The following is a 72,089-nucleotide window of genomic DNA, read 5'->3' on the forward strand; positions in this document are numbered from 1 at the left end:
ATTTGTGTTTCATTTTCGATTGTGTACAGGGTACCGGGGTTATTAGATAAGTGGAAGTTTTTTATGTCCAATTTATTTTTTCTGGTCTGTGCGTCCGTTCGTTCGTTCGTCCATCTGATCAAGTTTTTGGTCAAGGTAGTTTTTTTTATGAATTCGCAGTCATATCAACTTAAAACTAAGTACACATGTTCCCTATGATTTGATCCTTTTTAATTTTAATGTCAATTTTTCAAAATTTTAAAAAATTGCAGTATTCAAAGGGTCAGGCCGATAAAAAATTATTCCTAGAAGTTTTGACATACTGGCGACGTTTACATGTAACTGATGTCTGGATGATTATCGTAAAATAATGTCAGATCTTGCAATTAATTTAAAATTTATTTATACTGCTTATTTGACAAAATCTTATAATTATGACAAAGGGTCATTGTCGTTTGTCATTTGTTTCATTTCAAATTGTCTTCAGAAGTAATGGTAAACATTTCGCCTGATCTCACTGAAGAAAGACAACTCTTTTCTTCAAAACGAACGAGAAAAAAATATGAAAATTACTCATTACTTTTTTGAAAAGTCGGTGACATACACTTTTTTGGCTTTATTTTGAAGAGTACACAAGGCACTTTCCTTCTTGAAATTATTATGTAGAAATCACTGGTAGATATTTTTTAATACTGGAAACGTTTTTCGTTTTTACGTTTTATTTTTGGCGGGAATGAAATAAATCATATTTTTAAAGATCAAAACAATATGAGTCTTAAACTTTTGAACCTGTATTTGATAGATACAAATCTACTGTTTAACATGAAATAAGAATTATGCTTGTAGGTTTGATATAAAGGATTTTTTGGAGAGTTTATATAACAAGCAAATATTATGTTAATATTCGGGAAAACACGAAACTGGTGTTGCTATAGCGACACAACTAAGTCGGTGACCCCCAATTTTTTTCATCATATTTTGTTCCTCAAATCATGAAATAACTTCACACAAAATTTTAAGGAAAAATCACTGGTAGAAATAAATAGGCTGTTTGGTCTTTAAATAAACTTAACAATAAATCAAACTGGATAGCTTTAATTAATTTGGTAAAGAAATCAATACCAAAAGACTGGGCAGCGATCTTAAAGTTGGAAAATTCTGTAAAAAGTACTGTTTATAAAACTAGAGGCTCTAAAGAGCCTGTGTCGCTCACCTTGGTCTATGTGAATATTAAACAAAGGAAGCAGATGGATTCATGACAAAATTGTGTTTGGTGATGGTGATGTGTTTGTACATCTAACTTTACTAAACAGTCTTGTTGCTTACAATTATCTCTATCTATAATGAACTTGGCCCAGTAGTTTCAGTGGAAAATGTTAATAAAAATGTACAAATTTTATGAACATTGTTAAAAATTGACTATAAAGGACAATAACTCCTTAAGGGGTCAATTGACCATTTCGGTCATTTTGACTTATTTGTAAATCTTACTTTGCTGAACATTATTGCTGTTTACAGTTTATCTCTATCTATAAAAATATTCAAGATAATAACCAAAATAAGCAAAATTTCCTTAAAATTAACGATTCAGGGGCAGCAACCCAACAACAGTTTGTCTGATTCATCAGAAAATTTCAGGGCAGATAGATGTTGACCTGAAAAACAATTTTATCCCACGTCAGATTTGCTCTAAATGCTTTGGTTTTTGAGTTATAAGCCAAAAACTGCATTTTACCCCCATGTTCTATTTTTAGCTGTGGCGGCCATCTTGATTTGATGGCCAGGTCACCGGACACATTTTTAAACTAGATACCCTTAAAGATGATTGTGGCCAAGTTAAGTTAAATTTGGCCCAGTAGTTTCAGAGGAGAATATTTTTGTAAATGATAACCGAGATTTACGAAAAATGGTTAAAAATTGACAATAAAGGGCAATAACTCCTAATGGGGTCAACTGACCATTTCGGTCACTTGACTGATTTGTAAATCTTACTTTGCTGAACATTATTGCTGTTTACAGTTTATCTCTATCTATAATAATATTCAAGATAATAACCAAGAACAGCAAAATTTCCTAAAAATTACCAATTCAGGGGCAGCAACCCAACAACCGAATGTCCGATTCATCTGAAAATTTCAAGGCAGATAGATAAACAGTTTTACCCCGTCAGATTTGTTTTTGATGAAATGGGAATTAAAACACAATCTTTATTCTAGATACCATAGGAATCAATCAGATGAAGTTTGGTTTGAATTGGTTCAGTAGTTTCAGAGGAGAAGATCTTTAAAATAGTTTACGACGACGACGACGACGGACGGACGACGACGACGGACGACGACGACGGACGCCAAGTGATGGCAAAAGCTCACCTTTCCTTTTAGGAAAGGTGAGCGAAAAAGAAACCAATTTATATGGAAAGGTTAACCTATAAAATTAGAATCACTATCAAACAAACTTTTATATAAGTCACTGATAAATTGAAAAAATTGAACCAGCTATTGGATTCAAAAATGGCTGCGTATACTTGATATATACGATGTGTTATATCAAAACAATTTATATGAATTTTTATTCAGATATTTAAAAGAAAATAAACATAGAATTTAAAGATGGAAATACTACAACATATTCTACCTACAAAGAAACTTTTATTCAGGTTGAAAATTGTAAACAATAGTTTTTATACGCCCGTCAAAATTTTTGACGGGACGTATTATGGTATACAAATGTCCGGCGTCCATATGTCCGTATGTCTGTCTGTCCGGCGTCCACATGTCGCACCATAACTTGAGAACCACTTATCCAAATATCATGAAACTTAACATAGTTGTTTTTTATGATGGTCAAACGATCTTTGTACTTTTTGGTGAAAATAAGATTTAAACTTTTTGAGATACGGGACTTTATAACTAAAACAGGGGTCTGTTTTTTCGCATGTCGCGCCGTATCTCAAAAACGATTTATGATTATTGCTTAAAACTTTACACACTTCTTAGTTATATTAATCTTAAGATCTGTATACTTTTTGGTGATGATTCAAAATTTTATTTAAGAGGTATTGAGTTTTTTGTAAACAAAACGAGGGGGGGAGGGTCACATGTCGCGCCGTATCTCAAAAACGATTTATGATTATTGCTTAAAATTTTACATACTTCTTAGTGATATTTATCTCAAGATCTGTATACTTTTTGGTGATGATTCAAAATTTTATTTTAGAGTTATTGAGTTATTTGTAAAAAAAAAAGGGGGTTTTCACATGTCGCGCCGTATCTCAGAAACTATTTATGATTATTGCATAAAACGTCACACACAAGAAGACGGGCGTATCATGCGCACATGGCGCAGCTGTTTATTGTAACTTTAGTACACAAGAAGAAGATTATGATCACTTCTTTATTATGTGCCCGTATTTAAAACATTTTTGGAATAAAATAAATGAAGTTTTAAAGAACAGTAAAATATCTTTGAAGATAAAATTGAGACATTTGGTATTGAATATAAGACAAAGAATATTTTGACTTTTAATATTTTTTAACAATTGTTGGTTTTTCAATTTACAAAGCCTATTACATATCTGATCAAAAGACAAAACAAGTCAGTGATTTCTCAATTTTTCTTAATGAGTTCAATAGAAGATAATGTTTGACCATTAAAATTAATGTTTTAGCAACCATTAGAAAACATATGAATAATCACTATGAGTGATATTATTTAATATATTTTGAATGTAATATGAATTTTACAACTAATTTCTACCCTGAGTGATTAGTTGAATGTAACAGGGAACATCAGAAGGAGCTTGGACTCCTGAAGAATATTGTAACAATCCAATTTTTGAAATAAATATTTCATTATGTTGTTAAAAAACTATACGGTCACTAGCTCAATGATTAACTAATAATATCTTTCTTTAAAGTTGATAATTTGATTTATCGGTCGTCCAACTGTCTATATCAATTTGCTCAGCTCTTAATAAAACTCCATATCACGGCTTTGTGACGTCAAATACGTTGACCTGGCCTTAATAACTTTGACCCGGACATATCAGCGACGTCATAATGTTTGAACCGACGTTGATAAGTTTGACCCGAACTCATCAAGTCAACTTCCGGTTGCTGGTGAAAATAAGACAATACTTCCAAAAGACGCAAATACAGCCCGATAAATCGATTATCAGGTTATCGGCATATTAATATTGTAAAATATCAGCTGCTCGACATAATATGAAGGCTTTTTGATCTCGTTCGCTGCGCTTACTCGACAAAAAGCTTCATATTATGTCTCGCAGCTGATATTTTACGATATCAACATGCAGACAACCTGATAATCGGTACTGATTTTCTATTAATATAACGTTAAAACATTTTATACGTCCGGAGAAGAAGGGTCAGTTGATTCTTTTTCTTATAACATCCTTATATTTCACTTTTATACAATACACTGGAAATGGTGATTAGGAAGGATCTTTCTTAAAACTATCTTTTATTTTCTATTTTCAGGTTTTTAACTATAAGAGACAACTCTCGAATCGAAGAAAACATAATTGAACTCTGTTTTATATAAATATATTCTGTTGAATATAATGAAATTAGTCATTTAGGAGACTTCTTTATGCAGTTATGATGTAACTATGGTCACCACAGATCAAAGACGACAGAAATGGTTTAGTTAATCTGTTGATTGTTTTGAAATTCTTTACACACGTACGGTGACGTTAACACGTGGCATGCTATATCTACACTTTCCATGATGTGTCATTCAATCAGATGACGAATGACACTAGAAGAGTAGGTTCTACTAACACTTCCGGAACACCTAAGGCCAACCCAATTTTTAGTTGGTTTGTTATGCTTAGTGTTTAGTTGCCTACGAAGTGTTTTGGGGATTTTTTGTCTTTTGGTCGTCTTTCGTAGTTCACAATAATTTTGACAGTTTCTGATTGTTTAGCATAAAACAAAAAATAAAACCAAGCGATTAACAACGGCAACATTATCAGCCAAAAAGAATAACACGTTTTACAAACAAATACGATAGAATGATTGGAAACTAACACAAAATTTTAAAATTGAACTAATCTACAACTTACGATATGGATATGGACTGAGAATATATATTTGCACATTTAGAAAAGAGCAACTGAAAGATGAAAAGTAAAATAACAAAATACTAAACTCCGAGGAAAATTCAAAACGGAAAGTCCATTATCGAATGTCAAAATCAAAACCACAAACACATCAAACGAATGAATAACATCTGTCATATTCCTGACTTGGTGCAGGCATTTTCTTATGTAGAAAGTGGTGAATTAAACCTGGTTTTGTAGCTAGCCAAACCTCTAACTTGTATGAAAGTTGCATCAAATTCCATTATATTAACAACGATGTGTGGACTAAACAAACTGACATAGTGAGTAAAAATGTCAAAAATAGGGGAACAGCAGTCATCATTGTGTTATAATCTTAATCACTATAAGGACAAATAAATATGTTACAAAGAAGCACACAAATGGTTTTCATTATACCAGTGTACATTTTTCTATTTGGCGGCATTGGTTCAAGATTATGGTTGTTTTTTTCTGAAATTATTAAACATCTAACACTTTCTTTTATTGATTTTGTATTTTATATTGTGTCATTTATCAAATTTATTCGTTCAGTGTATGTTCACTTGTCATAATATGTCTTTTGATTGAGTTAAGCCATTTCAATTGATATTTTATAATGTGTCTTTCTATGTTATGGTATTACACTATTGTTTCAGATAATGGTGAAGTTTTTTTTACATATTAAAACGTTTAACCCGCTGCATTTGATTGCACCTGTTATAAATCAGGAATTTGATGTTCAGTACTTTTCGTTCGTTGATGTGGATCATAAGTGTTTCTCGTTCCCCCCCCCCTTTTTTTTTAGATAAGACCGTTGGTTTTCCCGTTTGCATGGTTTTACACTAGTTATTTTTGGACCCTTTATAGCTTGCTGTTTGGTGTGAGCCAAGGCTCCGTGTTGAAGACCGTACTTTGACCTATAATGGTTTACTTGTGATTTGGATGGAGACTTGTTTTATTGGCACTCATACCACATCTTATTATACCTATACAGACAAAGCACATTAGCAAAACTGAAAGACAAGAATCAAAAAAATTGTAATAGCACAAAAAAAAAAAAACAATGACGGGATGTATAAGTACAGAACCACGAAATTGAAATAATTGAAATTAAATCCCCGCTTATTCTGGTGTCTTCATCTTCAACAAAAAGTACGAACTTCACAGAGGGCAACGCAATTAGCAGTTGGGAATGACAGACGTAACCGTGGTCAATGAAAAAAAGACAAAAGAAGAATTAAATTCCACAACACAATACATTTGTTAGCTAAACTTGTGATAAACATGAATTAACAAATTATTTGGAAAAATAGTGGTATTTGTGCTGCTCGTCATAAGTTAATACCTAGTATCAATTCACATGAAATGATGCTAAAGATGAGGAAACAAGTTTCCGGCCAGGCCAATAGAACATACTCATGCCCCTCCATTATAAATTCATTTAACAACAATCCAAAAAACCATGACAATTCCCCCATCAACCGAAGAGATAACCCTGACCTTACAAGCAAGAACCTTTAGTCAAACAGCTTCCCTGCCAGCAGAACGACAATATTTTATTAATAAACGCAAGACCTTTAATAAGAAACGTCTGATCGGAATTGGAACGTTAAATCTGATGCATCTTAACAGTTCAGTGTTGCGCTCTTTTCACGTTTAAGAAACATTGAACTGGAAAGCAACAAACGCTTACCCTGACCACGCATCCATCTTATATTCTCAGTGTGTATTTTTTATTTGTCTTCCTACTCGATTAGTGATATTGGCTTATTGCAAGGTAAAAAACAATTAGACCGTAGGAAGCTGTTAAAGAAATTAAAAATGCTAAAAGCCGAACGTGAAAATTAACGGTCTTATTTATACTAATGCAATCTACGCCCAAGCAAAACTTTGTCAGACTTGAATCAAAGACAACAAGTGGATAATAACTTCTGACAGGCACACACAGAATGTGGTGAGTTTAAACATGTTTGTGAACGTTCAAACCTTGTGGTGTAATAGCATATTTATAAATCAGATACATATGGCTCAACTCAAAAGATATGTACAAAGGGTATTGGCAGTTACTAATAACTAGTTCAAAGCAAGTCTCGTATTCCTAGATTACAGTATCAATCAGGACAAATCCAATGTATCTAGTATATAGACGCCATAAACTGTATGAGAAACACGTGACCTTTAGCGATCCCAAAATATAGATAAACAGTATCATCATGATGTAGGATCATGAAAACTCATAATTGTACATATAAATCAGTACATATTTAGTTATGGTTTTATTCATCAAAACAATATCGATGTAAAAATAATAATATTAAAAGATTTTACAACGATGTCAAATTGATAACAATTAAACATATGTTTATTCAAAAGATGAATCGGTTTACCTGAATCCTATCGTAATTCATAGGCTCTATAAACAGCATCATCGAAACAACTACGATGTTATATGATGTAATTATATTTTGCAGGTAAGTAGAAATTAAATAACATGTTTTAAATATACATTAAATAATTTACTACCTCGATGAACCTATCTTTTGTTGAAATTTTAATTATCTGGATTGTTTAATATTTATAGGATTAAACGACTACATTTTAAAGGAATTTATTGGTGTATAAACATGTTACAGTGAATTTGTAGAATTAGGGTTTATGCTTATTCCCTAGAAAAAATGTTAGGGATTAAACATATTAACTGGAATGCAGTGAACAAAAGTAAAATAATATTCTATGAAAACATATTCAAACATCTTTAGAAACATAAATATCAATATCTTATTCTTTAGGAAATATTCTAATACAAATCATTCATTTTTACAAACTACACATTATATGAGATCATTTGTCGATTATGAAATGACATCTTTTGGGTTTTTTTCCAACAATTTCATCTATTCATTCAACAATATGAATTAATCCCCTATAAAACAATTCAAACGTTTGAATTTTTTTGATAAACAATTGAATAGTGTGCAAAATGTTTTGGTTTATTATTTTTTTCTCATGTCCATCTTCCTGACGTAAACCCTATATCCTCTATTCAGTCTGAATGACAATGATGTAATGAGAAAATTTGAGTCTAAAAAAGGAAACTCGTAACTTATTAGACATACCACAAATAACACTTGTTAGATTTCACTGTATCTTATACAATTTTACTAAATGGGTGATAAGTTCTATTCAGACAAAAACTAACAGGTTTTTCTTAAATAATTTTTATAATTTATCATTTACTGTGAGTTTTATGTTTCCAATTTTTTCTACGATTGACTTACTTGGGTTGGCTTGCTACGGATGATTCCGACAGCAAAAGTAGGCGTGTTATACGTAGACACATTTGTGTATAAAAATCAATTTAGATTTACGGCATAACAAGTTTTAGTGTGGTTGACAACCGAGAAATCGGCATATAACGGAATTTCGTAACCGGCTGACATTTTTCAAAAATGCGAGTTAATTACCTTGTGTTATATTACGGTATACAGGGGGAAAAAATTCTGAGACAAATGCCTGTGGTATAAACAGAATGTGGCGGGTTTGAAATTCTTTAATTCAGTTTCCTGCATTTATAAAAGAATAATCTGGTAAAACGGTGTAAAAAAAAATAACAAATTTGATAGCTATGATACTAGTAAGTAAATTTACACAACATAAAACTTAGTCAATAAGTATTTTTTTTTCAAATTCATGTGATATACAAATAGTCAACCAAAGATTAACTTTCAATTACAGAGCCAATATATAAAGTATTATGAAAACTGAGATCTTAATTAAATATTCACATTCTTGAGATCTGTCAACACACTGATTTAATGGTATATTTAATTTTATTTCACCTTAAGGGAAACATGCTTACGTGTCAGACAGAGAGTATATTAATGCTGAGAAATGCAACGCTGGCGTTTGGAAAGTTGACATTATCATGTTGTGAGGCATATAAATCATTCAATATCGAGGTTCGCGATATGAAGCAGACCTTTTAGTATTGGTAGTTTCCTTGAAATATGAGATACAAGCACACACTTAAATGTGTGTTATTGGATATCAAAACATCATCAATAAATATAATATAAACTGTCCAATTATGTTTTTTTATGTATGAATTCTTCTTTTATGAATTTCAAAACAAGCTAGTCAAAGGGGTGCACAAAGAACGAGTTTCTGAGTACTTGTTGTTGAAACCAGTAAGGTTCTTCAAAATGTAAGATTTTCCATGGCCTGAAATATGAAAAATTTCCACGATATATACGATGTATATGCTATAGTGTGGACAATTATCTTAAAGTTTGTAAAATGTCAGTGAAGATACTGAAAACCTTCGCGAGTAGAAAGAAAACGAGACAAATTTACGCAAATATGTAAAACTTCTTGACGGTGGCAACAATTCAGCTACAGAACTGTTATTCCTTTATTAAATGGGACTTGTGTGTTAAGCTTTTAATTTTCTGTTCCATATATTCATAAAGTACTGTGAAGTCCGTGTCCAAAACGCAAAATTTGTTTCTTATTTTATTTTTACTAAGGTTAACTGATAACATTAAATCATTAGATACGTTTTTATCAGACAATTTGAAAGACAATCACGAGTAGACAGGGTGTATTTTTACCTTATACTCCAATCAAAAAGGTCACAGAGTGTTTAGAAAGTGCTATCAAAATATTTGAATTAGTAACTAATTTAATTGTCCATTGGTTAAACACTATCTTGACAATGAATATATCAAAATTAAATGTTATGATACATATAATGAACACACAACCTTTTTCCTCATTCTTAAAGTTATAATAGGGAGCCAAAACTATCCGACTTATTTTGATATACGCAGTTCATTATTATAGGTTTATCTAAGTTTTAAAAAACATTAAGAAATCGGCGGATTTTAGCTGAATCAAGAAAACGGTAAGAATCGAGTAGTAATTATTAAAACAGTTTGTTTATTCATGCCGATAATTTAGGTTTTATCTGAAATGTATCATTAGCTGAAAATAAAGCATTTGAAAAATGTAAGATGAGCTATAAAGAATAGCAAATATGCAAAACATCATTGGTTTATTATTTATTTCACTTGCAGAGATGGTTCAATATGTATTAATAATAATAATTAAGATTATGTATGAATGTAATTTGGTGAGTTCATTTTATCAACAGATTTAGGAAACGTTGATTTTAGAAAAAGAATAAATGGTTTAACGTGTACTACAAGGCATTACTCGTACCTGCAAAGTGGAAAGGGATTAATATGAGCTTCCAAATCCACTATAAATAAATATGTTTATACTAAAATGTTCTATTTAATTGCACTAGTAATTCATGAAGAAAAATGGTATAAAGTATTCATTTATTTATTTTTTTTGAAAAATAAACAATATTTTAATACTTATTAATAAAACAGTTAGAATTCATAATTTCAAATGTCTTAACACGATCAGTTGTCGTGTTTATTTTTACCCTTCTGTAGGGCTTCATTGAGTTAATTAAAACTATATATGCAATTGCAAAATATGTCAACATTTGCACATTTGCCGACCACTCTATAAAACCAGTTACCTCAATTGACTTCAGAACTTATTGTCCAACACCTTAAGGAAGAGTTATGTATTTCCTGTATTGATTTTTATTGCGTAGTTGTATTCATCCTTTAATAATCAATTGATTACAATTAAATTATGAGAGATGATTCAATATGGTAACCCCGCGACATATGCTCTGATTTGTTTCACATCTAAACATTTTAAATATGAGACGATTATTAAGCTGACATATTGTATTTTCTTTTGATTGTCAGTAACTCTCTAAATGCCGTTCGTTAAATTGCTGTCTGATTGCTGTGTATAGCACTATTTTTTTTTTTAACTTTTACTTTATTTATAATATTACCATCTTTGCTCGTATATCATGTTTTTACGTGTTATATGAATAGAGCATTATTCATAAATAAAATGCTTGTTTATCTGGAAAACAGCTAGTTACACAATATTCCTACTGAAATGTGTCGCCAATCAACAATTGGACATATAACAATTAAACCTTTCAATGGTGCTAAAACGTTAGTAAATATACTCATCATAGATACCGTAGTGAAATTTTGTTTCGCGGTTTGCGTCTACCAACAACTCGTCGGTTACGCTCGAATCCGAAAAACGTAAAAAGGCAAAATTAAGTACGAAGTTGAAGAGCATTGAGGACCATTTTTGTAACTGACAATGACTTTTGTACTCTGTCAACGTTCATGTATATCATAATACCATCTTAAGGGAATAAATTAAAAAACCATCAATACATAAACTTGTTTAGATATAAATATTAAATGAATGACTTTTTTCTTTTGAAGATTATCAAACAATATGCTGTTCGTAATCAAAGTTACTTTGCTAGTTGTGGCCATGAAGCATGCTCTTGGTCAAACCTGTCTATCCAATGAGGCTAAGGAAGACTTTGACCAATCAAGACAAGCCTTGACGGATGTACAGGAAAACATTGAAAATGTTACCAACAAACTAGAGGAAGATAATAAAAAGTTACTGTGCATATTTAAAGACACTGTGAATACCATCGGCCAAAAAATAAAGAAACTTGACACTGATTTAAAAGACATTGAAACAAAATTTGAAAATGACAATAAAAGGACACTTGACATGTTTAAAGGGAACTCTCAACGCTATGGGACAAAAAATAAAGAAACTTGACACTGATTTAAAAGACATTGAAACAAAATTTGAAAATGACAATAAAAGGACACTTGACATGTTTAAAGGGAACTCTCAACGCTATGGGACAAAAGATAAAGAAACTTGACACAGATTTTAAAGTCCTTGGAAAAGATTTTCGTAGTAAGTACATGGAAGACAATATTAAAACTTTTATTTCAAAAATGATTCTAGTACTTTCAACAATTTTTGGTTTTTGATTCATAAGTGTACAATCACGACCAAACTAGATGAAAATAATACTAGTTGTATACTTTATTCGTATGATAAATTTTCATATTGTATGAGATAAAAAGCTGTAAAACACATTTGGTATGCATCTGACCTAGGTCAGAAATCTAATGTTCAGTAGTTGTTGTGTGTTGATGTTGTTCATAAGTGTTTCTCCTTTCTCGTATTTTATACAGAGTATAACGTTGGTTTTCCCGTTTGAATGGTTTTACATAGTAATTTTTAGGGGCCCTTTGTATCTTGCTGTTCGGTTTGAGCAAAGGATCCGTGTTGAAGACCGTACTTTGACCTGTTATGGTTTACTTTTGTGAATTATGACTTGGATGGAGAGTTATCTAATTGGCACTCATACCACATCTAATTATATCTATGGAAATGCAGTCATTCAATCATTTACTAATTCGCTGGTATGCTTCATTGACCTTACACAGGCTCATCAAAGATACCAGGCGTTTGGACCAGATTTTTTCTTGTCTTATGCAATGAAAAAAGCAGAGGGTCAATCTAAGTTGTTAAAATGAATAGACGACAGTATTATCACGATCAAAATGTCAGAAAAAAAGTACAGTTTGATTACTGTAGTTCTATTTCATATCATGACATACAACTAATAGAGGATAGTAATTGTCGGTGGAAACCCAAACTTGTAAAAGTGACTATTTCAAATTTTCACATGGCGAACTTTGGTTTTAGGAATTAGTATTCCAGTAAAACTACAAAACTTTCATATGAAATATATTTCCTTCAGTTGATACATATTCTAAGGCTTGCTTCATATCGTATATGGTTTCAATTAATGAGGGTTGATGCTCGAAGGAATCTTTTGAAAAAATGGTATGATATCATCTCTTAAAATGTTTAAACGACATTGGAATGATTGGTGAATTTAGGCCATGGTGTCATTCGTCCGTCGACCAGGAGTTTATATTGCCATCTCCTACGTCTGTTTCTTAATTTTTACACTTTGAATTTTTAAGCAGTATGCTGGAATTTCAACCAATGTTCGAGTGGTAATATGTAAATAAACCATTTCCAATTAATCAGATATTTTTCTGTATTTATTTCAGAAACAAAATGGCACAAATATAATGGTCATTGTTACTACTACAGTTCCGGAAAAACAGACTGGTTTATGGCGGAAGTGAGTGAAAACAATATTTCGTCATTATTCATTATACAAACAGCAGTTATTATTTTTTTTAAAGGAATATTTTATTTTGTTTTGTTGACGTTTCTTCCGTTCCTCTGCAAAGTACAATCAACATTTACAGAATAAATAAAAAAAATCAAGTTACACTATATCTAACTATAAGTAGTTGCATTGTAATGCACATCAATGATTTACTTTCTGAACTAACAAGTAAACGAACTTTATTCTTGAACAGAGAAACTGTAGAGAAATTGGAGGATATATTGTCAAAATTGATGACAAAGAAGAAAACAGTAACATTGCAGCAAACAGAGCAAACAGTGGTAAGTTTTTTTTTCTTTAAATGTCACAATTAGAAAACCTGTAAAGTTCATTATTCATTGTATGTATGATAAAAGAAAAGATACTGCTATTCATACAAATGCAACCTGCGTTTTCACATAAATTTTAATTGGAGTCGTGTTGCACAATCCTTACATCCCAGCTTCTTTGTTTTAACAGGGGTGATCTGAGCCGGATCACCCCTAACAGATCACCCAAATTTGAGTGTTGTTTTGCATGCTTTCCTCTGTTCTGTTACATTTTGCCGGGATTGTCAAATCCACTTTATAATTAATTATACAGAAAAGACCATCTATCAAAATTCACGTAGTAAAAATCCAGTGTATATGCTGGGATTTGAACTCAAGACCTTTAGTATAGTATAAACATATTTATTTATAGTGGATTTGGAAACAAGTTTTGCAACTTATATTAATCCCTTTCCACTTTGCGGATGCGAGTGCTACCTTGTAGCGGCAAAAGCCTGCTCTCTTAACACGAGTTAGCCATTTATTAGTCCGAGATTACTCTGACGTCCATCGGCTGTTTTGCCAGTCAAGCTGGGGCCATGGGACGTCAGAGCTCGTCCCATATCAAAAAGTGGATATTTGCCCACCCAAAATAGATGCGCTGCTTTGTCGTTTCTGGCATGGTGCCGACTGAGGGCCTTGGAATTATATAAATCGGGCATCAATCTGTTCATTTTTCATTTATCTCTTCAACTACGTGCCAACCTTTATTTTTCCATATTTTAACAGTTTTCGCAGAGACCCATCGATTTCTGCATTTTGACTTTTACTTTCAAATGGACGTCAAGTTACGAGAGAGTTCGTGGCCTCGAGACTGAAATATGCAAATATTTATATTTTTTCACCTCCTTTATAGGAGATCAATGTTTAACATTTAGAGGCCAACCACGATTTTTCACCTCCTTTGCAGGAGATCGGTATTAAGCATTTAGTTCCGACCACGATAACAATCGGAAGCTCTCGGACATTTAGATGACTTGCATTATAAATGAACGAGATGTTACATTATAATCATTTGCATAAATCATCACTGTTTTCTCGTGGTCACGTGATAATCTTTGAAAATGAAAGGCAAAATGCAGAAATCGATGGATCACCGTGAAAACTGTCTAATTATTAGAATATAAAGGTTGGCAGGTAGGTGAAACTTACATAAATGAAGATATAAATGAAAAATGCTTTTTTGAATTATTTTTCATACTTGTTTTGTGACAATTGATTTGCTAGGCCAAAATTTTTGAAAATTCAAAATCTATTACAAATACTGAAGAGCTGATAAAATCAAAAAGGACACAAAGAGAACCATTGCAATTGTAAGTGATGAAATGTTTGTAAACCTTATTTTATGTTTAATAATAACGATATAATGGAAAAAATATTTATCATTAAGTATCCTGCCGGCCAGGAACCCACCCAACTAAATCGAGTTGACTTGATCAAACTACGTCAAAGACTGGACATGTAGTGGAAAACAAATAAAACTTTTGTTTCCAAAACCGTTTGCTTGGAAAACAATCACAGGAGCTATACTTTGGACAGTCTCAAACGAATGTTTATCTATTCAAAATACATGATTAAATTTAAAATATATGAATTAAAAATATGAAATATCTTTAATATGCAAGAAGAAACTTAACACTACGATTGTTTGGTACGAAGTGAAGGCTATCCATATATTTTCCCACTAATGAAAATATTAACAGCTCTTTTCTATGAAACGCGGGAAAATGTTATATGCTATTTGTACCGTTAATATATAATATTCTCGTGTGTCAATACCTCTCCTGGTGATATTTGTGCATACAGTTAATTGGTAAGCAGTTAAAACATATCTAGAAATCATTCATTTCATGTTGATATGAAATTGACGTAATTCACACATATTCCTATGCCCTTTTGTGTCGGTGGCTTGCATATTCCTTGACCCCATTTATCTTACATTTCTTTTATTCATATATGTTTATTGAGAAATACATTTAAAAGGTCCGTATGTTTAAAGCTATCATTGAAACGACCAAAGACTATACTTTCTATGCTGTAATTGCCTTGCCCTGGATTATTTTATTTTGAATTTATTGAACAATAAAGTTAGTTAAAATAATAAATAACTTTATGGTTCAATGAATTTAAAATAGATTATTGCAATTCATTATAAATAAATTTCTATCAAAAATAAGGCTCAAAGAACTTTTTATATTATTCATATTAACAACAACAACGTACACACATGTTGGCGTATGAATACACAACGTCAGTGTGGGCGAGTCGCCATAAAATTGACAACATTGAAAATTAAAGTTATACTTATAACCGTTCAGAAGACAGTAAATACACCAAATTTATTTATATTTTAATGAGTACAATATGTCCCTAGCAACAACCTTGCCTGCCGTTTTAATCCTCATTGAACAGCTTGGGGAAAGCCATAGCAGATATATTTAATGTGCTTCATTTTAACTTGCAGGCTTTCATTATTGGATTGGATTAATATATCTTAAAGAAGGCGAATGGCGCTGGACGTATGACCAGATGAAAGCTGTGTTCACTACATGGCATCCGGGTTACGGTTCAAAGGGCACTGCCAGTAATTGTGTGCTGCTCCATGTTAGCAGAACAGACTGGTTTGAAATCGATTGTCATTACAAGACTTACTACATCTGTGAAAGCAATTTCTGTAAGATACGTTTAACAAATTTGTCTTTTAAATGTATTCAATAATCAATTGTACGTCCTAACTTTTAAGTATTACTTATGAATTGAATGCAACGTTTTGTAACTTCATTGGGGTGTAAGAGCGTTGACCGAGATACATTTTGTATGAAGCGCGGAAGCACTTCATTCTAAAAATGTGCGCACGGTCAACGCGTTTACAACCCTATGAAGTTACAAAAAGATGCATTCAATAATTATAATTACATCTTTTAGCTAGGATCATGAAACCACGAATTGTATCATTTTTTTTAAATTTAATTCACCTGTGCACTTTATTAGAGGACATCGTGTTATCATGAATGATAAGTTTTATTGTGTAATGCAATTGCTTAAGGAATTGCACGTGATGTGCAACTAGCCAATCAAACGAACGTATTATAATGAAACATATATCTAATGTAGGTATTCATGCATGATGCCTACACGTCATCGTGTTAATAAGTGAAAAGAACTCAAAATACAAATAATCCAAATTTAAGTTAATCGTAGTTCAAGCAAGTGTCTTGCAGTTAATTCACCAAGCTGCTTTATGTCATATCTGGAAATGTAAAAAATAAGATGTCTTATTGTAACCGATGAGCTCGGGACAACTATTAACTGGATACTTATGACATAGATATGATGCTATATATCACAAAAGTGCCTTCACCAATGATATAATCCAATACCGTATAAGAAGCTATAGGCCAATCCATGACAATATATTAAACAATTTGAACGAAAAAAAAAAACTAACAAGCCGATTAATTCAAAGCAAAATACGAACAACAAAATTTAAGAATATATTACAAAAGACACAATGTACCGATTCAAGATATATAAGGTAATTACTGAAAGCTAATTCAAAACCAATTTCTTGTTTTGAATATGTTTTCTGAAGTTTTGTCTATTTCTTTTTTAAATTACATGTATTCCATCCTGAAATCCTTAAAATAAAAACTACTAAATAAGACGTGTGTCTAATTCTACAAGAGGAGTTTAAGTGAGTATTCTCAGGCAAGTGAATATGTCCTAGTAATTGTCTATCGGTATCAGCATATTTGTAACCCGTCATGTTGCATTTCGTTATCATCGCCATTCATATACAGTTTACACTCCACCTATATCATACGTTGATATCATGCAACATCCCAATACTTATTGCACAACTGAAAGAGAAAAAAAAAAACGGTTAACAAATCTAAATCCGACATACACTTGTAAAAGGAAATAGATCTATTAAAATGAACAAGATTTTTTTAATAGTGACTTGGTTCGGCAGTTTTCTCTGTGAAAAATAAGCAATGCGTGCTTTTTTATGAACCTCTAATAGCTTTGCCTACAATATGGATGTTTACCCTTAGTTGAAAATAGAAAACTTCAAACCATACTTGGTTCGTATTATGTCAAATCTATTTTTTCATAATGCCCGTATATATCTAGTTTTTGTACGATTCACTTTACTTTGAACTGCTAAATATGTTACTATGTTGTTTTACTTTTTAGGTTTTTAAACAATCCAATGAAGAGAAACACTAGAACAAAGACAACTAAACAGGACACTGCTATAAATGTTTAATAAAATGAGAATACAAAATATAGTCTTCTCTTTACAGATCTTATTCAAATATATTCATTTCAATTTCAAACACAACGGGAATGTTTTGTTATTTTTTTTATGGTTTTTTAAATATATTATTTTTGACACATGTTATGTGTTGGTCTACTAGATCTTGAGACTGCATAAAATCCATATAATCAGATGTAGCACTTTAATTTGACTGCTTGATTTCAGTAATTTCGTTATTGTCTTGAATACAGCACAGCTTTTTATGAAGGAAGTTGTAATTGATGAAATTCTTTCAAGTGTGTCTGTTTTAATGAAGTAAAAACGTTTCTAGATAAGGGACGAATCAGAACATGATATCTCGTGTACAACCTTCGTCATGTCTATTGATAAAAAAAACAATATGGTGAATTCTTTGACTTCTTTGTCATTTGTGAATACTCCCCCCCCCCCCCCCCCCCATCAGCCGTAAAATCACATCTCGTATTTTTCTGTTTGTTGTTGCTGTTTGTTGTTGCTGTTGTAATGATATCAATAATAGCATTTTTACTGTTAAGTCTGTTTTTGTTATATCTACTTTACGTGAGTCTGCATTTATGTATGCCGTCATACGACAAAATTATTTTTATGTTTACCTGTGCAAATTTCAAACGCGCAATTTTACACCAGTAATGAAAACCTTCTTTCATTTATGGGTAGACTTTACATAGTTAAATTCAGCCGTATAAGAAAAGCAAAATGAGAATGTTAAATTCGATGTATGCCTTTTTGTGCTTCTTTGTTACATTTGTTGTTTATGTAGTGATTTTAAGATGATAACACAATATTGACTGTTGTACCCCTATTTTTGACATATTTACTCTTTGAGTATGTTTGTTTTGTTCATGCATCGTTGACAATGTAATGGAATTTGATGCGACTGTCATACAAGTGAGAGGTTTAGCTAGCTATAAAACCAGGTTCAATCCACCATTTTCTACATTAGAAAATGCCTGTACCAAGTCAGGAATATGACAGTTGTTATCCATTCGTTTGATGTGTTTGGACTCTTGATTTTGCCTTTTGATTTTTGATTTTCCTTTTTGAATTTTCCTCGGAGTTCAGTATTTTTGTGTTTTTACTTTTTATATGCTGCTTCTGAAGGTTTTCCATGAAAGAGATGAATGTCTGCTTAAGATGTAAGGCATTGAACCAAACTGCAGTGGGGTAGGATTTGCTCACTGTTCAGGAACACCTAAAGGAAACTTCAATTTTTGGTTAGGTTCGTGATGCTCAGTTTTTAGTTTTAATGAAGTGTTTTGTATATTTGCTTGTATTTACTTTCTATTTCGTTGTAAGTTTTTTCTTCGAATTGTGAGTTTTGAAATCATTTACATTTATTTTTGTTCAGTTTTAAACGAAGCCAATCAATAAGCAACGGTAACATTATACAAAGATGAGGAATAACATTTTAAAGAATAACAAACACGACAGAATAATTGTAGAATAACACAAAATAATTTTAATTTTGGATGTAAAACGTCTTGTGATTGGCTGACGTTGTTCTGTTTATCAGCTTGTAAACATAATTTTGTCATTTGATCGTGATGTCATCAACGTTTTTTCATAGTTTAAAATGGAATTTAAAATTCAATTAAAAAAAATTACTGTAATATTTTTTCTGTTTATTCGAAATAACATAAAAAATGTGGTGCACTCTTTTTCATTTTTAGCCATGGCGTTGTCAGTTCATTGTCGATTTATGAGTTTGGCTGTCCCTCTGGTATCTTTCGTCCCTCTTCTTTAAAAGAACCCGCGTCAGTGTGCGCCACATTTTTGTTTTGTTTCATCATATACCAAAAAAAATTACAGTCATTTATTAAATGAAATAATTGGACCCAACATTAACTAGTGACAGAGTTTCAGAATAAGGACTAATATTTGTACATGTAGAAAGGAATATCAGGATTGCGAGATTACATTATATTTTATCCTGGTGACTTAATCTTCACCAAAAAGATAGCAATATCAGAGTAAACAAAATTAAAAGTAGGCGAAAGACAGACAATATTCATCATGGTTAATGTAAAATGAAAAAGATAAACGGAAAAATTACATTCCACAAAACAATACATTAATAACTTTATTCCTGAACAACATGAATTTACAAAATATCTGATAACAATATGTGCTTTGTAATTCCTGTTTCACGAGTGAGACTCCTGTATCAGTACTGTATAGTAGGCACGCAATGTTCTATTATAAAGGGGGAATGATGTTCATTCCTTAATCCAATCAATTACCCATAAGTACAAATCAACTCTTCATAGATAACAGGATATTTCAGAACTCTACATTACCTAAAAATGAGATAGTTTGTCCTGAAAACTAGTTGCATTAGTTTAGATGATAGTATGACAATGCAAGTCTTATTTTGGTAGAAGTCATAAACGATGGATGGAAGACGGGACCTGTAAGGGTGAATTATATAATCAAAATAAATGTGCAGACGTTTAATTTCGTTAAATTCAATGTCTCATGTACTGTTTTTATATCTCCACATGTACCAAGTTTAGTGTGTTTGCATACAATTTGACCTGTCTAATAATTATTAATTGCTTATTATCAGTTATACAAAAATACACTTGTTTTCAATGTTCTAAGGAAATAGTTTAATTTATTTTATTGATTTCTTGTATCTTTATTTCATGAACGTAGATTAACAGCTATTGATGAATCATAGTTTTCTTGAAAGAGCACCATTTGAACCAGTTCAAAGCTAAGCTATAATGTATTTTGTTCAAATCCGAATTTCCATGTTATATTATAAAGTGGCAAACTTGATTCACTGTTCATTCTTAATTTGATATATCGTTTTGACCCAATTAGTTGGATTGTGTTCAGGGGTTTCATTCATGCCGATCGATATATTTTAGGAAGAAAATCGTTATACTATGAAATAAAAGGATTAAACGAATTGTTGAACTTGAGTGAAATTCAGTACGACTGTCATACAAGCGATAGGTTCAGGAAGCTATAAAGCCAGGTTAGATTTAAACATGTGGAAATACCTTACAATGTCAGGAATATATGACAGTTGTTTTCTATTCGTTCCGTTTTGATTTTCCCTTGTAATTCGGTATTTTTTTTATCTAACCTTGTGACAGGGATAATTTCTTTTCAGATTTGTGTCTTATATCTTATAATATTATTATGTATGTCTTTGTGTATCTGTATACCATTGTATCAACATAGGTTCTTCAGAATATATATATATATATATACAACACGTCTAAACATCAACCCAACAATGTTAGATCTGTAAATTTGCTTTCGCAAATTTTTGGTTCTTCCCTCGCCGGGATTCGAACCCATGCTACTGTGATATCGTGACACCAAATCGCCTGCACTGCAGCCGTCCCGCTAGACCACACGACCACCTGGGCTCTCAAATAAAGAGCTTTCGCTGGCCGTGTGTTACCTTTCCTCGTCAGTTTTAATCTAGCGGCGTACTACAGTACATGATATTTAAGGCATGAAGATGTTATTGTTACAGATCAGCTAAATTATCTATAGTAAAGGATCCTACAAATTAATGTAATATACAGTCACAGAAAATAATTATGAGTTTGAACGACCCTTTGGCAACAAAAATGTCTGGTATCTTTCGCCTCTCATTTATAGTTTCATTTATATATATATAATTGAAACTATAAATGAGAGGCGAAAGATACCAGACATTTTTGTTGCCAAAGGGTCGTTCAAACTCATAAGTCAAATGCTAACTGCATGGCAAAACAAGGGACAAAGAACAGGACATAAAACATAGCACTGACAAACTTCAATCTAAGTTACACGAACCCAACCAAAACCACATGTGGCATCTTTCGTGTTGTTCATGAAAGTTTTAACCCGATGTTAAGTCTAACGCAGTTAAAAATAACAAATACGATAATTAGAATCTTAGCTAACACAATTTTTTAATTAAAATAACACTTTATGAATATTATGGGTCCGACGTACTTTTCTGAAAATGAAGTTAAAAATAATATATTACAATGTTAAATGTTGTCAAACTTTTATATCAACTACAAAATGTATAAGCAAACGACATCAATAAAATTAAATGATAAATATAACCCAATGTCATGAATCAAGATATCATATGTATGTTACTGAAATCTTTCGAGGTTCCATCATTGTGCATTGTTTTTCGAGTATCATTTTGTTTAGTCTTGTAATCTTTGTCATCTTTAGTAGTGGTCTTTAGAGAATCCAGATTCTCCATAGCAGCCGGTGGAGTTTTTACCCGGTCGACGTGTGCTTTCTTGGGTTGTTTCTTTTCCCTACAAATCATTCCTCTGAGACTTTCTCTGAACTGCTTAGACATCATGAGGAGAGGGAGGCACTGACTGCCCTAAGAGCGGGCCCGCCCAAGACATGCTTCAGTGATTCCCTATATAATCAACTTTCCCACAAAAGGGGAAGGGGGCCCGGGCAAAACAAAAAAATAACGTACTTTGGAAAAATGGGGAGGGCTAAAAAAAAATGTCCTGTCACCAAGTACCTTTTGATACCTTTCCTGAAATTCTCCAGTCATAAAATGTTTTACAAAAATTTATCCTTCATAACGTGAATTACTTTTAACCACGCTCTAAATGCTCGCGATTTCGCGGGTGTGTTCTAGCATAGGTTGATAATTAAATCAGTATAGAAACACTGACTAGTGTTCACCAGCAGCGAACAATTATCCTGTTATTACTATTCTTTCAACGTATAATTATAGATTATCGTTGATCATCTCAACGAGATTGATTTTCTCGCTTGAGCTGGAACAGCGAAAGTGAGAAAAGCAATCGAGTTGAGATGACCAATGATAATCTGTTTATCGCTATTTTACCTATGACGACGTTGTCAATTTCATGTCAATTTCGTTAGCAACGCCACGTGGCCTCCTTAGTTTCTAGCGATAATTTTTCCATCTCAAGCGAGAAGCATGATATGAAAATTATCACAAAAAAAGATCAAAGGAAAAATGCACAAAATAGCGATAATTTGGATTATAGAGTCGTTTGTGTTTTATCCTCCGATAGACAAGACAAGATTCCCATCAAAAACCAATCAATCAATCAATCAATCAATCAATCGTTAAGACACCTCTCTGTCCCAAAAACTTATATTTAACGTAAACACGGCCGACACTCGGCTAACCGAGAGATTGGTCGGTTAATCTATATTGAGTATGCGGCTATATCGGCGGTTGGTCTGTTAATCGGGTTGGCTACAGTCTGTTAATCAGTTGTTATCGAGAAAATCATTGAAAGTGCAGCATGTTTCATTGTATAACTTTTTAAATATATGTTTATCATAAAAATTATGCATGTGTAACAAAACAATTCAATGTACTGAATCCAGTGGTGTAATTATTATTTTTGTAGCTTCGATGTACGATCTATAAAATGAAAAGGCGGGTTGCTCCACAATAAATTTATACACATTTTACACACACAAAATGTACACAAAACGACACGTTGGTTGAATTTACTTGCATGTTATATTTTGAACATCGAAAAAAGACAGGCATTATGTTTGTTAACTATATTGATATCATTGTGTAAAAAATATCTACACGAAAATCTGTATTTTGGGGACATAAATAAATCTTTATCTAAAACCTGGTCTGTTAATGGGTCGGTTGTATAAAACCCGGTCTGTTAATTGGTCTGTTAAGAGTTATGAATGGCAATAAAAGTATAATTCTATTGCTATATGGGGTGTTATCGGATCAAATGGGTAGGCTCAAGACGAGCGGCTAAAATATACGGACAAAACACATGAGCGATGAAACATAAATATGTAGGACTCTAAAGTGCGATGGGGACGCTAAAGTACGATGGTCACGCTAAAGTGCGATGGTCTACGCTACACTCCGATGCCTCCATATGCTAAAGTGCGATGGTCCGCGAAAGTATAGACGTACTAAACGTAGTTGGATTATGACGTTAACAGTCGTTTTTAGAAACCCTCTTTATGCAAACCAAGAATGAACATGCTGGAAGATGAAATAAAAAATGGAAGCGAAACGATGCATATTAATGTTAAATTAAGTTTACGTTTAAATATTGTTCATTTTATTGAAGAGTATAAACGTCGGTAAAATTAAGGTACACGTTTTCTAGCGTAAATCATAAATTGTCCATTAAAATATCAATGTGTACATAATCATTGTAGCAAAAACATGTTTTAATACTCGCTACGAAAAAGGGGAAAGCTCGAACAACAACCCTTTTTCTCTCGCATTTGAATTAAAGCATGTACAAATAAATTTGATCTATTCTGACAATGACCAAATTTTGTATTTGAAACTGACAAAGGGATGTGTTTACATTAATAGGCTGTGTAAACGGCAAGCTACATCAATTATCCAACACGCCCCGCGTCCTGAACATGTATGAAAAATTTGTCACTGGACGTTAATCAACCAACAATCAATCCAATACGACCGAATTGTTTAAAATTCATTTAAAGGAAATATAGTATTTTGTGACACCTAAATTACCTTTTAAGAAATTATTACTAGATCATTTTCTAAATTTAGAAACAGTCACATAAGGCTACCGGTAAAGTAAAAGCCTATCGCATTATGTTATATCATAGCAAACTAGATTTTGCAAAAAGACTTGTTTTTTTTTTTAAATTTGTGCACTTTTACCTTTCTCTTTTGTTCCATCGCACTTTAGTAAACAAACAACAATCGTACTTTAGCCTGAGACACCATCGTACTTTAGCGTGAGACACCATCATACTTTAGCGTGAGACACCATCGTACTTTAGCGTACACCATCGCAATTTAGCGTGACCATCGCACTTTAGAGTACCATCGCTCTTTAGAGTCCTATAAATATACGGAAACATCACATGAACAATGAACAATTTAGACAATGGAAATTGAAAATTGATAAAAATGGTTTCAAAAAGTGAAATAAATATTAAAGTAATATTGATTTCATCCAAGAATGGTCGCATATATCATGTGGATTCTGTTAACTTGATGATTGTCATGAATGACACCAATTTGTCATCTACATTGGTAACCAGTATATAAATCAGAGATAAACTTCGTAATGTAACTAAACATCAGTAAGCAAAATATATTGGGATGCTAAAATATAAAGAATAGAGAAAGAATAATGAGTAAGATAATAAAATATAGAGAAAAGTGACATAACAATTTAAAGAATACAGAAATAAACAACAACCCCCCCCCCCTCCCCCAAAATCCGCTCCCTCATGGTATACACGAGAATCTGGATGGAGACGCAGACTATAGAATAATAGATAAGGACAGTAGAGAGTGATGCATTGCTAAAAAAGAGAGAGAAAATAATAATCATTTAAGAATACAGACATGAGACACCCATGGTGTTGAAATAGTAACGGATTGCGATGTTCCCATATTGATGACAAATGCTAGAAGTTACATGCGGACAACTGCAGTTCTCTCTGTACTTATATAGAAAGGAACTAAACGGAATAAAATTAATTAAAACTTAAAAATTAAGATAACCAAATGTAGCTGCATTCGCTCCTTTTCTCCTTTCCATTTACTTCTTTAGAATGATTTGTAAACAACATATTATTAAGTAATAGAGGAAAAGAGCCAATTGGATGTTGCTGATGAATTAGGGCTTAACGCACAGTGACACATATCATGTGCATATGAGAACGACAACACGTTATATGTACCCTGTGTTGTATTAGAAAGACACTTTCAGTCGGATTTTGAGAACGTGCTACAGACACAAAAATTAAGGCTGATTGAAAACGCTAATATTAATTTAATGCATATTCCAGCGGCCAATTCATATCACGTAAAAGTATGCCGTATAAAGCCTAGAAAAATTAAACGCAGCAAAACACAAAGAAATTAACGAAATTTATTCCATGCATTAAAATTCTCTGGTGGCGTTTTAATGGAACATGGGCATAAATGTATATTATCAAGACAAACTTCTTCGTCGAATGAATTGTGAAAATCAGCACGATATAGGCAATGGTTTTGAAATTTCCCTGCAGTATTCTTTTATATGGCCTACATTCTGGTTAAATAATGTGTGATCCCTCACTCAGGAGGATAACCACGGATAAGGATTAGCAATAATCCGATGGATGCGTTATAAACGAATCACGTCATGAGATTAATTACGTCATTAACATGTAGTGCATTTTTTTGCGTACTTTTTCATCTTTTTAAGTTTTTGATTTTTTTTGCTCTTTTTCTAATCCGTTCTTTGTTAAGGTATTTGAATAACTTCTATCTTCTATATTTTATGTATGTAAAATTTTATTTTTATTATATTCTTACAATTTTGGAAAGTAAATGCTTAAAAACTTTAGGCAGTTTAGTAAAGTAAGCCTAGAATATATAAATATACTAAATGGCCTACTGCAATAGCGTAGGGAAAAAAGAGTGGATTTGAAACTCTATAGTTCTAAATATTATATAATTTTATATATATTTATAAACGCATCCTTACATAATTTTATTTTCATAAATTTCATAAAAAAGCTCGCCTTTCATATCTTTTAATATTGGTAAAAAAACGCGCGAATGTTTCAAATTAAGTTTCAAATTCAAATTCAGAATTAAATTTATCACAAAAACGGCGACGTCATAGTACATTACGTAGTTCATAACATCATTTCAATCGGCCGATGAATCGGCCCTTTGGCACTGAAAGGAGTATGACTTTGGGCCGATTATCGGCCCTATGGCACAGAACTCGTTAAAGAAAAAAATATTATTTTTTATAGACTTGAATACATCGGTTTTACTGTAGAACATGTGTTAGAAAATTCTTCATACAATCAAAATCTTCATACGTGTTTTTCTATTTAAGAATTGAATGCTTCTTTTTGTAAATTTATTGGGGTGTAAAAGCGTTGACCGAAGTACATTTTGTATGAAACGCGGAAGCGCTTCATTCTAAAAATGTACGCACGGTCAACGCTTTTACAACCCTATAAAGTTACAAAAAGAAGCATTCAATACTTATAATTACATTTTTTAGCTATGATCATGAAAACACGAATTTTATATATTTTATTATTTAATTCACCTGTGTACTTTATTGTTGGAGCACGTGTTATCATGAGTGAAAAGTTGTATTGAGCAATGCAACTGCTTACGGAATAACACGTGATGTGCAGTTAGCCAATCAGAATAAAATATTCTAATGAAACATTCACTATATGTATGAAATAAATCATAAAAAGAAAAGTAGGGATTATCGGGCCAAAATTGAAAAAATACGAGAGTAACGAACTACCTCTCGTTTAGAACTGTGCATTACGCACAACGAATGTAAACAAACATACACTGCAATGAAAATAGTAATACAAGATTTTGAAGGAATCATGGATTAGATACACCTAATCATTTAACAATATGCTAAAAGGAAAAGAGCTTGATTTAACACATGGAAACGCACGGAAAATTAAAAAAAAATATCAAAGCTCTATCAATTCATTTATTTTTCATATGGTACACGTGCTATGTTTAATTTAAATCTTTGTCACAATCCGGTTAACTTCGGTATCAAACTCGAAAGTTAATAAACTTCCAATCAACAAGCACTGAATGACATATTATTTGTCGGTTATACTAACTTTATAGATTCCGCTTCGTAATAAATGCAAAAATGCGTGCATACATGAATTATTTCCGTATAAACATATATGCATTCATTAGTTCAATAAATTGTATGAACCTGTAAGTGTAATAAACTGCAATTTCAAGACTAAACATACACTAATACGATTTATAAAACAAATGGTAAATTTTTTTTTGCAATTGAAATGTTTATTTATAGTTTAATTATTCTTTTTTTTTATCTGAAAGGGATTTTTAAGTTCTTCTATTAGCTTTTTCTGTGCATTTGCAAAATTGACATTTTCCCCAAATACCAATTTACATTGTGAAATAGGAAAACTCCGAAAAACGCACGATTATGAAAGTCGACTAATTATTAATGAAGTCAAATGGAGCTTTCCGTAATACGGCAAATATGGCAAATATGGCAATTCCTTCTTTCCATATTTTCCGCCGGAGAAAAAAAATGCTGAAGACCCCAAATTTATTTGCGAAAAATGGTGTCAAGAATATACCAGACAGAGGAGCTTTGCAATAGCATATTTTATGCTCATGTTTACAACTAATCTTATGAAAAAGATAGTTCTTGAAACAAACAAGTAAGACTGTTGGCTATTTCTGTTTTCATGAAACTGATAAACGTTATTGATAGAGTATAGCTATTTTGTCATCCTTTAACATGGAGGTAATGGAATGGCTCATGGCTTTGATTATCCTATATATATCTGTAGATATCAGTATAAAAACAGAAACACTTTCCGTCTGCATGTGAATTTCCTAAAATCTTATCTAATGACTATTTCACCTCTCCTAAAACCAATAAAAAGAATATAAGCACAATTTCCCGGTGTTCAAAATAATGTAGTCAATGCATGTACAACCGATAGAAGAAAAAGAGTGAAAGTCCAGAGAAACTATCATAGTAAAAAAATTATTGAAAATTGTTTCAGTATGTCAATATGATAAGTAGAAGACATCAACATTGATAATATCAATATTCCCATTGACAGCTATAATTTTACATGTATTGTTTGCCAAAATCCAGCGTCAAATGCACATTCATTTTCTAAATGTAATGTTCTAATACCAATTCCGTATGTAGATTGAGGAACGGGAGACCTGGGGCCTGCTTATCGAAGCTCTCTTAGGATTAGGACGTGTCCTAAGACTAACTTATGACACATTTTATTCTTAAGTGGGTTTATCAAACATGTCTAAACTAGGAAAATCATAGAAATTGTTCTGACTTTAGGATACCAATTTAGGTGTCTTAAGATGGTCTAAGGATGGTCCTAACTTTAGGATATATTTGAATTTCGTCTTTTTTTTTTTCATTTTCACACGTAAGCAGTAGTAAAATAGTTGAAATTCTCTGTATTTATATGAAAAATGCACGAGATTTGCCTTTCAAATATTAAAGATTAAAACTGTGACACTCCGAATTCAACTCACGCAAAATCATGATTTTTACCGATATATATCTAGTTTACAATTGGTTTGTTATTTTTTTATATAATACGTAGTTATCATTTTTGTCTTCTGTATTGTTTTATACAGTTAAAACGTACAATTATTATACAATGATTATTTACCTTTTATTTAAAGCTAATAATTAGTTTCTAATTAGCCATATTTAAAAAAAAATATTATTGATGAAATGTGATATCATATTTTTTCTTTTTCATATTTAATTTGTATTTTCTTTTCCGTCAATACTTAGGACATCGGTTAGGACGTCCTAGCTAAGATATTCCTAAGATAGCTTCGATGTGCATGGTGAGACGTGTCGTAAGTCGGTCCTAACTTTATCCTAAATTATGTCCTAAGAAATTCTTAGGACGGAACTTAGGATAGTTTCGATAAACAGGCCCCAGAAAAACATAATGGCAATTATTAACACGAATCTTACTAATAAACTCATCATAGATACCAGGACTAAATTTTGTATATACGCCAGACGCGCGTTTCGTTTACAAAAGACTCATCAGTGACGCTCGAATCCAAAAAAGTTTAAAAAAAAGTCAAAACAAATCTGATTCTCATTTTTTGTACCTTAAGATGTTTGTACTGAAAACTTTATCTCTCTTAGATGTACTGTAAAATCTGATTCTATATTTGAAGGACAAGATTTGTTAAATGTGGATGTTGTGGTAAACACAAATGTTAATCAAATAGAAGTGCCTGTAGAAAAGCAGGTAAATGTTCAATAGTCGATGCCATAAAACAAATATTTTTAGAAATAAATGAATGTTTTAAATATTGTGATCTAACTTTTAAAATATTGTGCCAGAAGTCCCTTACTATGGCTAATATTTCGTTATAACGTGCTTATCATTTTTATATTGTGCTGAACATTTTAAGATATTGAGGTTATCATATGTAGTGGTCAACATTTAAATATATTTGGTCATTATTTTACTTTATTGTGTTTAATATTTTAATAAAGATTGCGTTTTAAATTGTAATAAACACTTGTATTGTGCTTAACATTCTACAATTTGTGTTTATAACGATGTTTTGATATTTTATACAATCAATTGTTTAACTTTCATTCATTATCTTTATAAATAAAACTGTTTCTTCATTTTAGTTATTAGTCATAATCCCTGACGTTTTTTTCTAGTTAAAGTACATAATCCCTAATTATTTTAGTGTTTTTATATCACACCTTTACTAACCAGGGACTATATACAATTCCTGACAATTTTAGGGATTCTACACAATGTTTATACAAATTCACATGGACATTCATAAGGCAAAAGTCTTGTATGCCCGTTTCTTTGACTTCTTTCAGTAGACATATATTATTTAAGAGTTATTAAGTATGTATCATCAAGAATTCCACCGTTATAATATTTTATAATGTGTTACAAACCAAGTAAAGTTCAAGTCGACAAGGCTATTTTAACTATGTAAATGTAATATTTGTACAATATTATTCGTTATAAAGTACGAAGAAAAATGATTCATTGAATTCGAAAATGTATTAGTTTTCATTTCTCAATTAAAACTAATTGTCTTTTGTCTATTTTGAGAATTTTGTTCTTTATAGTAGATAAAGTAGTATACCGCTGTCAAAAAGAATCGATTGAAAGAAAACACCTCAAATATTTAAGAGGAAAACAACAAAACAACACAAATACTAAAGTAGACCTGTTTAGTCTCTGTTAACAATGTTGATAACTATAGTTTACTTGGGACGATTAAAAGCTTAACATATTGTAGATATATGTTGGTTTTTTTTTTTATTAAAGTATGTATACCTAATGATTGATTTCTTTTTCTTTTTTTTCCGACAGTATGTACAAGGTAAATACCAAATTTTGTAATATGAAACTGAAATTGAAAGCAACTATCTTCCTTCTGTGTAAAGGTCAACAATAGCGTGTCTCAGCTGCCGTAGCTTTTTTGAAATGCGCAGTTAATAAGTGTTATATATAAGTGTTCATTACGTTTCAAAATCATTCTGAGATCTGGTGGTCGTAACTCAAGAAACTAAAAAGGTAAAAGCTTCGCAATACAGTTATCTAAAAACATATTTATATATTCAGCGGTAAAATTAAACTTTTATCAGAATATATTATACCTGGAAATAATTTTAAATCTAGATTTCATTGTGTGATACTTTAAAATTAATTATTGTTATCAAAAGGTATACTTTGTACATGTAACATTAAATTGAATATAAAGAATAACAAGTAAGATAATCTTAATTATACTTTATTTTATTTGTAGAAATGAATCATTTTGGTGTTACATGCTCTTCTGCCAAAAATTAGTTAAACTTCAAGTAATTAACCGTCAAACAAAATATCTTTATTTTTATTTCCGCCGAAACGAAGAAAAAGTTTGAAGCTTTTTGAAGAAATATTTCTAAATGTTGTTAATCAAGAAATAAATTTAAATATTGAGCAAAATGTTTTCTTTTACTTATAGTGTGCCTGCTAAATGAGTATTTCATTTTGTCCTATAAAACAGACAGTAGATAATCAGAAAAGGATGGTAAAATGTGCATCTTTTTCTTCCCGAAGGAAACATGGGAAACTTGTCAGATTTTCGCAACTATTTTTTGCAAAATGTGTGCAATTTGGGTACTAGGTGAATTTTGGTACTTGGAAGTTATTTGTATACGCTGTATTCCGTAAAACGTTTCGGACATATTGGCCCTCAATGTTCTTCAATTTTGTACTTACTTTTGCCTCTTCAATCAATAGTCTTTTGTGTATAATGGTAAGAGCTTGATGAGCTTTTTTTAATTTATATTGATTTAAAACGTTTCAGAGCTTGACAAGTTATAAACAGACCTGACTTTATGCTGTCTTCTTAATACCTTTTATTTATGTCGTTAGGTTGTAGTTTGATTGACCTTTATCAAACATCTTCGTTTATTTGAGTTCATATTTTTACCACTCCTCTGTACCTTTTTATAAATGTTACATATATTAATTGACACTGCAGTAGGATAAGAAATAAAGCAACTTGGCAATCGTGATGCTCATGGTTAGAAAGTAAGTCTTGCAATCATTTGTACTCTATAAACTTACATAGGCATTCACACGAATACACAAATAGCAATAAATGCATGAACGTTTTGAAATAAATTCATATACACATTAGATAATCAGATTCCTTTGTAGGTTGTTCTATAGTATGTTGTTCGTAGTCCAGGTTACTTTGCTAGTTGTTGTCATCAAACATGCTTCTGGTCAAACTTGTCTTTCGAATGAGTCTAAGGAAGATTTTGACAAATCAAGACAAGCCTTGACGGATGTACAGGAAAATATCGGAAAAGTTCTCAACAAACTCGAAAACGACAATAAAAAGACATTAGACATGTTTAAAGAGACTATTAACACGATGGGTCAAAAGATAAAGAAACTTGATAATGATTTTAAAGTCCTTGGAAAAGATTTTCGAAGTAAGTACAAATTTTAAAAGTAGAGGCTCCAAAGAGCCTGTGTCGCTCGCATAATATTTATTTACAATTGATGCATGAAATATTGCAACCTGTATACTTTTGCTCTAGTTTCAGAGATACAAGTCAAAAACTGCATCCTCCCTATGTTCTATTTATAGCCATGTCTGCCATGTTGGTTGACAGGCGGGGTCATCGGACACATTTGTAGCTCACCTGACCTAAAAGGTCAAGTGAGCTTTTCTCATCAATTGGCGTCCATCGTCGTCCCTTGTCCGTCGTCCCTTGTCCGTCGTCTGTCGTCCGTCGTTAACTTTGACAAAAATCTTCTCCTCTGAAACTAATTGGCCAAATTTTACCAAACTTTGCCAAAATCATCACTGGGGGATCTAGTTTTAAAAAATGTGTCCGATGATCCCACTAGCTAACCAACATGGCCGCCATGGCCAAAATAGAGCATAGGGGTAAAATGCAGTTTTTGGCTAATATCTCTGGAAATAAAGCATTTAGAGCAAAATTGACACTTGTTTAACCATTTTTTCGAAATCGTAGTTATCTTTTAGAAAAATCTTCACCTCTGAAACTACTGGGCCAAATTATTCCAAACTGGGCCACAATCACCACTGGGGGATCTAGTTTTAAAAAATGTGTCCGATGATCCCACTAGCTAACCAACATGGCCGCCATGGCCAAAATAGAGCATAGGGGTAAAATGCAGTTTTTGGCTAATATCTCTGGAAATAAAGCATTTAGAGCAAAATTGACACTTGTTTAACCATTTTTTCGAAATCGTAGTTATCTTTTAGAAAAATCTTCACCTCTGAAACTACTGGGCCAAATTATTCCAAACTGGGCCACAATCATCACTGGGGGATCTAGTTTTAAAAAATGTGTCCGATGATCCCACTAGCTAACCAACATGGCCGCCATGGCCAAAATAGAGCATAGGGGTAAAATGCAGTTTTTGGCTAATATCTCTGGAAATAAAGCATTTAGAGCAAAATTGACACTTGGTAAAATGTTCATCCGGAAAAACCTATCTGTCCTGAAATTTTCAGACTAATCTGTCAAGCTTTGTTAGATTGCTGCCCCTGAATTATTAGTTATAAGAATTTTGCAGTCTTTGTTATTATCTTGAATATTATTATAGATAGAGATAAACTGTTAACATCTACATATAAGTCAGCATGACCAAAATGATCAATTGACCCAATAAAGAGTAATTGCTCTTTAAATTTAAAAAAAAACATTATTGATGTTTACAGTTTATCTTTATCTCTAATAATATTCAAGATAGTAACCAAAAATTGCAAAATTTCATTAAAATTACCAATTCAGGGGCAGCAACCCAACAAAGAGTTGTCCGATTCTTCTGAAAATATCAGGACAGATACATCTTGACCTTATAAACAATTTTACCTCGTGTCAGATTTGCTCTAAATGCTTTGGTTTCAAAGATATTAGCCCAAATCTACATTTTAGCACTATGTTCTAGTTTTAGCCATGGCGGCTATCTTGGTTTGTTGGCCGAGTCATCTGACACATTCTTTTAAACAAGTAACCCAAATGATGATTGTGGCTAAATTTGGTTATCTTTTGGCAAAGTAGTTTCAGATGAGATGCTTTTTGTAAAAGTTAACAACGACGACGGACGACGACGACGTATAACGATTGTTTATCCATAGACAAATTGATAGGAATGAACGAACTGATTTTTAAATAGTAAGAAATTAATAGAAGATAAAAATCCTTTTCAATTCGAGAGTCTTCCTTCAATTGCAATTTGCAAGTATGCATACTTGTTCTGACACATTTAAAGTCACGTTAACATCTGTTCATTAGAGGCAAGCGATAAAACAAAATATCAGGAATATGACAGATCTTTTTCAATTGGTTTGATGTGTATAAGCGTTTGATTTTGCAAATGATAGGGAATTTTCAGATTTGAGTTTTTCTTGGAGTTCGATATTTTGTTATTTTACTTTTAGTCCAGATTTTCCAATTATTTCATTTGACAGGAGACAGAATGCAAAATGTATGTTTGTATTAATTTCAGAAACAAAATGGCACAAATATGACGGTCATTGTTACTATTACAGTTCCGAAAAAGCAGACTGGTTTACAGCTGAAACAAATAATTCGTTTGTTTTCATACCACATGTATGGTTAAGGTATCGTTCAAGTATCGAAAACAATCGATATCATCAAAATCATAAAAACAAAGCAGTTTACACTTGGTTAAAATAAACAATTTGATATACATTTCAATGCATATAAGTTGTGTGACGCCTTAATTAATAATCATTTAACTAACAACATTTTTTCTTAAACAGAGAAAATGTAGAGAAATAGGAGGATATATTGTCAAAATTGATGACAAAAAGGAAAACAGCAACATTGAAGCATATAGAGCAAATAAAAGTGAGTATTATTTCTGGTGTCTTTTAAAAATTGGAAGCCTCTAAATTTCAGTTAATGCAACATAAAAATAACGTTAAGTCTAATCAATCAGCAAATGCAAATATATTAACGTTGCAGGAATATGCAAAATTTGTATTCGTATGAACTTTATAATATGGATAAATTATAAGTTGAAGACATCTCTATTAGTATATCATAGACACCATCATAACTTGGTTGGCCTTTATTTGATAAATATGTTGTCATAACTTTAACGCACATGATCAATTTGTGGTAACCATTATTCTGTCCTCCGTAACTTGATTATAGTTTTCATTGAAAAGCAACTTGTAATAGTTTTTTTTTTAATTCTATTGGGTGCAATACGCTGAAAGCAACATTATTGTTATACTCTCTCAGTTTTTGTCAGGGATCGTTTTCTCAGTCTTAAGATATATATGTTATTTACATATTTTAAAGACATTTTTAAAAGTAATGCTTATTTGAAATATTTTTCATACCTTTTTTTGTGACAATTGATTTGCTAGGCCAAACTTTTTGAAAATCAAAATCCTATTACAAATACTGAAGAGCTGATAAAATCAAAAAGGACACAAAGGGAACCATTGCAATTGTATATGATGAAATGTTAGTAAACCTTATTTTAAGTTTAATACGATATAATGGAAAAATATCTATCATTAAGTATCCCGCCGGCCAGGAACCCACCAACTAAATAGAGTTAACTTGATCAAACTACGTCAAAGACTAGATATGTAGCGGAAAACAAATAAAACCTTGTTTCCAAAACCGTTTGCTCGGAAGACCGTCGCAGGAGCTATACTTTGGAAGTCTCAAACGAATGTTAATTTATTCAAAATACATGATTAAATGTAAAATATATGAATAAGAACTAAACATTCTGACATATCTTTAATAAGCAAGACGAAACTTCACACTACGACTGTTTGGTACAAAGTGAAGGCTATCCATATATTTTCCCGCTAATAAAAATATTAACGGCTATTTTTTTATGAAACGCGGGGAAATTTAATCTGCTGTATGTACTGTTATTATATAATTACTACTAGTGTGTCAATACCTCTCCTGGTGATATTTGATATTTGTGCATTTACCTCATCTGTTCCAATCAGAGGCTCATACAGGAAGGGAAAATTAATAATTATATTATATTTTTTTGTACGTCGCTAGACAATAAAACACAAAGATATGTCCTGTGCAAAGTGTATGTTTTTTGTCCGTAGTAACCTACTAAAATGCAAAACAAGTATGTATAGTTGTTTATAAAAAAAATAGTTTGCAAACTTTAATAAACCTAGGTAGTCTAGATTAAGAGGGTACATCTGTAACTTAAAAGTTTTCATGTATTGTTTTATAACCGGGAAAACTAGTACAACAGTTAATTGGTAAGCAGTTAAAACATACTGGAAATGATTCATTTTTCATATTAATATAAAATGGACGTAATTCACACATATTTTAATGTTCTTTTGTGTCGGTGGGTTGCGGATTCATTGACTCCATTTATCCCACATTTCTTTTACTCATATATGTTTATTGAGAAAAACATTTAAAAGGCAGTCCGTATATATAAAGCATTAGTTGAAACGATCAAAGACTATACTTACTGTATTGTAATTGCCTTGCCCTGGATTATTTTGTTTACAATTTAATGTTGTTTACTGCACAGAAATTTTAATGATGTTCACACAGAGATAACATACGCTGATAATGTTTTGTTGAGAGTACAATATGTCTAATCCTCATTGAAGAGCTGCGGGACAGTCATAGCAGATATATTTAATATTTTTAGATGTGCTTCATTTTAACTTGCAGGCTTTTATTATTGGATTGGACTGATAGATCTTAAAGAAGGTGAATGGCGCTGGACGTATGACCAGATGGAAGCTGTGTTCACAGCATGGTGTCCGGGTTACGGCTCAAAGGGCACTAACAGTAATTGTGTGTTGTTACATGGTAGTAGAACAGACTGGTATGAATACGATTGTCATTACAAGACTTACTACATCTGTGAAAGCAATTTCTGTAAGATACGTTTAACAAATTTGTCTTTTAAATGTATTCAATAATCAATTGTACGTCCTAACTTTTAAGTATTACTTATGAATTGAATGCAACTTTTTGTAACTTCATTGGGGTGTAAAGGCGTTGACCGAAGTACATTTTGTATGAAGCGCGGCCGCACTTCATTCTAAAAATGTGCGCACGGTCAACGCTTTTACAACCCTATGAAGTTACAAGAAGATGCATTCAATAAATATATTTACATTTTTTAGCTAGGATCATGAAAACACGAATTTTATCATTTTTTTTAATTTAATTCACCCGTGCACTTTATTGTGGGACCTCGTGTTATTTTGAATGATAAGTTTTATTGTGTAATGCAATTGCTTAAGGAATTGCACGTGATGTGCAACTAGCCTATCAAAATAACGTAATATAATGAAACATATATATAATGTAGGTATTCATGCATGAGGCCTACACGTCATCGTGTAGATAATTGAAAAGAACTTAAAAAACAAATATTTCAAATTTAAGTTAATCGTAGTTCAAGCAAGTGTCCTGCAGTTAATTCACCAAGCTGCTTTATGTCATATATTGAAATGTAAAACATAAGATGTCTGATTGTAACCGATGAGCTCGGGACAACTATTAACTGGATACTTATGACATAGATATGATGCTATATGTCACAAAAGTGCCTTCACCAATGAGATAATCCAATACCGTATAAGAAGCTATAGGCCCATCCATGACAAGATATTTAAACAATTTGAACAAAAAAAAACCCAACATGCTGATTAATTCAAACAAAATACGAACAACAAAATTTAAGAATATATTACAAAAGACAATGTACCGATTCAAGATATATAAGGTAATTACTTAAAGCTAATTTAAAACCAACTTCTTGTTTTGAATATGTTTTCTGAAGTTTTGTCTAATTCTTTTTTAAATTACATGTATTCCATCCTGAAATCATTAAAATAAAAACTACTAAATAAGACGTGTGTCTTATTCTACAAGTTAGAGGAGTTGAAGTGAGTATTCTCAGGCAAGTGAATATGTCCTAGTAATTGTCTATCGGTATCAGCATATCTGTAACCCGTCATGTTGCATTTCGTTATCATCGCCATTCATATACGGAATACACTCTGCCTATATCATACGTTGTCTTGCTGATATCATGCAACATCCCAATACTTATTGCACAACTGAAAGAGAAAAAAAAAACGGTTAACAAATCTAAATCCGACATAAACTTGTAAAAGGAAATAGATCTATTACAATGAACAAATTTTGTTTAAAAGTGACTTGGTTCGGCAGTTTTCTCTGTGAAAAATAAGCAACGCATGCTTTTTTGTATGAACCTCTAATAGCTTACAATATGGATGTTTACCCTTAGTTGAACATGTAGAACTTCAAACCATATTTGGTTCGTATTATGTCAAATCTGTTTTTTGATAATGCCCGTATATATCTAGTTTTTGTACGATTCACTTTACTTTGAACTGCTAAATATGTTACTATGTTGTTTTACTTTTCAGGTTTTTAAACAATCCACTGAAGAGAAAACACTAGAACAAAGACAACTAAACAGGACACTGCTATAAATGTTTAATAAAATGAGAATAAAAAATATAGTCTTCTCTTAACAGATCTTATTCAAATATATTCATTTCAATATCAAACACAACGGGAATGTTTTGTTATTTTTCTATGGTTTTAAATATATTATGTTTGACACATGTTATGTGTTGGTCTACTAGATCTCGAGACTGCATAACATCCATATAAGCAGATGTAGCACTTTAATTTGACTGCTTAATTTCAGGAATTTCGTTATTGTCTTGAATACAGCATAGCTTTTTATAAAGGAAGTTGTAATTGATAAAATTCTTTCAAGTGTGTCTGTTTTAAAGAAGTAAAAACTTTTCTAGATAAGGGACGCATCAGAACATGATATATCGTGTACAACCTTCGTCATGTCTATTGATTAAAAAAAACCAATATGGTGAATTCTTTGACTTCTTTGTCATTTGTGAATACTTCCCCCATCAGCCGTAAAATCACGTCTCGTCTTTTGCTGGTTGTTGTTGCTGTTGTAATGATATCAATAATAGCATATGCTGCTTTTGAAGGTTTTCCATGAAATAGATGAATGTCGGCTTAAGATGTAAGTCGTTGAACCCTCTGAAACCAAACTACATTGGTGGTATGACTTGCACTTTTTACGATCAGACATAACCAAATCATGGAATGAAAGTTTGTCCTTCAATAGTCCATGTCAATAAGGTAATTTAAATTAGTTTATAACGCTAATCCTTAATTACAAAATGCAATTAATAAGCTTACAATATAATTGTATTCAAGTATATTCTTATATCAAGTACTAAGAATATAACGACTAGTGGGGTAGCATTTGCTCACTGTTCAGGAACACCTAAAGAAAACTTCAATGTTTGGTTAGATTCGTGATGCTCAGTCTTTAGTTTTAATGAAGTGTTTTGTATATATGCTTGTATTTTCTTTCTATTTCGTTGTAAGTTTTTTCTTCGAATTGTGAGTTTTGTATCATTTACATTTATTTTTGTTCAGTTTTAAACGAAGCCAATCAATAAGCAACGGCAACATTATACAAAGATGAGGAATAACATTTTAAAGAATAACAAACACGACAGAATAATTGTAGAATAACACAAAATAATTTTAATTTTGGATGTAAAACGTCTTGTGATTGGCTGACGTTGTTCTGTTTATCAGCTTGTAAACATAATTTTGTCATGTGACCGTGATGTCATCAACGTTTTTTCATAGTTTAAAATGGAATTTAGAATTCAATTATAAATAATGACTGTAATATTGTTTCCGTTTATTCGAAATAACATAAAAAAATGTGGTGCACTCTTCTTCATTTTTAGCCATGGCGTTGTCAGTTCATTGTCGATTTATGAGTTTGGCTGTCCCTCTGGTATCTTTCGGCCCTCTTCTTTAAAAGAACCCGAGTCAGTGTGCGCCACATCATATACAAAAAAATATTACAGTCATTTATTAAATGAAACAATTGGACCCAAAATTAACTACTGACAGAGATTCAGAATAAGGACTAATATTTGTACATGTAGAAAGGAATATCAGGATTGCGATATTTCATTATATCTTATCCTGGTGACTTAATCTTCACCAAAACAATAGCAATATCAGAGTAAAAAAAATAGAAGTAGGCGAAAGGTTAATGTAAAATGAAAAAGATAAACGGAAAAATTACATTCCACAAAACAATACATTAATAACTTTATTCCTGAACAACATGAATTTACAAAATATCTGATAACAATATGTGCTTTGTAATTCCTGTTTCACGAGTGAGAGCTCTGTATCAGTACTGTACAGTAGGCACGCAATGTTCTATTATAAAGGGGGAATGATGTTCATAAAATTGAGAATGGAAATGGGGAATGTGTCAAAGAGACAACAACCCGACCAAATAAAAAACAACAGCAGAGGGTCACCAACAGGTCTTCAATGTAGCGAGAAATTCCCGCACCCGGAGGAGTCCTTCAGCTGGCCCCTAAACAAATATATACTAGTCCAGTGATAATGAACGCCATACTAATTTCCAAATTGTACACAAGAAACTAAAATTAAAATAATACAAGACTAACAAAGGCCAGAGGCTCCTGACTTGGGACAGGCGCAAAAATGCGGCGGGGTTAAACATGTTTGTGAGATCTCAACCCTCCCCTATACCTCTAACCCCTTAATCCAATCAGTTTAACCATAAGTACAAATCATCTCGTCATAGATAACAGGATATTTCTGAACTCTACATTATCTACAAATGGGATATTTTGTCCTGAAAACTAGTTGCATAAGTTTAGATGATAGTATGACAATGCAAGTCTTATTTTGGTAGAAGTCATAAACGATGGATGGATGACGGGACCCGTAAGGGTGAATTACATAATCAAAATAAATGTGCAGACGTTTAATTTCGTTAAATTCAATGTCTCATATACTGTTTTTATATCTCCTAATGTAACAAGTTTAGTGTGTTTGCATACAATTTGACCTGTCTAATAATTATTAATTGCTTATTATCAGTTATACAAAAATACACTTGTTTTCAATGTTCTAAGAAAATAGTTGAATCAACTTTATTGATTTATAATATCTTTATTTCATAAACGTCTACATGTGGAGTGCCTGCACCAGGTCAAGAATATGACAGCTGTAATCTATCGTTTGATGTGTTTGAGTTTTTGCTTTTGCCATATACAAAGGGCATTCCGTTTTGGATTTCCTTTGCAATTCGGTATTTTTGTTGTTTTATTTTCTGGAAGAGATAATTTCTGTTCATATTTGAAAAATAAAAATGAAACTATAAATGAGTGGTGAAAGATATCAAATGGCCATTCAAACTCATAAGTCGAAAACAAAATTGAGAGTTGTCTCCTTGGCAATCATACCACATCTTCTTTTTTTATACGTATGTCAAAAAAAGAGACAAACAACAAGACACAAAAATAACACAGAAAACTCAAGACTAAGTTACGCGAACCCCACAGAAAACACATATGGCTTCTTTGGCCTTGCTCACGAAAGTAATAACCCGATGATAATTCTAACGCGATTAAAATAACAAATACGATATAATTATTAGAGACTAACACCATTTTTTTATAAAAATAACAGTTTATCAATAAAAAATAAAAAATACATTAATATATTGCCAAATTGTTATTTCAGCTCTAACAAGTATAATCGAACGACATCATTTAAAAAGTAAAATAACAAAAAATACCGAACTCTGAGGGAAATTCAAAATCAAGTCTACAATCAAATTGAAAAAATAAACGCTCAAACACATCAACCAAATGGATAACAATTGTGATTATCCTAACTTGGTAAAGGCATGTTTAAGTAGAACATTTGGGTTGAACTGGGTTTATAGCTAGCTATAACTCTCACGACATTCTTATAAAATAAAATTACATTGCCAACGAGGTGTGAAATAAAAATCCAAACAGACATAATAGAAAAAATAGTGAAAAATAGGGGTACAGCAAGTTATAATCTCAATCACTATAATGTAACAAAGAAACACAATAAGGTATATATACAAAGCACATTACCAAAAATGAAAGACACGATTACAAAAGTTTACCCTGTCACAAAACAAAAAATGACCGGATGTTATAAAATATAAAGATGTAGTTAGCGTAATTTCACGATTTAAGATAATGTAGTTATGTTGGTAAATTCATTGAAGGTTCCGTTATTTAGTATTGTTTTTTCTATACCTTGTTGCTTATAGTTGTTATCTTTGTCCTCTTATCAGCAGTCTTTTGAGAATCCAGATTTTCCATAGCAGCTGGTGGAGTTTTTACCCGGTCGACGTGTGCTTTCTTGGGTTGTTTCTTTTCCCTACAAATCATTCCTCTGAGACTTTCTCTAAACTGCTTAGACATTATGATGTATACCCAAATATTGAGGAGATAACTTAAGGTCAAGGACATATTACAGAACTTAATTCCGTCACCCGTCTTCAGCCATATTTGAACCTTTGGATAAAATGAAATAAAGAAGAAGAGTATTGAAGACGGCAACTCTCCAAGGACATATGATAACATGATAAGGATAAGCATTGTGGTGGTTCTCACTTTATTCTTTTGTTCTGAGGACCGACCAGCTCCTATCTTCTTACGATTCACGGTGACGGCACATATTATCATACAAATTATGATTATTGCCTGTGGTGCGAAGATTGTGAGAAAGCGAAGGATGTTATCCACGTTCAGATATTTCAGAAAGGCATCATCACTTAAAATAAAATCTGTGTCACACAAATATGATGTTTGATTTGTCAAAACTTTCAATTCACCCAATTCCGAAATGAAAATGCGTGGACAGATGACAAGGACTACTGCTATGATTGACACTAATCCGCATAAAAGTGTCGACTTCATTCTGCAATAACGTGGTCCAGCAAACTGAAAGACACATATGACACAGCGCTGCACCGCCAGGAATGTTGTGGTATATGACGATAGAACGTGAAATACCCTCGCAAAGTTAAAAGTCACAAACGCTAAATAGCAATCGTTGCTGTATGACAAAACCACGAAAAAATATCCAACAATGGACCATAACGTACTGAAAAGCATTGTCAAGGTGTCGTAAAAAGCAATCATGGACAGTAGAACCGTTATAGCAGTTCTATTGGTCGGTGATAACCACGTGATAGCTACAATAGTATTAGAAACTAGTACAGCAACAAGTAAAATGATCTTTGTTATCGTCATCTCGATGGATTCAGGAAGAATATATCGATAATACATGTCGATTTGCTGAAATAGAAGTCAAGACTACCTTAAAGTTAACAAGTAACTCATAACATGGAATATAATTATCTGTTTATCGCGGTCGCAACCGTATCACACATCCAAATTATAAATAAAAATTGGTGTTAATTTCAATCACATCTATAGAACAAAACAAGCTGATGTTAGGTTAATTACACCCTTTAAACAGGAGTTTATTAACTTCACAATAAAGACATATAAAACACACAGCCCAGTTTGATGGAACGGCAATGTAAAATATTGGAAATGGTATTTTTTTAGAGAAATTACGATTTAGTTTATTAACACGAATACATCTAATATGCTATATTAAATTAACAGCAAATTTTTAAAAACAAAATATGTTTTATAAATGTTTGGCTTTGAGCGTTTCTGATGAAGGTTAATCCAGAAAAGCGCTTCGGGCGGATGAAATTATTAAACGTGTTGTTTCAATTTTTTAAGGCTTTCACAATATATTGATTTACTGCATAACTATATCATATAAAAAAAAAAGTTATTTCAGTTTATTATAATCCTTAGTAAGCGTTCGGTTAATCTAGATAATTTCAAATTTCTCATCCATATAAGTGTTCCAGCTAATCGAGCAAAGAGCAGAATGGCTTAAAATAATTATTCTAGTGATAAGTTTTTGTCTTAATGTTGGAGTTGTTATATATGTAGACAAATAATAAACATTGTCAAACATTGTCTTATATAATTAAACAGGCCTTAGTAAATAAGATGAATTAGCAAATATGTATTGAAGGAAGTTAAAAAAAGAGGGACGAAAGATACCAGAGGGACAGTCAAACTCATAAATCGTTAATAAACTGACAACGCCATGGCTAAAAATGAAAAAGACAAACAGACAAACAATAGTACACATGCCACAACATAGATAACTAAAGAATAAACAACACGAACACAACCACAAACTAAGGGTGATCTCATGTGCTCCGGAAGGGTAAGCAGATCCTGCTCAACATATGGCAACTGTCCTGTTGGTCATGTTATAACAAATCCGATAAATAGTCTAATTAGGTAGGTCACATTCATAAAAGGGAATGGAATTGTAGTTACGACGTAGGAAACATATCCGATATCATCTGTGAAACTGTTATTCCATTACGGTCGACCAACTCCTGACGGCGTCAGTAAAATTTATGAAGGGATGATTTCAACTTAACTATTTTAGGCAATTGGTATTAAAAAGTTTCAATTGTATATTTCTGTTTATCTTTTGACATGTTCGCCTTTGTATGAATTAACAAAAAATATATATAGAACCTCTTGTCTACATTAACCTTCAGTCGAATCCCAAAAACCAATAATTATTGATAAGCAGCAGAGGTATGTAATTACACATGGATACTTTGGATGCTACTAGTTCATGACTAAAAATTATCTCCGAAACACTTGCCATTACCTAATGCAGTTTGGACCTAGGTTCATGATAATTTCTAAACTTTTTAAAGAAAACATCATGAAAATACTCCCTTTGTTAGTTGATTGTACAGACGCCAAGTTAATTGAACGTTATAAAATATCTGATTCGTAGATGAAGACAGAAATGTTCCAATTGTTGTAATCAAAATCCGGCATTCTTTTCGTGAAATGTGATCTCCCGAATAAACTCATCATAGATATCAGGATCAAAAATTTCTTATTTACACTAGACGCGCGTTTTGTTTATTAAAGACTCATCAGTGACGCTTGAAACTAAAAATGTTTAAAAGGCCAAAAAAGTACGAAGTTGAAGAGCATTGAGGACCAAAAACTCCTAAACGTTTTGCCAAATACAGCGAAGGTCATCTATTCCTGAGCAAAACAAGCCTTAGTTTTTTTAAATTCTGTCCTGATCACCTGAGATCACCTTCGGTCTTACGTGGACTTTGTCTTGCTCAGTGAGCAGTTTTTATGTTGTGTTGTGTATTCGGCTTGTTCGATTTTTTGCAATAGCATTGCCAGTTTGTTTTCGACCTATGAGTTTTTATCTTCCTTTGCTATTTTTAACCTTTGTTTTATAAAAGTAATTTGTAAACTGAATTTTCCACCAGCAGTATTATCAAACAATTCTTGTCATTACTTCCCTTTCCCGGTATTATTTGAATGATAGTATTGCTTGTAGTTTTTTTCGCCAATAGGCATTTGCATTGCCACACTTTCAGTAAAAACCAATAATAAAAAAAATGTGGTAGGATTGTCAATTAGTCAACTGTCCACAAGAGACCAAAATGACACAACTATAGGTCACCAATTATTCATTTAAAACGCGTTATACTATATAATCATCTCTCGATCGCACTGGACGTTTACATTGGATAGGTCAAACTATTTTCAACATCAATCTGATTAGTACTAAGTAATATAAATAATTTAATCATATCTCCAAACCAAGGGTCTAAAAATGAAGAATCTTACCTGTATGATATACCTCGGAGTGCTCTGTAGAAAGTAGAAAGTTGTCCTATGTGATATACCTCAGAGTACTCCCTCTTTTATATCTAATGAACATAAGTTACTGCATACGAACATTTTTAAACAGATCGATCTTCTCTTAATGATGAAAATCAGATGAATACAAATGAGGACTTCAAGAGTTAGTTTTTATATCTTTTGTCTGGAGAGAATGTTTTTAACAATTTTACTGATATAATTGAGTATTTCATTTCATGTCAATAAGTAACTTCTGAACAAATACTAAAATGATAAGGATTTTACCTTCATTGATGCCTGTAATGATATGTTATCTTTCAAAAATGTTCTAAATTGAAAAGACGAGAAGAAAAAGAATTATTCAAATGAAGATCGATTTATTTTCCAAGCTGTAAAACTCTCAAGAAAAATGACATATTGATTCTTGGTGTATAAAATTAACCAAAATTAACAGAGGCGGCAGATACTAAAGTGCCAATCAGACTTTGAATTGGAAAGAAACTCTAAAGAATCAAATGATATATTATTGTTATTCCAACTCAACAGTGTCATCTATTCGCTTTTGAAAACAATACATTAGATTGAAAATAAATATAGTCACATGTCTGATGTGCAAATTGAGATTATAGTATAATCTGTTTTGATCGCTAACCGCCTCGATGATATACTTTTTCACATGAACTTTTCTTTATTTTGAGATTTCTAAATACAGTAAAATTCATAAAATGCATACATTGTACATTTATTTATAACTTAAGATGCGATGTTATTAACAACATTGAAAAACCATTATCAGGCGCGATAGGTTTGTCTTCATTCTTTACTGCTGATTTTCATTTTTTTCAATGTTGATCATTTAAATGAAATTGCAAGCATTTGTACTTGTTAGCATTTATGAATAAACAATAAGTATGGAGGAGTTATTTCATCTTAAATCTGTACATACACAATTAAGGAAATGTGATATGATTATTCAATTTAACATTAAGAATATGTGGCATGATTGCCAATGAGACAACTCTCCACCAGAGACAAACTGATCTAGAGGTTAACAATTATAGGTCACCGTACGGCCTTCAACAATGAACAAAGCTCATACCGCATAGTCAACTATAAAAGAACCCGAAATAAAAAATGTAAAACTATTCATACGAGAAAACTAACGAGTTAATTTATGTACAAAACAATGAACGATAAATAACATGATATATAGCAGCAAGTAATAACTACTGCATTACGGGCTTCTGAATTGGGACAGCAACACACAAAAAGCGGCGTATTAAAAATGTGTACTGGCATCAAACCCTTCCTTTAACATGGGACAGAGGCGTAACAGTACAAAATATGAACACACTTTAAAAACCAGTGGAAATAATTCCTTAGTTTATTCAACAACAAGCTCACAAGTAATTACCGTCTAAGGATATCTTACCATGCATGAATCGTATTGGTTATTTTTGTGATTTCTATGTAATGTACAAGACTTTTCTTTCTCTCTTATGTTAAAAAAATCATGCTAATTTATCGGCAGTCGTTTAATAACTTTTAAACTAACAGTTATATATTTAGATAGGCATATATGATATGACAGCTACCAAAGAAACTTTACAACACAAAAAAACAATTCTGTTAACCTATGCTGTCTTTTTGATTTCAACATTCTAATTCTCTTTAAACTATAATTGTAAAAAGTTCGAAAGAAATAAGCCGAACCTAGATTTGATTACAGAATGGTTTTAAAACGTTTAAATATTATCAGAATACAAAATTAGACTCGATGTGGTCATTATACTATGTTAATAAGTTGACTATAATGAAAAAATATAATGATTCGTTGATGTTATCATGGCTACCTTGGTTTCTCATTTTATGAATTACTGTCATGTTGGTTTAATGAACGAGTCTGTTCAAGTTAATCGCAATAGAACATTGCAGGCCTATGTTGTGTTGAATTTGCTATGTGGTTTCATTGGAGAATTACACACAAAACGATTGATGATGAACGACAAGTAATGTCATGGGTTGATGCTGACATATTAGGAAGTATGTCTAAAGGCTAAAATAGGTCATCTAGAGTTAATGTCATTTCATGGAATGATGTCAAGATATTGATATAACATATAGTCATTATGGCTGAACACTTGACAAATTAACTATTTTTGACAATTTGAAGATAGAAACCTGTTTTATTGGAGGTAATCATATATTTATTTGCAGCTAGATTCTATTATCTTGCTTTCTGGTGTTTTTTTTTTTGTTTTTTTTTGTTTGTTTCAGATCAGATGTTTTTGTTTTTGTTTTTTTATAATGATGTAAACGTAAAGTTCGCGATTATTCTACTTATAATTTTGATAGACTTCATGTATGGTCCTTGAACACTCGTTTAACCCTATGCAATTATACAATGTATGCTTTTAAAAAACAAGACCTACTTAAATAAAATATGATATATAGATTAAATAGGGTGCATCTCGTGAGGTTGCATTTCATTTCTTCCTTGATTGCAGTAAAACACTCTGATGCAAACTGATATACTGCATGTAACTTACATAATACTCATCTTCAGTTGCTCGCTTATAGTCGCCGTCACATAAAATTAGTAGCATGGCTTTTGATGAAAAAATTTAAACTAACAACCGCCTTCATTCAAAATTCAATTAGCGGAATCAAATATCATTCCAAAAATCAACTACTGTCATACCTTTTATTGTGTTTGCACTGTATAATCCTTACCTTGACATAATCCAAGATTATTTTGTAAGGTGAAATCCGGCATTGCTTTTACCGGAACTGTTGCTAGGGAGTTCCACGTGCTGTTTATATTCTCGGGTATCTCGGAGTTTTTCACCATCTTTATTGTTTAAATGAAAAAAGTGTATCACATCGAAGTCAAGGATAATTATAACCGGAGAGTAACGAATGTTGTGTAAATAAGGGATCCTTATAGAAACCAAGATGGCGGTTTTACAATGTAAATAATCTTGAAATGTGAAGATCAGGATTATACAGTGCAAACACAATTAAAGGTAGGACAGTAAGGGATATTAGGAATGGATTGTTATTCCGCTAATGGAAAAAACAACATCTCGAGCGAATGCAGCTGATATTTTTTTTTCAATAACCAAAAATCACGTTGCCAATTTTTACGTGACGGCGACTAAATGGTAGTCAAACTCTGACATATGAGGAAAAGAAGTCTTTAAATTCGTAAAAATTCGTAAAAAAAACCTAAGTATTCTTTGATGTATGATAGAATAAAAGTTATAATCAAATATTGTCCTTAAACCAAATTATTTTTTCCTTACTATTGTTTTTTGTTTTTATTCATATTGTGTGAAATTGCATTCATTTGCTTATACCTTAAGATAGATCTACTTAACTGCGCATGATCCGTATAAATGTTAAAAAAAGATAAAAAAGGAGGCTTCATCAACTGTCCGATCTTATTTTTCTCTAACAGCAAACAAAATTGTTTTAAGCAAAACGAAGAAAAAGACATGATTAGTTCAGGTCAAAACTATCAACGTTAATCAAGTCAAACATATGATATGTGATTTTGTTACAAACTAAGTAGGTTTGGACATAACAAAAATCCGCTTTGTAATCAACTTCCAAGTGGTCTACTTCCTATTTAATGTAGATCGGGTGTATTTTTCAGAGCATCCCTTCTTGGCATGATACAAACACAATTTGTATTTTACAAAAAGTTTACTTAATATTATTCAATATACAACAAAAACATCTAAAACTTGAAATATAAGGATTAAAGTACAACAAAATGAAGTGTAGTTAAGTGTATTTTAAACTTTTCTCGGAGATTTTCCAAGTTAATAAGGCTCGTGACCCCTAATTTTCTTTCATATTTCTAAAGTATTAATGAGAAGCAATTCTCTCAATAACTTTTAACCAATACTATTGCTTAGTGTTTCCTCAATAAGGAAAAGGTAAATTTTCTATGTATAACTCATGTAAAATAACTGATTTCGTTAATTTCAATGTATTTAAACGAAAAAACAATTTTAACGTCCGTCAAATAAATGAGACATAATTAGACATCCTTTCCCAAAGCTTTTTCAATGTCCACTCCCTCTCCTACGTTTATCAATTTTAATACATCTTCCGGATCGGAATATTGTGAAGGATTTTCCATCACAAGATCGTAAAACCTGTCTATTGCTGATGGTAAAAAATAGCCATTACAGCCACGATGTGTTGGTGAAAATTCTGCAAAATATAAATGATCGTCAAAACCGAAGAAGTCTGTCCTCATCATACTGAAACGTTTTGATAAAACTGTAGCATATTGTATCATGTCTTCTAAGAAGTCTGGTTTGTTTATATAACGGTTGTTTGGTATATTAGCTGGTAATTCTCTCAAAGGTATATGGTTCCATTTAGGGGTGAAATAATCAAAGGTATAACGACCTTTTAAGTTTCCGCTAACCCCAATAAAGTAAGGTTTACCATAGAAAGTGAATATTTTGTAGTCAGTTAGCGTTCCATTATAACTTAGATACTCTTCGAACATACATATAGGAGGTATATCCTTATAGTATTGTTCATACTTTGGTCTGTATACATTGTTTAACCAATGTTCACATATTTGCCGCAAACACTGCAGAAGATTTATTCCTTTACAAGATGGGCACCTTCCGAATGGTGAGCTGCACTTTGTTACTTTATTTCTTTGAATGATAGCTAATGCGGCTGCCATGTGGTTCGGTTTAAACATATATTTATTTGGTAATTGATCTATGATATGTTGTGTTATATCGATCGAATTTGTCACGAAAGCATACTCAGTAGCTGTCATAAGACCTGGAGTTACTTTATGTACATATTGCTTTGCCATATGTTTGTTAGCGTATTTAGTATACGTTAAATTTTTAAGGTTTTGTAAACACCACTTGTGCACGTTTCCATAAGCTTTAACCTTATTTTTATTACGATTATGACTCACAAGTTGCATATCGTAGATACTTTTCAGTTCCTTACTCCTCCCTGGTATCTGATCTTTTCCTGCGTTGATATCAGTAAACTTTCTGATCTGGTCTTTGTTGTCATTGCCATTCTTTCTCATTGGTATTTGATCTTTTTTGTCATTACTATCCCTTTTCATTGACATTTGAGCTTTTATTTCGTTGATATCCTTTCTCATTGGTATCTGATCTTTTATTCCGTTGTTATTCTGACTTCTTGGTTTCCTATAATCCAATTGAGTAGTCTTAAAACTAATAATAGCACAAACAAGAGCTAAACTCCAAACAAAACATAATACTCGCCATTTCAATACTCGATGAGTGTTCCTCATCAGACACATCTTCGTTGTTTTTATCAATTCTCTGAAAACAGATTATTATATAGTAGTAGATATGAATTTAAAAGAGAGCATTTAAAACTTTTACAATGTAGATTACATCTCTTAAATTTGGCAAAACCTTTTTGAATGTCGATTTCGCAATGCTCTTTAACTTTGTACTTTATTTGGTCATTTTGATTCGAGCGTCACTGCTGAGTCTTTTGTAGACGGAACCCACGCTTGGCTTATATTTTTTATTCTTGTCTCTTATATCACTTTAAAGTTTGTATAGGTTTTTGGATTATAAAATAATTTGGTCTCGGGCATCAATGAAGAGACATAAATTGAAATGCGCAATTGGTGCAGTAAATTTGGTACAGCTAATGTTAATATGAAATCTCTGTATCATATATGATGGCACACCTCGCCCGTTGTTTCGAAAATAAGAGATGCGGCATGTTTCAAATCAGAAAACTATCTAAAACAGACCAATGTAGAGCCAAAGATGTTAATTGTCTTCTAAGACAGTTTTGAAGTTCCACGAATTATGTTACCTTAATCTTGATACATGTAATAAGTTATTAAATTGTATTATTACGATTTCCTGTTTAATTTCTTATTGATATTATACGTTATTCGGGATCTTCACAGGGGATGTGGGCTCGTATTCGAATTCCCAGTCGGTGTTTTTAATTTCCTGAACCGCAAGGCGAAGAAGAAATAGGGCATTCACAGGGAATATGAGCCAAAGTCCTTTGTGAAGTCCGAATAACAATTATATTATACTGGAGTGTTCTGATTTCAACACTAATTACCATTTTTATCTTTAGTTTTCCTTTATATGGGATATAGACTCGTATCCCCTGTTAATGTAACCAATCAAATTGCAGGATTAACTGTTCATAGGATATTTCACTTAATTATAATATGTAAATGTGATTTATATATATATTTTTGTATCCTAGAGAAGTTAATTATTATACGTATGTCAATCCAAAGATAAGCAAGAAAATACAATAAAATTGAGATAAAGTTGCATAAACGGGGTACAGTATTGATGTGTGATTAAATAACATTTACAACGTAAAGCAAATGAAATTGTAGAGTTATAGTGTCATTCAATACATCTACAAACAATTTTAAGTTGGAGGACATCACACAGAATGATGATAGCAAACGATTTAAATTTTGGACACTGGCTAAATGTAAAATAATTAATTTAAACACAAAGATGGTGCTCTCGAAAAGCTCTTTAAGATCTTGATGGAAAGTTCAAAGCAAAAATTAAATGTCCTCATATTTGCGGTAAAAAAGAACATCGGACAAAATCAAAGTTCTTTTACGATAACGCTTGAGAGATGTTGTTTATTATCATATACTTAGCATTAAAATGATAGTTTACCCATATGTGTAACGTGCGGAGGTAAACTAGTCACAAATTCAAACCCAAATCAACCCTATGTGACGTCACGTGGTTGGCTGATATAGGGTAATCAGGTTGGGTGCATTCGCACATCGACAGTATATGATTGTGTCCATATCGATCCGGGTATCATCTTTCTACCCATATCAGACCTCGACTTACGTCTCGGAATGATTCCCGGACCGATATGGAACAGGCCATGTATTTATCCGTATATACCGTCTTATTACATTTATTAAGAACTTGGCTTTAGTTTGATATTATACAGTTTTTTTTATACAGGCAACATTGGAAATCATTAATTAGAAAAGCCACATATTCTTTCTTCAGGAAAATTCATTACTTATATAATTCTATCTATTAGGTCCGAGACCACAACAAATATAGTCCCTAGTGTTGACACTGTAAAAAATTTGGGTCCAGAATTTTAAAGGAAAGTAGTGATTTGGTCCAGCTGAAAAAGGTTAAAAATTAGCACTTCGGAAGCTGTCAAAAGATTTCAAGACGCCCTCAACATAAAATGTCCATATGTTGAGTTAGAGCAGATGAAGTTTTCTATAATTTTGATATAATTTGTCCCAAAAGTAGTACAACAAATTGTAAAAATTTCATTGAAAAGCGCAGGTGGAATATTTTAAATTTTCACTTATCTTCTAAAAGAAATGCACTATACGAAATAATTGTGGTCTCGGACCTAAGAGTAGGATAAAATTAAAATAAATTCAGTGTTGTCCACGACGAAAATTTATTACTTCTATAAACCTATCTTTTGTAGGATAAAACAAAAATCAATTCAGTGTTGTCCACGACGAAAATTCATTACTTATATAAACCTATCTTTTGTAGGATAAAATTAAAATCAATTCAGTATTGTCCACGAGGAAGATTCATTACTCATATAATCCCATCTTTTGTAGGATAAAATTAAAATCAATTTAGTGTTGTCCACGAGGAAGATTCATCACTCATATAATCCCATCTTTTGTAGGATAAAATTAAAATCAATTCAGTGTTGTCCCCGGGGAAGATTCATTACTCATATAATACTACCTTTTGTAGGATAAAATAAAATCTATTCTGTGTTGTCCATGAGAAAGATTCATTACTCATATAAACCTATCTTTAATAGGATAAAATTAAATTCAATTAATTGTTGTCCCCGGGGAAGATTCATTACTCATATAATACTATTTTGTGTAGGATAAAATACAATCTATTCATTGTTGTCCACGAGGAAGATTCATTACTCTTATAACCCTATCAAATAAAATCGAAATCTTGGTGATATTTGATATAGCATGTTCATGTAATATAAATAAACGCTTCCTCCTGTTTTATTTAGATGCTTGCAATTTTACTATTCTGAATTAATCGTTTATAGAACAAAAGTATAAATCATGTCATTTTCATGTAAATAATACAATCATATGTATATATGAGTTATGATTTACATAATGATTAAACTTACCAATTTAACATGTATTATTATTTAATCTGGAATCGTTGCGATCTTAGTTTCAATAATCATACACGTATCATATCATTGCTGCTCAATCTAAAGATGATAGTCAGAAATATTGTCTTTATCGCGTATTTTTTTCATCGATTTTAGTTATATGAAAATATAAAAATGAAGAAGAAGTCACAGCTGACAATTTGATTTTTTTTTCACTACACGCATGTTTAACAAATAATAAATCAAGTCTAACCTGTTTTAAATCAAGATTTGAAAGCTACGATTTTAAACCTTAAAGTTGAAAGTATGTTTTTTTTCACCAAAATTTGCTATTAGCTTGGTTCATTTTTGTTTAATACTTTGCTTATACATTTATTGTCTTGCTAAAAGTGGAGATACCATGGCAAGGGAGCATTCATAGCTCAAAAGTCAAATAATTACAGAGAAAGGGGATATCAAAGGTGAATTCATAACTCAAATGTCCACTTAACACAGAAGAAGGGGATACTAAAGGGACATTCCTACTTCCAATGTCCAATAAACGCATAGAAAGGGTATATTAAGGGTCTTTCAGTACTCAAAAGTTCAATAAACAAAGATAAAGGGGATACCAAGGGGGCATTCATAACTCAAAGTTCAATAAAAACAGGAAAGTTTAAAAGCATTAAGCCGCATCTAGATTGGACTTATAGAATGGTTTTGATCGATTCAAATTTTTTTTATCAGAATTAGAAATTAGAATTGCTATGGCCCTTAGCCTATGTTTATAAGTTGAATTTCACGAAAGAAGAATGAGGAAGAACAATGTTTTATTTAAACAATCTATATTAAACCACTAGTATCGGTTCTTTGTGTGCCTTTAAAGAAAATGTACTGTTTTTGTCATTTTTCCTTGTAAAATGATTCAGTGGAGGCAATGTTTTGAAAGTGGATTTCAATAACCATTTCCTTCATGAATATGAAAGTTTGGAGATTATTTTCTGATCCAAGTTTGGTAATGATGGATCACAAATTTGAATTGGTGCACTGGTCAGTCAACTAAATTTTTCAAAAGCAGCACATACTTGTTATTTGTTTGTAAATAGGTTTAGTCCTTCGGACAATTTTCATGTATTGCAATTGATTTTCTTAAATTTAGTGTAAGTTTAAAGTAACGACGGCAGTAACCATGGTAATGATGGAGACGAGATTATCACAAATCAAAGATCTATTAGAACATCATACTTGAACTATTTAACAGTAAGACTAAAACAAAGATGTGGTTTCCCATAGGACCACCGGTAGAAAGATTCGATGATGTTACTATGGCTTCCTGGATTTATCTTTTTCTTATTTACTGTCATGTTGGTTTAATAGACGTGTCTGTTCATGTAAATCGCAATATAATATTGCGGGCCTATGTCTTGAATTTGCTATGTGGTTTTAGATGAGAATTACACACAAAAGATTGATGATGAACAACAAGTAAACGTTATTTTATGGAATTATTTCTAGAACTAAGCAGGGTAGTACATAAGAAATAGTTTACTAAATATCATTCAACAAAAACATCTAAAACCTGAAATTTAAAGATTACACTATGACAAAATAAAGTGTAGTTAAGCGTATTTAAAACTTTCAGAAAAAATACTTAAAACATTAAGCACAGATAATCATACTTAACAGAACAACTGACAACGTCAAGGCAAACGTCATGTCGGGGATAACTTTGTGATTTTGTTCAAACTAAGCAGATTAGGACATAACAAAAAGCCGCTTTGTAATTAACTTCCATGTTATCTACCTTCTATTTAAGGTAGATCGGGTATATTTTTCTGAACATCCCTTCTTCGCATGATACAAACAAAATTTGTATTTTACAAAATGTTTACTAAATATCATTCAATCTACAACAAAAACATCTAAAACTTGAAATTTAAAGATTACACTATGACAAAATAAAGTGTAGTTAAGTGTATTTAAATCTTTCAAGATTTTTCAAGTTAATAAGGCCCGTGGCCCCTATTTTCATTGCATATTTCTGAAGTATTAATGAAAAGCAATTATCTCAACAAATTTTAACCAATACTATTGCTGAGTGTTCCCTCATTACGGAAAAGGTAAATTTTCTATATATGACTCATATAGAATAACTGATCTCGTTAATTTCAATGTATTTAAACGAAAAAAAAACAAATTTAACGTCCGTCAAATAAATGAGACATAATTATAATTTATATTGCAAAAAAAAAATTTTTTAAAAAAATTAGAAAATAGCAAATCAATAAAAAGCAAATGTAAATTAGTAAATACATGCATTATAGGAACAGACGAATTCGGTCTATCTAACTCCACAAAAATAGTACCTAGGAGGTTTTACATTATGAAAATACAATTGTTGCAATTGTAACTTAGTAGGAATTTGACGAATATGCAAATCTAATTCATTCCACAATGAAATAAAAGATGGGAAAAGAGACTGTTGATAACCTGATAGACGGTTCAATGGTATATTAATGTTATGTCTATTTCGCAGGTTGAAAATAGTAGTATCTGATACATACGGAGGAACCAATGCTTGTTAAGAATCCGGTGTTTGGTTATTTACAATTTTATAAAACATGGTCATTTTGTTAACTTCCCTTCTTACACTTAATTTCTCCCATTCCGTCTCTCTATAAATAGAGTTATTATTAGCATTACATGGTATTTAAACCGGTAACTATACAAGCTGCTGCAATCTGAATCTTTTCTGACCGCTCGGAATGAATTTGCCCACAGTTGTCCCAAACTTCAGATGAATATTCCAAAATAGGACGAATAAAAATCATATAAATCTTTTCAAGATAATCCCTTTTAAGTCTAAATTTTAGTTTCCTCAGTACATTTACTTGTTTTGACGTCTTCTCTATCAGTTTATCAACATGTTTACTACTAAAAATAATACCTAAATGTGTTTGTGTATCTACAGGAGCTATTGAGACTCCACTAAAATCAAAAGTAAGGACGTTCTGCATATTCCTAGTATTACAAATCATAATATATGTTTTATTAGGATGAAATTTTAGCATCCACTTTCCAGACCAATTTTGTAAATTATCCAGATCAATATTTATTAAAGTGTTTAGATTTGTAACATCGAGTGCAGTATGGCCAATAGATGTGTCATCAGCAAAAAGTCTACTGAACCCACTTAGATCATCTGCAATGTCATTTATATAAATCAAGAATAATAATGGATCAAGTGCCGACCCCTGGGGCACACCAGCTCTTAAGCAGCCCAATGAGGATAGTGAATCCGTCATAACCACTCTTTGTGACCGTCCCGATAAGTAACTTTTCAACCAACATAATCAATCCCCATTGATGATATATTGTTCGAGCTTATATAAAAGACCTTTGATCCGAACTGTATCAAAAGCTTAACTTATATCCACAAATGTTATACTAGTAATTTGCTTGTCGTTTAGTGACTTTATATTATGATTATACAACTCAATCAATTGGTGGGTAGTAGAATATCAAGGAATGAATCCCGATTGAAACTTGTATAATAGATTAATAGATGAATGCAAATGATTAAAAATAGTTTTGAAAACTATTGTTTTTAGAATTTTAATAATACAAGATAATAAAGAGACAGGCCTTTAATTTGAGGGCAAAGATTTATCACCACTTTTAAATAATGAAAAAACATGTGCAATTTTCCACTGGTTTGGGAATATTTATCCCGTAATGACCTATTGAGTAATAAACATAATGGTTTTGAAATTTGATTTCTGACAGCAAGTAACATTCTTATAGTATCAGGCCCCACCGCTTTATTAACATCAAGTGTGGAAATTATATCGTGAACGTCTTGTTCACTAACTACAACCGATGACAGGAAATCAGCACAACGATCGTTAAAGGCCGGTAAATCCTTATCTGGATTCTCCAAATTAGCTATAGAACAGAAATATTTATTCGAAATTTCAGACTTTTCAGTGCTCTCATATGCCAAATTATAATTTTGATTCGGATCCTTCAAATGTGTTACGTCATGAACAGGCCTGTCACTGTTAATGTGCATCAATAATCTTCCAATACTGTTTCGGATTCGCCTGCTTGATGTCATCTAAATTTTCATTTAAACTAGCGTAAACGTGTTTTAGGCTGCTTATTCGTGTTATTTACTTTGTTTCACTGTTGTTTAAACTTAAGTACAGCCAAAGATGATTTCAAACGTAGAAATAATTTACGAAATCTGTCGCGCTTGCGCATTTCACGACGCAAGTTAGAATTATACCAATTTTTGTCATCACATCTCACTACAACTTCTCGTGTAGGTATACACTCCAATGCTATGTCAAGGAGTGAATTAGTGAAATTAGTGCAAGCAACATTTGTGTTATCTGTGTCAGAAATCAAATGCTCCCGAATTGGTCCTTAACGCCTTTTGATACATGAGGTCCAACAGACTTAAAATCTGAAAAGTATAGTTTAACGAAACCAATTTGACTAGCAGGTCAAACAAGTATGTTCTTTATCCTTGCTGACTGCCATTGACGATTGCCAAGTAAATGGATCACCAGGTGTAACAACATGGATATTAAGGTTTAATTAAATACCAAACAGAAAACAACAAACTTGCGGATAAAGATATTATACCGCAAATATGAGGTGCAAACATCGGTATACCATATCCAGATTTCGACAATTAGTAGAAGTCTAATAGATATATATCTTCAGTGATGTTAGAACTCGAAACGATTTTTGGAAGGCCAAATAAGTTACCTTATTTTAGGATAGACTCTTGAATTTTGAAGAGTCAAATAGGATGAACGGATTATACAAACCCAAAGGCAAATATAAAACAAACCCAAAAGGCTCTCAACAGCCTGTGTCGCTCACCTTGGTCTATGTGCATATTAAACAATGGACACAGATAAATTCTTGACAAAATTGTGTTTTGGTTGATCATGATGTGTTTGTAGATCTTACTTTACTGGACATTATTCTTGCTACAATTATCTCTATCTATAATGAACTTGGCCCAGTAGTTACAGTGGAAAATATATTCTAAAAATTTACAAAAATTTACAAAAATTTATGAAAATTGTTAAAAAAAGACTATAAGGGGCAATGACTCCTTAAGAGGTAAACTGACAATTTTGGTCATGTTGACTTATTTGTAGATCTTACTTTGCTGAAAATTATTGCTGTTTACAGTTTATCTCTATCTATTATAATATTCAAGATAATAACCAAAACTGCAAAATTTCCTTAAACTTACTAATTCTGGGGCAGCAACCCAACAACAGGTTGTCTGTTTTGTCTGAAAATTTCAGGGCAGATAGATTTTGACCTGATTAACAATGTATCCCTGTCAAATTTGCTCTAAATGCTTTGGTTTCAGAGATATAAGCCAAAATCTACATTTCGCCCCTATGTACTATTTTTAGCCATGGCCGCCATCTTGGTTAGTTGGCAGGGTCACGCCACACATTTTTAAAACTATATACCAAAATGATGATTGTGGCCAAGTTTGGTTAAATTTGGCCCAATAGTTTCAGAGGAGAAAATTTTTAAAAGAATACTAAAATTTTAGAAACATGGTTAAAAATTGACTATAAAGGGCAATAACTCCTAAATGGGTCAACTGACAATTTTGGTCATGTTGACTTATTTGTAGATCTTACTTTGCTGAACATTATTGCTGTTTAAAGTTTATCTCTATCTAAAATAATATTCAAGATAATAACCAAAAACAGTAAAATTTCCTTAAAATTACTAATTCAGGGGCAGCAACCCAACAACGGGTTGTCAAATTTGTCTGAAAATTACAGGGCAGATAGATCTTGACCTAATAGATTATTGTATCCCCTGTCAGATTTGCTCTAAATGCTTTGGTTTAAGAGTTATAAGCCAAAATCTACATTTTACCCCCATGTTCTATTTTTAGCCATGGCGGCCATTTTGGTTGGTTGGCAGGGTCACACCACACATTTTTTAATTTAGATACCCCAATGATGATTGTGGCCAAGTTTGGATTAATTTGGCCCAGTAGTTTCAGAGGAGAAGATTTTTGTAAAAGATTACTAAGATTTACGAAAAATGGTTAAAAATTTACTATAAAGGGCAATAACTCCTAAAGGGGTCAACTGACCATTTCGGTCATGCTGACTTATTTGTAAATCTTATTTTGTTGAACATTATTGCTGTTTAAAGTTTATCTCTATCTAAAATAATATTCAAGATAATAACCAAAAACAGTAAAATTTCCTTAAAATTACCAATTTAGGGGCAGCAACCCAACAACGGGTTGTCCGATTCATCTGCAAATTTCAGGGCAGATAGATCATGACCTGATAAACAAGTTTACCTCGTGTCAGTTTTGCTCTAAATTCTTTGGTTTTTGAGTTATAAGCCAAAAACTGCATTTTACCCCTATGTTCTATTTTTAGCCATGGCGGCCATCTTGGTTGGTTGGCCGGGTCACCGGACACATTTTTCAAACTAGATACCCCAATGATGATTGCGGCCAAGTTTGCTTTAGTTTGGCCAAGTAGTTTTAGAGAAGAAGATTTTTGTAAAAGTTAACGACGACGGACGACGGACGACGGACGCAAAGTGATGGGAAAAGCTCACTTGGCCATTCGGGCCAGGTGAGCTAAAAAAATAGCAATAAACAGATATATTCCATTGTGACGTGCACAGTGTGACTGATTAGACCAAATATCATGTGACTCGTTAATAATAATTACACACTTTTATTGGTCCTCATTAAACTTTGATTTATTTATTCTTACCAGAATTAGTATACTTTAATCATATTTAAAAAGGAGCTATAATGGTATGATTGCTAATGAAACAACCATCTTTAGTATGTTTTCTCTTCTTTTTTTATCGACGATTTGAATGTTTTATTTAAAAGGAAAGACTTACTGTACATATTAAAACGGTGGAGTTGCAGTGAATGATGAAAAATACACTTTACAACTGTGTATTGTCTTTTTGGAAGCTAATTGTTACGTATGAATTAACAGCATATATAAATGAAGAAATAACACCACTTTCAAATAATGTTTTTTGAAAAGTAACTTCTATTACATTTATTTTCCCTTGACTAAAACTGACACCTACTGCATTGAGCATTTACTTTCAGTTACATATCGATATAAATAATTGTGTATTAAGGACTCGTTCCATCCGTAGTTTATACACAATTGACCTTTATTTACCATGATAAGATTTCGACCTATTGTCGTACTAATTTACAAACCATGACACAATTCAGGGTGCTATAAACAGTTTCGTATAAAAAACTAGGGGTTATTCCCCAACTAAAAATAGACATGGAGGGAAGTCCCTTTTTATCAACATAATTGGTGAAAAAGTATCATGTTTTTTGTATTTGGTTGTAAAGATATGTTAATTAACTTCAATTAAAACAGGTTGAATGATTAAAATAATTTAAAAAATTAGATTAAATATTCATGTTTTGAGGGGAGACAACACTGTAAACAGTCTGTTTTTTTGGCAGTGAAAATGCAAAACTTATTTGCAGCCACTGTAGCTCTTTTCGGAGCAGGCGAACGTACCCTGAAGCATGAATTTTTTGAAAGACCAGGTAAAAATCTATGAAATTCATACAACTTTGATTATGAAAAATGTGCAGGTATCATGTCTTCAGGGGTGTGCACATGACCTGATTTCAGGTTTTTTAAGCTTAAATTAGGCAATGTTTTTCCCAGTTTCTCTGGATAAAACTTTTTTATACTATTAAAAGTACACTTTTGTTTTATTCCATTATAAACTAGAGAACATTCTGATTCCAGTGATATCTAGTTTTATACAGGTATCTTTATTAATCAGTCCACCACTAAGGGTCACTTTTACATGGTCCCTCAAAAAATGACGTCATAGAAAAAAACTGTTGATTGCACCCTCAGTCCAAGTGTGAGCCAAAATTTGTTCCTGTGAAAAAAGTTTCAGTGGAACTAATATCACAGGAAATATGTTCTGGGAGAACTTTTTTCATAGATAATTTCAATATAATTTGTTCCATCTCAATGAAATAAGTTCCACACTTTACCTGGTGAAATAAGTACCGGGTTGGTGAAATTTGTTCCTTACCTAGTGAAATAGGTTCCAGGTTTATGGGATTTGTTCCTTACCTGGTGAAATAAGTTCTGGGTTTGTGAAATTTGTTCCTCACCTGGTAAAATAAGTTCCTAGTCTGTGAAATATGTTCCACTGGTTAAACAGGTTATCTTATATACTGAACATTTGTCATCAATGAGTTTAAAGTTATCATTCAAGTGCATTATAAAAATAAGTATAATATATTGATAATATAATAAATGAAAAATGTAAATCATCCAATAAGAATCTTGTGGACTATAGCAAATGTTTAATTATAAATGTAAAAAATATCAAAATGACAGTCCCATTTTGGGCCAGAAAAGATTAGGATAAGAAAAATCTTTCAGAAAAAATTAAAGTCAAAGATGAACATGAACATACAAACTAATTTGAAAAGGACAAAATAACTGATTAATGATTCCAAAAGACATGAAGAAACAAAAGACACACTCTTCCATGACCATGACAAGTACATGTATGACTAGAAACAGGGCCATGACAGTTAACAGGAACCAAGGAGGAAAACCACATAAGACATAGATACAAATTATGATATATAATACAATCGCTTTATCCTGCAGAACTTTACAGTCATGCCTACAATTGCACATGTATCCCATGCCAGCACACCCAGTACAGCATTTAGCTTGCTTTATAATTTAAGTGTAACAAGAAAATGTTTCGCTGTGCAATATGTTCAAAGGTATTTATTTCAGTGAAAATAGGTTTGAGAAGAACTTATTTATTGATTTCTTTGAAATATGTACATATTGGTCTTAAACTAATATCACAGGAACTTATTTAAAACTTTTAATATATAAATGGAACAAAATTCATGGAGCTATGATATTTGTTCCGGAACTTATTTCATATTTGGTCAAAAAATTAGTTCCGGAACAAATTTTACAGTGCTGGAACATATTTTCTGTGATATAAGTTCCGGCAGATCATATTTCCTATGAAATTTGTTCCAGCGGAACAAATGTCACGCCGGAACATATTTTTTGTTACACAAGCAGTATGTTGTTATCTGGTAATATTGTAATAAGTAGCTGAAATTAAAAACGGAACTGTAATATTTTACTCATAACAATGAGTAACAATTTAGATAACGTCAGTTCAATTCAAGCATTTTTACATTATATTTTAGTAATATTTCTGCTGTTAACTCTGTTACCCGCATCTGCGCAACAATGCGAGGACATAGAGACATCACTTTGTGACCTGATGCTGAACAGATTGCCAGAAATGTGCGGTGATCCGTGCCTTGCAAAATTCTGTAAAAGATCTTGCGGATTATGCCGTAAGTATTGACTCAATTTTTAATTTGATTTTGTGTTTTTAGGGAATTCCAAATAACGTTAACTCCAAATTACCACTTTAGACTCGCCATATTTCAAAACTTTGATTTATTTTAATGAATATATTTTATTATTCTAACGATATGATTTTTTTATACTATATATAAGAACCCATATGAAAAATTGTTTGATTGTGGAGGGTTGTTCTATAATAAAGTCAACACTATATAGATGTTTTACCAACTGTACTTAGTCTTATATTTAAAATTAGTGCTTCATTTATGAAATTATTTATTACATAATTTTCTAAATATTCAGAATGTTTTCAGCATTGAAATGTTACACCTGTACAGAAGTTAAGGATATCACAAACTGTACTACATTTACAACCTGTTCTGATACTAATGACGTATGTGTTAACCATGCATGTTCTGCTTTTAATAATATAGATGTTTTCTTAATTCTAATCTCATTAATACAAAAGTATTTTATGCATTATCTGCTGTTTTTACCTTAAATTTAAGACGACCATTTTGAAACGAAATAAACTTTCCAATTGTGAACTTCTCATTTATCAGCAGTAACAAACCCTCTGCGTCCTCCATTGTATGGACTTTGCATGTTACGCCCGTACATGTTCTCAGTAAACATGTACGGAGTTCATCAAAAGGCCGAGGTGTACTCCTACAACAAAATAAAAAACGTGCGGCAACATGTTATGAAGAAGAAAGACTGGAATCAACACTACATACGTTATACGGTCAAGGTCATAAATTATTGCTTAAATAGTTCGATTTGTCTCAACTAACTAGCGACATGCTTGCACGGTTCACGATCTTAAGATACTAGTATAAAATCATCGAATGTGTAGTTTTACCGATGGTATCCTATTTGCTATTGTGACATGTTGATTGAGTGTCAATTTGCATAGCATGAGATGCATCTATAGCAGGAGACGTTAAACCTGTCAACGCATCGTTCTTGCTCCTTAAATTATATACATAAAGTAACAACTCGCCATTTTCTAAATAAAAAAATACCGATATGCTATAAAGACAATCTCTTTAATTCAACTTTTGTTACTTTTTTTAACAGTACTGCTTCACTGCACAGACATTTACGGCACATTTTACTGAGGCCTACAGACTTGGATGCGGCAGTAGACAGGTAGGTGTAGCATTGTTTTCTTCATTGAACACTGTAATGTTGAAATAGACAGTTAAGAGTGGTGTTAACCGACGCAAGAGACAGGTTAATGTCTCATTGTACCATGAATTGTATCAGGTGAAGTATCATTAGACAGCCAAAGGTGAAAGTCACATTACACCATGAATTTTAGTATGTGAAGTATACATGGTATAATTAGACAGCTGCAAGAGAATGTCACATTGACACGATGCTTACAGTCTATGGTTCGGAACGATGCTTGCAGTCTCTGGTTCGGAACGATGCGTGTAGTCTCTTGTGTTGCAGTTGATAATTTAACGTCAAATTTTATCTTCTTTTTTTTCCAACGTAACGATGTCTTTATTGCATATAAATATGCAATACAGACATTGTTACGTTGGGAGGGGGGGGAGTCACATTTTATCGGGGTATGCAGTCTCTAGTATGGCAGTAGACATATGCATGTATGTGTCACTTTTTAGCAATGCTTACAATCTCTATAGTGTTGCAGTATACAGGAGTCACATTTTTACCGAAAGATGCTTGCATTATCTGATGTGGCAGTAGACAGGTGGATGCCATTTCTTACTTAGTCTTGCAATCCCTGATGTGTCAGCAGACAGTTGAGTGTCACATGTTACAGATGCTTGCAATCGTAGATGTGACAGTACTTGACAAGTGAGTGTCACATTTTATCGAGGCTTGAAGTCTCTGGAATGGCGGTAGACAGGTGGGTGTCACATTTTATCGAGGCTTGAAGTCTCTGGAATGGCGGTAGACAGGTGAGTGTCACATTTTATCGAGGCTTGAAGTCTCTGGAATGGCGGTAGACAAGTGAGTGTCACATTTTATCGAGGCTTGAAGCCTCTGGAATGGCGGTAGACAGGTGGGTGTCACATTTTATCGAGGCTTGAAGTCTCTGGAATGGCGGTAGACAGGTGAGTGTCACATTTTATCGAGGCTTGAAGTCTCTGGAATGGCGATAGACAGGTGGGTGTCACATTTTATCGAGGCTTGAAGTCTCTGGAATGGCGATAGACAGGTGGGTGTCACATTTTATCGAGGCTTGCAGTCTCTGGAATGGCGGTAGACAGGTGAGTGTCACATTTTATCGAGGCTTGAAGACTCTGAGTACCCTAAACTGAAACAAGTCCTATTTCATATTCAAGATTTTATTAATTCCTTTCAGACTTGTCTCCAGTATTCCCCAATATCCTCAAAGTTCAAATCCAGTATTGAAGCCGGGTGTTGTAATACTGACAAATGTAACAACAAACCACCGCCGTTACTTCATATAACTCCGCCACAGAATTATTCCTCTGTCAGTAAGTCATTAACCATGTGCACTATATAATACCCATGTGCTTAAACGGTAAGGGAAACTGTCATGTGTTCCGACTGTAAAATTTAAATTTAATTACAATAACAACTGCACAAAGATTTAAGTCATATTATTATCGGTTTATCAAATGTTGCACACAAACACATTTAATCTATCTTATTATCCAATCGTAAAATTGCTGTGAATTTTCATAATATTTGGAAGATCTTTTGATTGACACTTTGCAATTATTCTATAATTATGTTTGATCATCATTCAGTTGATTTTTTAATACTTCCTGTTTTACACCAAACGGTCTGTAACGGTGCTCTCAAACAAAATACCTCCTATGATTACTTTTTATATTTGGTAGATCTATGGATGAAAAATTTGCAAATATATATGACGATCTAATTTTACATCCACATAAAATTCGAAAGCTAAATGAAAAATGATTATTTATCTTTTTTTATTATTAACAACTGCTGACCCTTCTGTGTGTATAAACAAAGATGATGATATATGTACACGTCTAGCCTTTTACCTTCCAAATCTTTGTTCAGATGATTGTGTAGCGTCAAAAATTTGTCCACACATGTGTAGGAAATGTTGTAAGTATACATTCAAACAAGTACTAGCTAATTAACAATGCTGACTTTCATCACTTTACTATGACCCATGTTTCATATTCATATCTTATATACTTATTCGTTAGCATTAATTTTATTCTTGTCTAAAAGATAAGAACATCGGCAAACTACTGTCGTCTTAATTGAATTATTTTGTTTTACATTCTTAGGTACTAACGTATTTAATTTCAAAACGTTGTCCATTAAAAATAAGATGCTATTTATCAATTTACCAAACAACGTGATTCTGTCCTGAAACCATAAATAGATCAGATTTAGCTAAGCTATGTTAAAATCTTATAAATCAATTAATAAGACAAACCAAAATATAAAAACTGAGGGAATCCCAAATGAGTCAGACCGTAAACTAAATAAGCAACTCCTGTTGTGCAGGCATAACCAACCATAGATTCCACAATGAATCAAAAGGTCACAATGGAGAATACGACTCAATCGGTAAAATTACAGAATAGATTGTCCTGATATCTAAAGATATACAGAAACACGATGCAAGCAGAGTTGAGACACTCACATATTGTATTGCTCAATCCTAGTGTAAAACCTATGTTCTACCCTATTTTACGAATTCTTCATAACTACACTATTGGAGTAGTTTTTGTGTAAGGATAACTGACTAAAAGGTATTCCTTTAACATAACATGTCTTTATATCTTCTCATATTCCTGTTAATTGCACAGTTACAGCCTTGTTTTTTTTTATTCTCTCCATATAGGAAATCCAAATTAAGTTTGTTGTCTTTTTCCGGATTGATATTTTGTACACTATAGACTTTATGCTTCAGTTGTCAATCTCCTGGATAGAAACGACATAAAAGAGCTGAATAATAATGTTTATTCTGTTGATTATATTGATTATACTTGAAACTGTATTTTGATATATATTCCATAGACACAATACGCGTAGCTCTGTTTGATTTGCATCCAAGATCTCAACGCGAGATTGGTTGATAACTTGCCATGAAGACTTTGAAGCAACATTGCAATAGCACCTGCAAATGAGTAATCTTTTTTTGATATTTGATATTTTTCATTCCCTGTTTAATAAACGATTGGATACGTAGGCTAATATCTGTATTTTTAAGATTAATTCACCGTGTCCTGTTCCTCATTGTGACATTTTGACTGAATGCAGATTTTAGTGACGGTGATATATGCAACGCTGGAGATGCCAAAACTCTTGGCACACTGTAACCGGCTTTGTCGCTGTTGAATTTCATAGAATGCCCTTAGAAGTTTGTGTTTTATCATGAGTTGTTGCTCAACCAAACTGATCAATAAAACGGAACTATAAACAACTGCCATTCAAGCGGAAAGTTTATCTAGGTATTAAAGTTGGTTTAATCAACCATTGTTTTCAGAAAGTATCCATACCTAGTTAACAATATGTCAGGTGTTCTCTATTACGTCCGCTAGTTGCTATAGTGGAGCGTTTTGAGTTTCATGGACTTCCTTTTTTTTAATTTACCTTAGAGTTCGGTCTTTTTATAAATATTTGTTTAACTTAATGTATTGATACACTACAGTTGTCTTTAAGTATTCATATTAAAAGAAATTTTTAAACGATGGTAGCAAAACAAAAATAGAAAATAAGGAATGACATTTGCATTCTTTTCTTGTTATATGAAATACAATCAATAACTCTATTGTTGATAATGTAATAAGTGAACTCAAAGTACCATATTTCGTTACAGTTTATTGCCTCAAGTTGATTGTTATGAAGTTGATCATCCAGACAACTGCACTCAAACAACAGCTTGTAGTGATGGGAAGGTACATGTATTTGCCATATTGCATTATATTTAAAAAAAATTCTACAATGCAATTTAAGGAAAGCGATGCGATTTTAAATGTAAATATATATCCTTATGTATATAAACATGATTAACAACACAATATTCTTCATGTCGCTAAATAAAATGTTATTTAATAAAATGTTATATATGACAGTTATTATCATTTCACCATAAAACTAATTAGTAGTTTTTTCCACAATATATTTTTGTATTATGTATTATGATCCACTCTTGATATACATTTGTTCATGGAAAATTCACATAAAACACTCTGTACATTAAAATGCATTAAAATACTAATGAGTAATGTTTTCAATTTAGAGATTATGTAGTAGAGAATTGATAAGAAGTAGTGGATTCGTAAACGATAATCAACGAGCGACTTTACGAATCATCAACGATGATTATCGTTTTCGAATCCACTACCTCTTATCAATTCTCTAGCTTACATGCTTAACCCATTTCTAGTAAAACGACTATCTGTTTCATGATCTGACAATGAATCAACTGAATTTCTTGAAAATAATTTCGTATTTTGTCTTTTTTCTTGTCTAATAGCTGGAACTGACTAGATCCACAGGGTTCACATTTATATTAAACTTAATATAAGTTCAATTTATCTTAAATGTGTAGTTATCTTCCCTTTTTATTACCAGATTTTGTATTTGTAAATGATTATTTCATTCAATGTTGAATCATAACAAATAATTAATATTGATTAGATTTTAGTATTTATAATTCATTCAAATAAAGATATAACTAATATATGGATTTTTAAAAGCTGTTCATAGTCGTGATCGTCTAGTCGTTGGCATCGAAAGAAAAAAAAACTGTGATATTAACAGTGACAAGTTCAAGGCTAGAACCCGGAATGATTGTTTTTTGCAATGTTTTTCTCTTCCAAAATATTTGTTAAATCTTAGAGGTATCTATATTTCATTTTTTACTCTAAAGTTGAAGATTTTGTTTCTGGTGTCACCATCAAAGAAGTAGTTTTACAGTCGTAGTTAATCACACTTTATTCACATAAGAGTCAGATAAATGTTGATGTATATTTGGACCATTTATAATCAAACAAAGATTAACTAAGTGATCATAGTATGCTATCATTATATTCATAAAACCAGAAGTTGATGAAAAGGGAAAGGCCTTGTACATTAAAAGTAATGAGTGTAATGTGTACATGGATGTTTATTTTATCAAGGAATTGTATTAGTAAGTAATATCTACAATTCCTTGATTTTATAGTGTTTATATATTTCATTAGATAACAAAAAGACAGAAATACAGTTTATTGACAGATAAACGCTATAAGAGTGATATTTAAATAACAATTTATATCAGCACTCGTGGTCTAGTGGTATCATGCATAGACTATATAATAAAGATTTTTAAAAAATCATGCATAGACTATAGAATTAAGTGTCGAAAATACGCTCGAGTTCGAACCTATATAATTCACTCGTTTTTGAGAGGATAAAATATCGTAAGTTAAAAGTTATGATATAAGTTATCTTAAGTTAACATGTTGGTCAGTGGATTCTTGAAAAAATAATCCACCGTTAGAACAATAGACTGAAGTCAGAGACATGGGTTGATAAGTACGCATGAGTAAACTCATATTTTTCTTTCTTTCACTTATAAAATTGCCAATGGATCGTTAATAGTTATAATGTTTGACGGGTGTGGATATGATAAGAACCATTATTTTATTTCATTTTATTAACATATTTCCAATTATTTCGCACTTATAAAGTAAAGCTAAAATTAGTACTTATGATATACAAAAAAAACAAAACCGTTATAAATACAAAAGGCTTTAAAACTGCGGAAGCTTGTTAATGTTCTTGATTCGTCAAAGCTCAAGGGCTAGGTGTAGTAATTCATGAGACGCTCAATTCCTATCCTGGAAGTTTCAAATCCGTAACTAATTATTTTTGTAACTCTCACAGTTAACCTGCATATCCAGCTTTCTTGAAGATTGCAAACTCTTAAGTCTTTCTAAATATAAAAGGATGTGGTATTATTGCAAATTTCACAAATATACTAGAAACAAAGCGAAAATGGTGTAATCAAGTACTAGTCCTGTTTATGCTCACATTGATAGTTCAACCACAAATCCGTAAGGCTTGAAGATGAACAAGATCTTATGCTACCATTTTTATTATCACTTCCGATTGATTTTTTCCATAGATAAATAAACATGCATGTTAATAGTCTTAAATGGTCTATTTGAAAATATAAATTAAAAGCATAGCATTCGACATTGACATTCACTTCAAAAATCATTGTATTGTCGAACAACCTTGAATATTATCGCCACTTTGATTGTCAACCACAAACAATTCATATATGACATTAACGAAAGCTTATATTTTTTCACTGCAAATTCAAAATATAATTAACTTTTAGGAATGTTATGGGCTTGAAAAATTGGGATCAAACTTTAAAACTGCAGTTCAACTCGGATGCATTGACCGGAGCGTGAGTTTGTCAAATATAGAACCAAGCCAAGTATTGTGTTCATAGAACAAAATAAACAAGTTGAATTGTAATATTTGAGGTTTTCACATGGTAGTAGTAATTATTCAGAGACAGTTTAAAGCTGTACTAAATGAAATATATTTTGAACTGTATACTTATTTTATTTATAACAAAATTTGCGAAATGAAGACTTTTGGGGTAAAGTTACAAGGATATTATTCGTTTTGATAAAGGGAATATTTTTTGCGAGTTTTGATAACGTTTTGTTGTAACTAAAATCTTGTTTATGAACTTTTTCGTTTTGAATGTGCCTTTGAGCTCGGTATTGATCCTATTCTTTTTTGGAACTTATTCAAGATTATGACATCAACTTGATTCAACAATCTGTTTGAAATGGTCAAATGTTCAGCGATTGAATCCTTCAAACAAAAAAATAATCAACCACAGAACATGTGATCATTTATATTTGAATTGAAACCTATAAAAAATACTTTTATTGTTTGCCATATTCTAGTTGTGTGATCAACTACAGTCACCCTCAGGTCATGTATTTGGACGAAGAGATTTCACTTTCTCTGGTGGATGCTGCAAGGGAGATAAGTGTAATGCACATCCAAAGTCTCAAACAATATCAACTTCGACTACGACAACCACGGCGCAACCACGTACAAATGTATGTTAAATGTAGTTTTAAATTGATACTCAATAGCGAGTCTAAATTGGGAGTCCACTGACTGCCTAAGAGGAGTCCTGCTCCGGCCATGCTTCAGTCATTTCCTATAAAATCAACCAAATATTTTCCAGAAAAGGGGTGGGGCGTCTCCCCTTGGCTCCCTCTAAATCTGCTTCTAAAACTCAACTAGTTGTGACAATTTCTATTGGTCAATTAAAGTACATCAATTGTGATTAATCAATTTAGTACTATTTTATGCCGAATAAGGAGTCTATCTTAAGACCTGTAATATTTTAAGTGTAATCATTTAAAATATGATGATCGATGTGCTTCAAACACAATATGTATTCTACCTTAAAAATTTTTTTTTTACTTTAACATAAAAATAAGAAGACGTTGTATGTTTGTCAATGAAACAATTTTTCACCAAATGTCTTAGACTTTAACAATTTATTTGAAGAAATCAAAATAAATCTGATTCTTATAAACCATTGGATATAATAAACCAATTTAAATCGATTTGATATATTTTAAACGATTTTCATTTTTTTAGACTGTTCAAATCGTTATCATCGATGCCCGATTGGTTTTCGTCGGCATGGCAATAATTGTTATCTCTTTGGTAATCAGAAGGTTACCAAACACGAAGCTCTTGTAAGTATATTGGCAATTTTGAACATGTGGGAACAAATAAGCAGTATTGGACAAAATGAATACGAAAAAAAAAACATCATGAACTTTAATATTTATGAATACGTACACGTAGGAAAAGGTAATGATGACAATTTAACTTTCGCCTTTTGCCACGTGTATCTCTGTTAATAATATGACATCGAACAAGAAAGGCACATGGTGATGT

The 72,089-nt window shown here is 32.0% G+C and overlaps 1 protein-coding gene across 3 annotated transcripts; it reads left to right on the forward strand.

The window, feature by feature from the left end:
- The first annotated feature begins 13,097 nt into the window (after window positions 1-13,097).
- Window positions 13,098-38,418, forward strand: LOC143049414 (perlucin-like protein). Of its 3 annotated transcripts, none has more exons than XM_076223060.1 (4): window positions 13,098-13,166; window positions 13,411-13,498; window positions 36,587-36,796; window positions 38,323-38,418. In XM_076223060.1, exons 1-4 carry the CDS (start codon window positions 13,158-13,160, stop codon window positions 38,328-38,330), a joined length of 315 nt encoding a protein of 104 aa, XP_076079175.1. In that variant the 5' UTR covers window positions 13,098-13,157; the 3' UTR covers window positions 38,331-38,418. The 3 variants fall into 3 exon arrangements, 2 of the variants coding, with proteins under 2 accessions (XP_076079175.1, XP_076079176.1); XM_076223061.1 differs by having other exon boundaries at window positions 36,587-36,743; XR_012970228.1 differs by lacking the exons at window positions 13,098-13,166; window positions 13,411-13,498 and adding an exon at window positions 34,663-34,750.
- Window positions 38,419-72,089: the final 33,671 nt, after the last annotated feature.

This window comes from Mytilus galloprovincialis, chromosome 10, assembly GCF_965363235.1.
Source record: "Mytilus galloprovincialis chromosome 10, xbMytGall1.hap1.1, whole genome shotgun sequence".
NCBI classification, from domain to species: domain Eukaryota; kingdom Metazoa; phylum Mollusca; class Bivalvia; order Mytilida; family Mytilidae; genus Mytilus; species Mytilus galloprovincialis.

What these genes read in the sequence shown, in the direction of transcription:
- LOC143049414 (XM_076223060.1), top strand. An exon ending in AGCAAACAGAGCAAACAGTG is followed by an intron (nt 13,499 to 36,586) that starts GTAAGTTTTTTT and finishes TTTAACTTGCAG; the next exon opens with GCTTTTATTATTGGATTGGA.